Here is a 72,089-nt window from a genome sequence, read left to right as displayed (position 1 = left end):
AAGACTGCTTCAAGTCTCCATCCGGAAGTTTCTGGCAGTGAGAAGAGGTGTTAACAGCTACCATGAAAGGCTACTGAACTTGATATTAGTAAGGAGGTTATTTCTGCCTCAGCAACGTGAATAATTTGCTAAATTAATTAAAAAATATATTTCCTTCCATCAAGAAAGAAAAGAGTATATCCACGTGGAATTTTGCTCCATGAATGGAACAAAAGAAAGCAAAACTTAAAACAGCACAAGAAATTCTAAGCAGAATACAAATATGTTGAAATATAGCCTTGGGCTGTAAATATGACTCCTGAAATGGGCTTTTATTTTTCATGTGCAGTATTATTTAGTTTTTGTTACTGATCCTATCAAGGCGAAAGATTATTGTAGCCTTAAACCACAGTGTGATTCAGCTTGGTGCTCAACCATTGGAGTTTTCGTTAAAAAACTGTATTTTGACATTGTAGAGTGAGGGCATCCTAAGGAGTGAAGTGTTTCTAGTATAAATTGTAGATCCTTCAACTTTCAAAGCAGAAGCAGGTTTAAGCTGCTTCAGGGAATTTGTCTAAAATATCAGAATTTTAGTGGAATTAAGTTGAAGCTTCGTGCTTGCACAGTGCAGATCCCAGGATGAGTTTCTTAAAAATATGGGGAATTTTGTTCTGGTTGTAGTGTCTCCAAAATAATAAGCATATATTCATCCTAACCCTATGCAAAAGTATGAAAATCTGGTATGAAAAAGGTATGAACATCTAGCATTTCTGTGAAGGGCAAAATTTTTTACCATAATAATGGTTTTTTTTTTTTTTTTTCCTTGGCTTTAATTAAAAAACTGCATGTCTTACTGTTTAGTTCAGGTGTGAAGCCCTGAAACCATGGGAACATCAAGCAGTGCTAGTTAAGTCTGAAATGCTCCTGGGTGTTGGCAGTGCCTACCTCTACACTATGTATGTGGCTTCCTCTTTCTTCCTGTGATCACTTTAAAGGTTTCTGCTTCCAGCCCACCAAAACACTTGTGAAAAACAGGAAGAAATTGATCTCATTGACAGAACCACAGAATCTTGCTCTGGGTGCTACTATTGCCTATGTGGAAAAAAATTTGTGCCTCTGTGAAAAAACTCTGACAATAGGCTGTAGTTAGAGCCATAAACCATGTTGGTTGCTTATAGCAGAGATAATCATCTCACACAGAGAAGGAGACTCCATGTTGACGGGTTACTACTTTTTGAAAGACAGAAAAAGCTCTATGGTTTGGCATGAAGACTCTTTAATTCCTGAGCAAAAGGCAGCATATAGAGTTTTATTACCTCACAGATTAATGAAATTAAATACAACAAATGCCATACTGTGGTGACAGCGTATCCCCTATGTCCATGAAATGGCACTTTTTTCAAGTAACAGCTCCAGCTCTGACCTTACACATTGGATTTTCGAGAGATCTAAGCCAAAGTAGCTTTTAATGGGGGGAAGAGATTGTTTTGATTAAACAGAAGCCAGATATGAAATTAAAGAATGAGTTCAGAGGTTGCTATTATATTTTGGCAACGATATTTCCTTCAATTTTTAGCTTTTTATTTAGAGACAGCTACACTTTTTAACACTTACTCTCTTATCTTCAGGGAAAGGCCTAATACAACATTCCTTTCCTTTTAGAAATATAAGAAGGTTATGACTGCCACAATGGCAGGCTAATTTCATCTATTTCGCTATCTCATTTTTGACAACTACCAGCCTCAACTATTCAAAGTGCAAGAATTCAGTTTTATTCAGCTGCATCATGTTCTGTCCCGACTTAGGTCTTATCCTGTCTGATTTTTATAACCACATTTATCCTTCTTCCACTCAGGGTTAGATTGTACCTTGTGCCATAGTTCCAAAATAGGATACATTGGGTCAAAATGTGTCCAAGAAGTGTTTCTAAGCTTGAAGAGGCACTGCATCTCTGGGACACCCACAGCTTTTCCTGTTTCTCCTTCACATGAAATTGATTAACTTTGGTTCTGTTTTCTATACAGCTGGCTGGAGTGTTTTAAGTTTAGACTGGTGGTGAGTTAAAAAAGATGTGCTGCTAATATCTCCAAAAAGAATCAGTCATGCATCCTGATTTTCTTTAAAGCTTTTAGGACTCCTAGTTATGTGACTAGGCCAGTAATGTGGGTCAATTTTTTTTATTCTGCTTCTCAATTTTCAGTTGTTTCTAGCAAAACCAAAATTTCTTGCAACGGCTTTAAAACCTGCAAGAAGCCCTGTAGACCATGTGAAAAGTAGTACTTTCTGCCACTGAGAAGAAAGTTGAGATAAAATTTCCCAGTAGGTGTCATCTTTGGACATGACACCAATGTTCAGAGTTACGAACGAGGGGACCAAAGCTAGGGTAGGTTGGAAAGATCTCAGATGCACAATTCAAATTTTCCCATTGATTTCTCAAATAAACTGATATTGCTGGCTGCAACAGCCCTTCCTGTCTTTCTCAGTAAAACTAAAACAGATGGTAACATTTTGTCAATTAAAAAAATCTTCCAAACAGCAAGTTTTATACTTGAAAACTGTTATGTCTGTTGCAGTTCACAAGAAGCCAAATCGTTCAGTGGAATTTGTTTCACTTTTTCACAGTTTGTGCCTGTTACAAATAGACAGATTTGATATTTGCGTAAAAGTCATGCTAGCAGATCCAGGCTACGTGACTTACCTCTGTAATTGTCCTAAGACTGTGTACAGATGGCTATAATAGTGGTAATGGTGTTCCCTGGGTAGAATGAGAAGGAATCTCCAGCATACTCATTGATCACCAGTGGATATCCTGCAATGTGTATTGTTTGGAGTGGTAAGAATAAAAATACACCATATATATCCTATACTCTGTAACTGGTTTGGATTTAGGTTTTGGTTTTGTGCTTTTAGTCTGGAATGTGTATTGACTTTTTCTGCTGCTTTGCATAGCTGAGCTGTATAGTTGAATTTAAAAAACAACAACCTAGCAAATACTAGATCTATGGTCCTTTGTATAAAGACATAAAATTGGCAGATTTAACAAGGAATGAATGGGCATGGAGACAACTATCCACTTGTGCCTCCAAGGCAGCTCCTTCAGATAAGGACTGAGATTTATTGGCACTTGTAACTTCACTGCAGAACCATCTCTGGGGATAAACTCTTGTTGTCTTTTAGCATTTTCACTGTTCTAGCACTTTGTGCACAAACACATGTGTTTTTGCATTTTTTAAAGACTATCTTCTAGCACACCCAAAGGAGGACAAAATGTATGTTTGTGGAGAAAGATAACAGGTCAAAAAAAGGTGGGTTTGCAGACCCACCTCTTCAACATCAATTCTGTCATTTCTGTACATAGCATACAAAAGAAAGTATAGGGACCCATGGTCACTGATGGTACTGTTGCACATCATGACATTTTTCTACCACAATCAGCAGTAATTGCTGGATGAATGGTACTCTCACAATCTGTTCTGGATGTAACATGGGAGCTAGAAGGAACTTTGTAAACAAAGGAAATGGAAAGTTTGGTTAAGATCTTGTTGGCTAAGAGAAAAAGGCGTATTACCAGTCTGAGTTTGTTTTGGGTTCTTAGCTTGGAATGAAAATGTAGGTTTTCTGGGGCTGGAAATATAATAAGAAAACACTGAAAGTTTCCTCTACATAGCAACATTGGAATTTAAATGTCTGTGATATTATTCTGTGGTTTTTAATGAGTGATAAATTTTGTTGTTAAAAACAGTGGATTTTAGAATATACATTTCAAAGAGCATGAAAGCTGGCCTTGACTTTGTATGCTTTTATGCTAATGCATAAATGGTCCAGTTGTCTTTAAAGCGTCTGTGTCTGTAAATGTGCACTCAGTGGCAAGGGCGTGAAACAACTAAAACTTTAACCCAAAATTGTAGATGGAAAAAAGTGAGAGGGGTATCATCCTTAAATCGTGAGAAATGTGGTCATGTCTGAAAAGTAACAGCAAAATGATATGCAGCAGCAAGAATCTTCAGAAGAAAAACAAAGGAAGTATGATGGAGAAAAATGCATATTTTACTAAAAGTTCTAGGTTCTGGAATAAAGAAGATTAGGACATTATACATAAGCATGCTATGAACAAATCTCCTTAACTCCTAGTTTACCATAGACTTGATCTAAAATAACGCTTCAAAGAGTGCACTGCGTTACTTTTTTTCAGATTATGATGTAGAGTAAATGTTTTTGTTTAAAGTTTCTCTGCCAGCTGATTTTTCACTGAAGTTTTGAAGATTTTAATGTCTCTGTTACTGGAATATTATAACTAAGATCAATCTAGATATCTGTAGCTATCTTGATATCTGTAGAAGGGAAATGAATTTGTTAAATGAGCAAAGGATGTCTGTGAATGGGATGTTCATATACTCTAGAAAATTATCAAAATTTCACTGTGAGTTTTACCATTGCTTAAAGCTTTACATAGGCATAATCCGTTCAGATACTTTGACAAGGCTATGGGAATAAGAGGGTAGCGAAGAAGTCAGGTTTTGCCTTCTGTTGTTTCTCATAATTTAAATGCTGGGTCTTAGAAAACCTTGGGGAGATTACTTCCATGAGTACGTCCCCATATCTGTATTTCCAGCTTTTATCTACAGACTAGTAGATTCAGATGCAGCTTACTTCTGGAATTGTGATCCTTCTGGCGAAAGAGGAGAATTGAAATCACTGACAAAAAGGATTGTGATTAGCTGTCAGCTTTGTGTGTCACCAGTGTGGGACTAAGACAATGTATTTCTCTGTGTTCCTTTAACAGATTTGGATCCTGGTGCAGCAATGAATTACTCTGAGAATATTTTACTTAATCTAATGGCTTTACTTTAGGAGAAAAGTTGTTTTTCTTTTTCTTTTTTTTTTTTTCTTTTTTTTTTCCAAACAAGGGTATCATTGAAAGCTTCATTGACTTTTTATGTAATAAATTTTGTTACCATGGAATTGCTTTTCTGAGACTTCAGCAAATATTTATTTCTGGTGCTTGACATTTGGTTACTGTTTTTCCGCTTTAGTTTCCTAAGAGTAAATTGTGTTTGAATCAGTCGTGGGAAATTCTAACTAAAGTCATTAGTGCTATCATATAAACTTTCAAGTACTGAAATGACTCTTGAAAATGGTATTTAGCAATTTAAAAAGTTTACTTTTGTAAGAAGACAAATGTTGGCTATATGATTGGAAGAAAAGTTTCCACTTACATTGCTACATACACCTCAAAAGACTGAAACTTGACATGGTTCATGTGGTCTGCAACTGTCATGAAACCCTATGACAGCCAAATAATGTGACAGTTAAATATATATGTACATATTTTATTTTCCTTTTGCTAGGAAAGAAATGTTATTTGCACCTTCAAACAGCCTTACTACTCCAGTGGGAATTTAGTCAATCTATAAACTATGCTAAATCGTTTCCCAAAGCAGCTGTGTGAACCAGTAAGCATATAGAAACCTTCTTTTTTTCTAGTACTTTCTGTGTCATATATGAACAACATTCCTGAAATAGAGGCAGACCATTAATTTGCAACATCTAATCATATAATCAGTTCAAATGGTACAATCATTTCATGGCTAATTGGTTTGTTGTTTGTTTTCCTTCTCTTCCTTTGCTAGCTCCCTCTTATCCTCCATTAAAAACTTTGATAACTAGACAGCAGATGTGCAACTCTGTTGTTAAGTTCACTGAAGGAATTGATACTGAGGTCTCTGCGTTTACTTGATAAGGGGTTTTGAGGTGTTAGCTTTGTTCCCAAGAAAACATTTCCTTAATGTTCTTATGGTTCTGAAGCTTCACAAAGAACAAGTCTTTGGGTTGTCCCTAGTTATGTTGGGCATGAGTGTGGTATGTCTTCCAGAGTGGGATTTCCACTTTGGTTTCAGCAGAACGGAAAATAACTCACTCTCATGGGAAGTGCTCTAAAAAAGTAAAACAAAGTATGCATATGTGGCTGATAAGGGGATTCACTTGTAAACCATGTTACTGCAGGCAGCCAAAACAATAACATAGATGCAGGCTTGCACTCCTTCCTTCCAAAAAAAGAAAGAAAAACAAAGAGGTCTGATAATATCTGTAATTTTTTTTCTCTGCAAACATGATACATTTTCATATGTGTAGAGAAGTGGAAGAGAAGTAAGGTATTTTTAGCAGTACTTAATATGTAATTCCAATTAGCTATACATCTGGGTTTTTTAACTAAGGATCTCCTTCAAATTTACAGTTAATATTTTATTTGAAGTTTTATAGAGGCCTACAGTCTGTTTGCTAAAGTTCCCTTGAATAGGGAACAATCATGTCCATTTAGAGATTTATTAGTAGTCAGAGCAGATTTTGAGATTGTGAACCATGACATTCATTCATTATTGATGCCTTTTAAAAAGGTACAAGAGTAAGCAACACTCTATTGGGCATTAAATATTCTCACAAAACATGTCATTTCTATAGGATTTATATCCTCTGCTTTCCTTCTGAAGGCACGTTGAATATTTGTTTTAGGAAAATAATGAGAATCCTCTTTACTAAATTTTTCAATTTTCAGAGTTTTTAATTATTGGAATTAAGCTTAACCAAATGTACTGAGCTTGTGATGGAGACTTAAAAAAATAAAAATCAAGCTCTACTTCCCACATTACATGCTTTTTCAAAGAACCTGGTGATATTGCTGAATTGCCCTGTAACTCAGATTTAGTCTTCGTGTCGTCACTTCTATCTGAGCGAGTGTGAGAACACAAGTGACTGCCAAGGAAAGGTGGCACAGACAGGTACTTGTTCACTTCAGCACTCATGAGAGGTGACAGAAATGAAAGGTTTTTTTTCCATTAAAAAGTGTGACTTTTTCTCTAGGGTTGTGCATCAGTTCAGGTGTACTGTAATTAAGACCTTTAGGTCCTTGAAAGTATTGTAAACAGAACATTTTGGGCCTAGCTCTGCTAAGACATTTGTGGTTTTGTCACCATTTATATCTAGAGCAAATTCCTCTCTTTATCCCTCCAGAACAGGAGGGATCCCCTCCCCCGCCCTTTACTCTTTGTTCAAACATTCTCTTTCCTTTGTTCTACTCATTCCTATCTCCAAGAAATCTCTACTGTGTCATGGCCAAGACAAGACAATGGTGTTGGATGGAGTCTGTATTTTGATCTGAAGACTGTCTTGGTTCAGTCTATTGTCCACTGCCTTCCATCGGGAGAGGTTTAGATCCAGATAGAATTCAAACTGACTCTTGGGCCTTAAAACCTTAACTGCTTTAGTTTGTGCTGAATGGTGTTCTGTTCAAGCTGTTCAACAAATGCCACTTGGAGAGAGTGATTTAGTACATGATTTATATTCGTGCAATCACGCAAAGATGGACTTCAGCTTCTGTTTTTCAGTCTGGTCGTTTGTGTAGGGCTTATAGTAGCATGAAGAGACTTTCTTCAGTAGCAGGTCCAGAATAACCATACTGTTAAGTAATCGATAGCACAATCCCTTCCAGAGGTGCATATGTACTTCCATTGTGCAATTGATCCACTGCAAGGACCATTTTCTGTAAAAGTGGGATTTTGGAGACTGTGTTTCTTACATTTTGTCAGTGAAATAACAAGACAGTAACTGTTCTTCTGACACCGGCTTTTTTTCCCTCAATATGCCCTCAGCCACATGTATGTACCTGTGTAGCGATTTCGTATCTCATCAGAAGTGCCTCTTCAGCTGCTCTGTGGGCCTGCACTGTTAACCAGGTTAAAAACTTGTCCTGTGCATTTAGTCAAAATGTTAGTTTAAGGGCAGATTTTATCAGCTTAAATTGGCACAGCTGACATAACTAGCTGCAGTATGTGGCTGAGAGTGAACATATGTGAGCAGGAATTTCTGAAGCTGATTTTGTTTTAAAGATAAAGTCTTGTTAAACTCTAATGACAAGCTCATGTTTTTTCTGTGTGTAATAGAATGAACAAAATTTGTTCTATTTATTTTCTCCAAATAGATTCAGTTTGTGAGAAAATTCATCTTCGTGTGCTTTACACATTGCTGCTTGAAATAATTGATTAATAGAATGAAAATAAAATACTTTCTAAACATCGTCTTTCCTTTGTTAAGAAATACTCCTTTACTCTAAATGGAGAATATTTGAAACTCTTAATTAAGAACAAGTGAATTTTTAAGAATATACAGAAATGCTTTTCACGAGTATGCTTGTATCTCATGCCTCTCTTGAAGAAATGATCACGATGAGAACGATTATGTGTTCAGAAGTATGCTTAATTTTTCAGGTAAAGAGTTTCCTTTAGAGCTAGGGAACTTGCAAGCTAAGACATCAGTATGACTCTGAGTTCCATATAAGAGGTGCTAGTCTATTTGTGCTGAGTTTAAAGAGCAGACACTGCTGAAACATAATACAAGTAAGATATAAAAATTAACTAAAGGTGGCAATGAAGACCATGAAGAGAACAACTGCAATTCATATGTGTTTAGAGATGCTACCACCAAAGATGGTTAACTTTCTCTCACTGATTTCATTGCATTCTTTTATATTTAGTCAAGGCAACAGATGCTTCTCCTGGGAAACAGTGCAATGGGTAAAGAATGGTTTGAGAAGTAGATTTGGAAGAGTGTGTTGTGTGTTTGAGAGAGCATGGAAGAATAAAATATCAGATGGTTAAGTGCTTACTTTACTTATATTTTTCCAATTTTGAATCACTTAACATCTAGATCTTGATCTTATAATCCTTTTGGTGTAACTTCAGTGGCACTTTTGGGTGTGAAAAGAGTATATGGATGACTGTTACTAAGCTATGGAAAACAGATGACTAAAACTTCATGATATGATACTTTATGTATTTTGAATAGCACTATCTTTTCTGTTCCCCTTGTGATATTAGGAATCATAACTTCTTTTTTTTTTTTCTTTTAGTTTTTTTCCGTTTGAGGTCACATAGCACACTCCTGCAGACTTCTCTCTCTGATTGCCTGTCTAACCTCACCTTAAGCATCACATTCTCTGTGTAGTCTGATCTGAATTAAGTTGCAGATGATTTGAGTCATGAGGAAAAGGATATTTTGTCATTATATTTCTGTCACTGAAAGAATTTCAGTTAGATACTAACAGAACCTATTTTAGCAAATATTTTTTTGCTTTTTAGCTTGTTTTATAGGCCAGAAATCATGCTGGACAGAATGATGTGTCTTGTTCAAGTGTGTGAATTGATGACTAAGTTAAGATGTGTTAAGAAATATTTATATCGTCTATAAAAAGCTCTAACACCAAGATATTCTTGTTGTCTGCTTGTTCATAGAATAATGAAAGGTTTGGTGGTTTCCTCCAAATTGTATGTATTGGCAGAATGATCTGAGACAGAGATTTCACACAGCATGTGGTATAAACTGCCTTGTTTTCTCATTTTAGAGCGCAGTTAAGATGCTTTATGATATTTTGACTGCATATATTTGATGCTGTAAACTGCTTTTTAAGACTACTATGCCTTTGTAATATGTTAATGTTACCTTATTAGTAGCTGCATTTTTTCCTTCCACAGAAGCATTTAGCTTATTGGCATTTGTTTTTACTGCTGACATTTTTTTTTTCAGCATTAATACGTTGCTGTGCAATTTTACTAGAAAAATGTTATGGTAAGCTGACTGAAATGTCATCCTGTCTTTATTTCCCTACAGGTTTTATGGGCTTAAACAAGCACCTGAATAAGCTTTTGAAATGTGTCAGATAATGTAACACCATTTTTACATGCTTGTTTCAGTTGGCACTTCATGCAACAAATTGTTTGTATGGCTGTTTGCTTTTTCTGGAGGATTTTAAAAATAGTTCTGAGCTAGAACATAAATATATTTGTAAGAGGTATAATTATTAAGTTATTTTTACCAACTAGTTTTGGACCAGGTACCTTGGCTTCCGAGTATTTTTTCTGATATTGGTTTATTTTTTAGTGATTTACTGTATGAAAAAATTAATAGTGGAAATAATTCATATTTACCCAATTGGGCAGACAAATGCCCTTCTCATCAGATTTATTATTTATAGTTCCTAAGAAAGCCAATTTTTTTTTGGCCAGTGTTCGTTTTTCCCCTCTCTCATTGGCTATTCCCAGGAAAACTTGTTTCCAACCTAAAGAGTGCTAGTCACATGTAAAGGACATATGTGTGGTGATTTTTAGTCTAAAATGCATCACAGAGGCCAATCCTATTCCTTATTATATTTCCATTACTTGCTGTCACTTGTATTTTAATTTCTTTTTTTTTTAATCTATAAAGTACATTAGAAACTGCTTAACAAAGCTACTAGCTACACTAGCTGAAAACCAAGAACCACCCTACTGTGATTTGTTCCTCACTTGGACTATGTCATGGTTTTGCCCAGCCAGCAATGAAGCATCACAACAGTGTCTTGCTCTTTGTCCCCCATTCATCCTCACCCATGTTAGGGTGGTGGAGGCCCCAATGAGATGGGAGGAAAAAAGATAACCAAGATTGTTGTGGATTGAGACAAGGGCATCTGGCCTAGTTCATCATAATGATTTCATTTTTCTTTGAACAATGTAGGTGACTAAAGGTTGGGTGTCAGGAGGTTGGGACATCCCTTTTTTCTGTAGTAGCTAGCAACAGGACAAAGGGTAATGAGATGAAGCTGGAACACAAAAAGCTCCACTTAAATATAAGAAAAAACTATTTCACCGTGAGAGTGACAGAGCCCTGGCACAGGCTGCCCAGAGGGGTTGTGGAGTCTCCTTCCTTGGAGGTCTTCAAGACCCACCTGGACATGTTCCTATGCGACTTGATCTAGGTGACCCTGCTTCTGCAGGGGGGTTGGACTGGATGATCTCTAAAGGTCCCTTCCAACCCCTACTATTCTATGACTCTACGACCTGCATTGTGTCGTGGAGATGGGAAAAGCTAGATTTTGAGCATGTGATCTTCTTTGTGCCATAGTGGGTAAGAAAGGCACTTCTTTCACCTTTTCTCTTTATTCAGAAGCTTTCTGCTATTCTGTTGCTAAAAACCTGGAATGGTCACTCTGTGCATTACAGATTTAGATGATGTCTGGAAGGAGAGGAAACATATCCACTCTCTGTGTTTTTTCCTTTTCTTTTAAGTTGTTTTCTGCAGAAACCTACTCAGGGTTCTGTCTGCTGTAGTAGCTTCTTCAGTGCAAATGTGAGGAAAATCTTTACTGTGAGGATGATAGACCACTGAAACAGACTGCCAAGAGAGTTTGTGGAGTGTCCTTCTCTGGAGATTTTCAAAACCCTCTTTGACATGTGACTTGATTGTGGTGAACCTGCTTTAGTGGGGGATTAAACTGGATGAACTCTAGATGAACTCTAGAGGTCGTTTCTAACCCCTGTCATTCTGAGATTCTGTAAAAATATGCCCTTCTTCACTTTAGTGTGACTTAGAGGGAACTGAGCAAGGCCTAATTTTTGGTTTCCTAATTATTAGGTACTTTTGTTACTTACATCAGTGTATTTCCAGATATCTTGAATCTTGGTTCTCTGTGCTATCCAATGCAACAGCTATTTGAACCTTTCTATCAGAAGATCCTAACAAGTCTATGTTTCTGTGGCTCTTCAGCAGGAGATACTTAAGAGAAATATGCCTGTGATGAGCTAAAGTTTTTCTTACTTAAAATCAAGATTGTTATGGGAAGCAAAAGACAGGCTGTAAACCTCTTCCTTTTTATCATTTGGAAGACCTTGCACTTTGCAGCATTGTTTAAAAGAAAGAAAAGAGAAAGTGTTTCTTCTCTGCTTACATTTGTTCCAACTATTTATGAACTAGTATTTTACAGTTTGTTATAGAGATATCTGAATGCTAGAAGATTCTTGTCAATTAGGAAGACCCCAGCTCTATTGAGACACGTATTTTGTTTTTACTGGAAATTAGTGAAATAAAACATAATCAGTCTAATTAGATTCAACTTCTAAGTTTATATATATATATATACATACATATATACATACATACATACATATATATATATATATATATGTAAACACTTTTCTAAAATGTATTAGATGAGTGCAGAAGGGCTTCAGGATGGTTGGGACTTCTGGGCATGACTAAAATGTAATTGACAGTGCTGCCAAAGATACCAGCAAGAGTGTTGAAGCTGGAATTGAATGGTGAGGTCTGGCCATGGCACATTTCTTTCTTTAACCTTTCTGGCTCTTAATCCTGTCTGAGCACTCTTATTCTTTCCTGTTAGTTTTGACTGTAGTAGGTTTTTGCCTCTGTTCTGTAGGAAACTATTTCTTTGAGTCTGTACTTTTTCTTTTCTGCCTTGAGGGCTTCATTACTTCCTGCATGCTACTCTCTACAGTCCTTGCTGTTTGGTCCAAGGACTAAGATTAGGAGTCTGAGTTCCTTTTGATACTGGGTTTCTCCTTGAAAAACCCGTTTCTTAAGAAACAAACTGTACCTGTCAAAAAGTGTTACTCAAAATGAGTGGAAATGACTCTCTAGTAGAATGACCTCTTGCATAAAATGAGTTAACTAAACTTCTGTCAGGCATTTTGCCTCTGAATGATTCCCAAATAATCAAATCTTTTAAGCATAAAATGAGAGTTGATTTTAAAGTTAAAGAATGGACACTTGAAAACATCCCCACAGGTGAAACTCACTGCAATAGTAGGAGAATGCTGAGGAGCTGCAGGGTGCAGGCTACAGAGAGTAAATACAGATTAATCGATCAGGCCCTGCACTTGAAATGCAGACCCCCCACCTGTGCTGAGACAAACATCTCATGGTTTAAATAGGGGCTAAACTATAAGTTGGAAAGGTTTGGGCCTCTTGGCCCTGCCATACCTAGAAGCACCAGCCAAGTGGATAGACTTACTGGTCTTTGCACAACAAGACAGACGGAATGCTTCATTTCTGTATAGGCCCAATGTAACTGAATAACTAAAAATGGATCATTTTTCCACTACCTACTAGGGGATAAATTCTGGGGCTAGAGGCTGGTGCCAAATACTTTCCTGCACTTGATGCATCAGCAGGGATCTGGCTGGTGCCCTTACGAAAACAGAGCATGTGTTTGCACACATTCAACATCCCCTCTGAGACAGTTTCCTCAAACTGCCGTTTAGGTTGTGTTTGGCACCTGAGGTGTTTCAGAGGAAAATACAACACGTTCTTGATGACATACTAGGGGGAGAGTATTGAGGTCTGCATAGATGAGGTTTTGATCCTGGGAAATACAGTAGGTAAAATCAGGAACAGAAGTTTACTGTAGCTGAGAGCCTACACCTCACAGGACGACTAATACAAGGTTTGTAGCCATAAAAATTGAGCCTCATTGGGGTGCCTAAATATTGCTTTAAGAATCTGCCATTAGCCATGTGTGGTATAGCACAGGCATTTTATATGCTATCCTTTATAATTTAGTAGAGATCAGGGAGTTTATGATTAACAAAATGAAAAGATAATAAGCTCTAGCAATTAATTTTTTATCTAGTATTTGCCCCTCTTGTTAAGGCTCTCTAAGTCAGGAAAACTTACATTTATGTGGCAACTTTGTCACATTACCTCTGCCATTTTCTTTCCTCTCTTGTGGACACAGAATTAGCATACCATAAAAAATATTTGGATGTCTTAGCCATTGAAAATGTCTATCTTTAAATTTTAATTTTGTCTCAATTTAGTTTCTAGAGATTTAATCTAGTGTTCCTTATCCCTTTGTTGAGAGCATTGTCAAGATGTGATAATTTTGGGGCATGTCAGTATCATGTATGTTGTTCCAATATTTCCATCAAGTTCTTTATTTTAAACAAATATTATTCCTTTCAAGTAGCAATTAGTAGTTGATTAAGCAGAGAATCCTGGTGGTCTTTTGGAAAGCTTGGATGCATTATTCAGAATTAGAGCTTCATCTTATTGGGAATTTTTCTGTCAAAGTCACTGTAATATCAAAACCTGCCAATTTGTCAAAACTTAAAGTTTTGATGGAAGTATACCAGTTTCAACAAATCTTACAACTGGAAAGGTTTCTTGGCACCAGGATACAGGTTCTCGTTGAATCCAGAATCAGACACTATGGTCAAGTTTTGGGATTTGGTAGACAGAAATTTGAGTTCCTGGTCATTTACTTAGGTATGTAAAAGTGAAAGTGCAGCTGGAGAAGAAACTGCTATAAAAGCCCATAGTTAGGGAACTCTCTAAAAACCAGACCAGTTAGACCAAGGTGAAAAGTAATTATTTTTGCTGTAGTATGTTTAGGAAGGGATGCAGGTACAGAGTAAGTGATGATGAGCTGCTGGTAACTGATTACCTGATTTCAGAAACATAACTGCTGATCACAGTATGTTTTAAACATTAGAATACAAAGGTACCACAACAAATATAATTTTGACCAGGTATCTGGAGTGGTTGTTCTGTTCAATATTGGTTTGCTAGCTGTAATTCCATCTGTTGAGAACTTCACCTGCTGAGCACATCAGACAATGTGCTCTGGCATCTGAAATCTTAGAAATCACATAGTGCAGCCTTACAACATATTGTTTGCCTACCAGGTTTATTTGTATTGACATCTAGTGAGGTTTCCACCGGATCTTTGAAAAGAAGGAACCTAGAAGGATGGAAGATATGATAGGTTGAGCATTTGTTTCAACCATAGGTAAATTGTTTACTGAAAATATTATCTGAAGAAAATTGGGTTTGATGTAAATATTGCTTTTGAGATGTGGGGAGGAAAGCAGAACTAATCAAGAGGGAAAGCCAAACCTTTTGCTGTTGTGAGGCTGCCTTTGTTCTTACACTCTATACAACAGACCCAGCTGATCTACCCTTTAAAAAGATCAGCCTGTTTAGACAGTGGAATACACCATTGAGTCCTTTTACTGATAACCTAACAAATTTCTTTTCTGTTCTTGTCCACGACTCTAGCCTCTGCATGGATCCATAGACCTTGAGGAGAGACCATGATATAAAATGTTATTGTGTTTTTTATGTGCGAATATTGAGGATCATCTTTGGACACCTAGTATTGATAACCTCCTCCTGCAACTTTAAGAGTCTTGAAATCTTGTATGAGTCAGGCCTAGAGTGTGAAATGTACTGGCTGCTAAGAATGTTCCTAAACTTTTGCCTTTGTAGACACTTCTGGCCTACTGCTATAAGGGAATAATTTATTGTTTTATTATTTTGACTAACACACCACAGATTACAGACAAAAATAGAAACTGTGAAGTACCTGCCAGTGCTTCTTTTTGAAACGACTCCCATTAAATAAAATATTTAGTTGGATATAAAAAACATAGCCCAATTAGGTAGCAATTCGGTAAAAAAAATTTGGAAAGTAAATGTAAATCCTGGAGATCAGTATCAGTCTCAAGGAGCATGGATAGCATCAATTTTACTGAATGTTGGGAGCCTTAGAACCTCAAAGAGGAAAAAAGCTTAATTACAGTGGAAATAATCCAATTCAGGAAAAAAAATAATGTAAGTGTTGTGAGTTAGGTCTGATCAAAAAACACACTGATGAGGATACTGGCAAAAGAAAAGACAGAGGAAGATTTATAGTGTCTATCAAGCATTGAGTTGTGTTCTGAAACACTTGTGTTTCCATGAGCTTAGAATAGAACATTTCCTTAAAATCAGAGTGAACACGCAGCCATTATACTGATTATGACACGTTTGTAGAGAAAAGGAAATGTTTTGCAGGCAGGGATGGGTTATTGGACTGGGGTAAATGATTGATTTCTTTTACTACTGTAGGCTGCATTTCAAAGAATAACTATGTAGTGCCAGACACGACATTATTAACTGCCAGCTGCAAAAACAAACCAAAGAGAGTTTGCATCTTGCTTGACTATGACCTTTTAAGAGCATCATAGGTATGTACAGAGTTGGAACAAGTCATTATCTGAAGGTACTGTTTTTCAATTGCTTTCTGCAGGGGCTGCTTGCACAGATAGTTTAATCAAGCAGAGAACTCTGTCACAAAATGTAATCTTAGCAAAATTTGTGAGGGCTTTGATTTTTTTCCTTCTCTCATTCAGATGAATCATTGATTGTATTTCCCTGTGGTACTCTTTCTATTTTAGAACTCAAGGATTGTTACTAGAACCAGTTTTGTCAGTGGTTTGACAAAAATGGGGTGTTTAAATGTTAATGTTTATGAGTGGCTTGGGACTTCAGCAAAGTTAACTGTCTTGCAGATGATAATTTTTAAAGGTCTGTTGAGTTAATGAGATGATAATTGTAATAAAAAGGAGAGGTTTTAAGAAACAAATTGGCTTGTAGCAAGTACAGTTATTAATCTATGAATAATCTGAAGATACTATTTCATCTATTTTCTAAAGTAATCTGGTCAACAGATGATAAAGTAACCTGTATTGGGGGCACACTGACTGATAAAATCAGTAAAGTTACTGACAGTAAGGAGATAAGACAAGTGAACTGGCTGGGGGCATGGTACAAAGAAGCTAAGGGGGAAAGACTAAAAGTTAGTCATTCCTAAAAGAGGAAAAGGACAGCTGTCATTATGAGGAAACTGTTATTGCTGAATAGCCTGAATGTACAAAACAATGCAAAACTGAAACAAGTCAAAGCAGAATATTACTTACAGTCTAATTCAGAGCCTTTTGAATTATGTTAAAAAGAACCTTTGACATGAGTGCTCTTTTCATCTTTCTTATTTGTAGAAGATATAAATAATGTTTTGGTCAAGTTTCTGGTAATTTGCTAACAATTTAATACAAGGAAAAACTTGGAACAAAACTCTTGAGGATTGCTGTATTTTCATATGGAGCATTTCTGTTTTCTGAATGTTTTTTTTTTTTTTTTAAATTTTCATATTGTTTTAAAAATATTCAGACTTCCAAAAAAAAAAAAAATCTTTGTTTCCTTCAAATAATTTTTGCTTTGCCTTACTGTCAGGATAACAACAAAAGATGAACATAAAAAAACCAAGAACATGAAGTGTATAAATAATTTTTAGGAAATATATTGGAAATCACCTTTGATGTTGCTAGTAAAAGAGCATGTGGAGAATCCAGCAATAGCATTGCAAAAATATTGCACATATAAATCACCAAAAAGCAAACAGGGCCAGATGCTAGTGATGCTATTTCAGCTTTATGTAATGTGTGAGGCAGGTGCTTTCTCGAGTCTGTATATGAACATTAGTTCTCCATTCATGCAGTTTGGGACAGGATTGGAGCTTGCTGTCTGTAGTGCCCATTCTGTGCAAAAGAAACCCAGATAGAGTATGAAGCAGGAGAGAGCACATAACATTGTGCTGGCACCTGTGAGGTGGATCTTTTGTCCAGCTCTCTGTTGAGGAGTTTAGCATAAGAACTTGTAGTAGAGGAGCTGGAAGAAAATCTAAATGTTTGTCAATTTTCTTTTGCTAATCATTTAAATGTTTCAGATATACCTAATTTTATTGAAACCATCTAGCCAGCTTTATGTTGGTTTCCTACCCTGACCCACACATTCTCTCTTATCTCTTATGCTTAAAAGATGGGTCTTTTATATGAGTTTCTCATTTCTTCAGAGTAAAAAGTCTTGTGCTGTCTGCTTACCTCCTGAGACCATCTACTTCTGACAAATTAGTTTTAAGTTATGACTACAGTCCTTGTGAGGAGAGAATATCAGATGAGATCCCCATGTTCTTTATATCTCTTTACATTTCAACTTATTGATCCTGCAGTATTAAAGACTACAATTTCTAGACAATTTGATTTAAAGTATTGCAAAAAAATTTGGGGTTTTTTTTCTGATTTTTCCAGTCTAAAATAGAGATCTATTTTATTTATGTTTGTAACCTTGTATGAAAATGAATAATAAAAGGTCAAATTTCAATTACTTTAATGAAAGGAAGTAAAATATATTTAATATTATGAGTATATAAACATATGAGAGTCTGAAAAAATATTTTTTCTGTGTATTACCTCAGATAATTAGATGTTAGAGCACCCTTAGAACTAGGGAATAAAGGAATGGCACTAGTGCAGCTAATATGAGGCAATGGTTTTGGTGTAAAGATGCCAGAGAACATAACAAAAAATATCTGTTGTGGATCTAAATTTAATATTTTCAGAATCTGGGGAAAATTATAACTGAGAAGTCATTAGGGCAAGAACAAAGTCTAGTGCTGCAGAGAAAAGAGTTACAGGCATCTTTATTTTCAGATGATTCAGATCTGAATAATAGTTCAGAAAACAACAGTCTAAAAATGGAAACCATCATATATATATATATATATATATATATAAAACATCACATGGAAGTGAGAAAACAGGAAATGAGCCCTAGTACTGTTGAAGCAGTCCATGTGGACTGTCCTCTCTTGTAATGTTGTTTATATAGATGTATATTATATATACATGTAAATATACATATATATTTAAACAGAGGACAGCTGGGTTGTCTGTATGTGTGTGGTGGTGATGATGGGAGGGAAGTTTGTGGAAGCTGGTTGAGGACAAACATTAAGAGAGATAAAGAGCAGGTAGCCATAGCCAAAGACTATGGCGATACAAGTGCAATTTAGGCAATGAAATGCTTGTGTTTTTGTCACGAAGAGTAGATTTTCTTAGTGTAAAATCATCTTTTTATTGTAGATTATTGAATTTTAAAAGTGTATGTGGCTGGAATGCGGCTCTGAATGTCACAATTTTAAAAGTTTAGAATTTGAACTGGGTTTAGATCCATGGTTTTCATCTGCCTTTTCCTGCAATAAGGGGTTTATCCAAACCACAGTCCCAGATAATTTCAAGATTGCCATTGTTCCAGACGCTATCCTGCATTTCTGTTGCTCAGGCTCATAGGTGATCTTAAAGTGTTGCTTTATGCCTTTTGCCTGTTCTGGTTAGCAAAGTAGTTCAGTCTGGGTATAGTATACATTTTGGTGAAATTAGTTTAAATACAAATAAAATTCTCAATGTTTCAGAGGTTTTTCAGAAATACTTTAAACAGTAACTTTTTTAGCATACACTCTACATTGAAATTTTGATGTAACTTACATATAAATTGATTAATTTAAAGTAAGATTAAATTAAGGTATCAGAATTACAATTAGCACATTACAATTACTTTAAAGATTTCTTTTTAGTGTCTATGTACTTTAAGTGACTGTAACATGTCCCCAGATATTTGATGACTGTGAAATGGTGCTTCGACTCTGATTAAAAAGGTCAAAGCTAGCCCTATGAAATGGATAAGAAATCACACATCTCACAGTATTGTCAAGTGAAAACCCCAATTGGGTTTTATGGGGTGTAAACCCCATATTTTTAATTTATTTATAATAAAAAAAAAATTTTATATGTTTCCATGTTTGTACACAATGTGTAGTTGAGTAGATTTTGTAGTCAAAACAATAGCTATTGCCCCCATTACCCTGTAGATTTCTCTTAAGTTTTGAATATCTTCAGTTGTTTTCTTTGCAGTTAATATTCTCTATTTATTATTCACATGGAAAAAAACAGACACTGGGGAGTTGGAACATGGTTTTTATTATCTATGTGTTATCATTGATGGTGTATGAAAGCATAAAACATCTTGGATTTTTTAAGCTAAGGTAATTGTGCAGGAATCTTGATAATGAAGTCTTGTTTTGACTAGTAAATGATATGGTATGAAATTTGTCATCATGGTATCTAAAGCGTGCTCCAAAAATGGATAATATTTCACCTGAGATGCACTTTGAAGTGTACTCTGCATGTTTTTTTCTTTTTTTGTCATATATCTTGACAAGAGACCAAATTGTGACTGGGATGATGTTTTGCTGCTTTCTTAATATGATCCCCTAGACAAAGTTGAGTGCTCTTTTGCTTGGAGCCATTTCAATGTCCTTCTTCTACTGGAAATCTAAGACTAGAAAGAGAAAGCATTACTGCTGTTCCTGACCCAGCCATCGTTGTAGTTTCTTTTCTTGCTTCATTGGTGCATCTTCTAGAGATCTCTTCTAGTTGCTTAGGCATCTGGGACTGGAAAAAAAGAGTGGGAAGATATGGGAAGAATTTTTGAACGTTTTAAATAGGAAAACGAGGGAGATCACTTTTTTAATTTTTAAATTAGAGGTCACCAGATGGCGCTGTTATACGTAATGGTTCATTTTCCTTTTTGTTTTAGATCAAGGTCTTCATAGTTGTGTGTTATTATTTGTTTCCCTAGAAAACGGCTTGAGAGGAGATGTAGCAATAACCAAAGCTGCTACCTAAATTACACCCAGAGAGTATTCCAGAGAGCCAAAAGTTTGTATGTAGACTGGGGTTACTGCAAAATGGACATTGTTTATGTGCTATTTGTAATGGACACCAGCCACATCAGGATCTGTGTAAATATATGAGACAATTTACAAGACATTTTTGTGAAGTGATCAATGAGGCTTCTGCTGCACAGGGGTATCATGTTACAGTTTTTCACTAGAAATCTTATTTTCATATTGGTGTTCTTTAGAAAATATAATGGGAGAGATGAAGGTATCTCTGTCATGCGCTTATAGGAAGGAGAATGATTTGTATTTTTGTTGAGATTTTCATGCTGACTTTATTTGGTGATTTGGAGCTTTTATTACTAGTTTATTTCTTTGCAATATTTAGATTCTTCAAACTTTGAAGCAATTTTGTAAGTAAAGTGTTATGACTTTTACTCAGTTCTATGCTAGGCTTTAGTCTGTAACAATTTTTAACGGAATTACTGAAAAAATGTTTGACTACTAAATACTCTAATACACTGATGTTAGCTTTCACCTATGCCTCGTACTGCATGCGAATCCAAATGGAGACATGCTTCACATTTAAATACCTCTTTATTTTCAGATTATTTTTAATGAATGGTTATTCAAAATGGTGCTAATGTACCTATATTGCAAGATCATACTTGATAGATGGTGTGTGAGAAGAACTAGAAGGGCTTCAGGTATTTATAACAGAACATTGCTAGATTGCTTGACTTTTTTTGAGGGGAGAGAATGGGTTAAAAAAAGCTTGCTGAAGGAGGAGGGAGCATTTTTGTCTCTTCTTTACTTAGAATTCTACCAGATTCTAGCAGAGAATGGAGTTCAATTAATAAGAGAGTATGCAACAAATGAAAACTGTTGACACCTTCATACCTGTGGTGTGGATGGCTCTTAAAAGTCTGCTGCATCTAGGAAAATGTTACAGCTCTAGAAATCTCTACTGTTCCCCTGTTAACTATAGTGCTATATCATATTGCAGTATTCTAAATGGCTCAGAACAGACAGGGAAAATAGACCTATAGTAAGTAAGTATAGTATAGTAAGTTAGTTCTAGTACTTGTGAGAATATGTTCAGATCTCCTGTTTTGTCCCTGGGTAAACCACTGTGTGCCTGAAAGGCAATCTGATGCTAATTTGATCTCATCTTGCTTTAGGAAGAGGGAAGAAGCAACTGGAGTATGTTAAATACAAATTAGAGCTGGCTAACATTCAGAATTTATTCACTGTGTGTTTCTGGTTGAACTGGGACTAAATATTTCCTCCCCCTCGTCCCAATTTCCCACAAAGTAGACACAAAGAAATAACTAACTTTGTAACAAAATACAGAAGCTGTCATCACATCCCTAGCGTGTCCTAGCTGTCGGGTTTTACTCAGCAGCTGGGGCTCCAAGGGTCAGTGGGATACGACTGCCTCCAGAGCTGACTTCCCAAGGGCTGCTGCACTGGCAGTCTGTGCCTGTGGGAGAAGATGGCATCCTTCCTTCCCTGTTCAGTAACCCCTACTGTCCCAACCATTAATTTCAGCTCACTTGCAAATGTTATTTTCTTGAAAACAAACAGGAGTTCACCTTAGGAAAAAAAAAGAATCTTTACCATCTTTTAAGATTTATAAGCAATCATAGTAACAGAAATCATATTAACAGCTAAAGATACAGAAAGCTAGTAAATAAAATCAGCCAAATAGAAGAGAGGATTTATTAACATATTACATCTAGCCTCATTTCAGGGTGCTTTGTGAATTCTAATGCTGAATGCTGCTTTCTTTGTCTTAAAGCTGAGCTAAAGAGAATAACTGTCTAAACCATTTAGCCTATGAGATGTTATGTTTTCCCTTCTGTTATCAGAGAACTCTTGAAGTCACTATCATTAAAGGACAGCTTGACTCTCTAGATCCACACAGCTGTTTTTCTATTGTGGTGGTCAGTGAAAGTGACAAGAAAAAATGTAGCTGAACAATTTGAACTTGGAAAAGGACAAAAGTTTTTTGCACATGTGTCACTAAATGACAGAAAATAAAATTCTTAAACTATTATGAGCTAAGGTCGAGTTCTGAACCAGTTAACCTGAGAAAGTTGCATTTTGTTTGTAGGAGCCCCTATAACATTCAAAATGTGTGGTTATGTCCTCTGATTATTATGTAGGTTCCACAAAAATTCCATTGATGTTCTTCTCCCTAGGCAGACTTTTACAAGATCAAGTGAAGTTAACAGGCAGCAGATTTAAAACAAACTGAATTAGGTAATTCTCCACACAGTGAGAAATTTAGGCTCTGCAATTTATGGTTAGAAGATGAGATGGATGCCAGAAGTTTACATGGCTTCAATAAAGCAACCATGAAAGAAAATCTCACTCAGAGCAATTAAAAGCAGAATTACATGAAGCTCAGGAAGTCTGAGAATTGAGGATTGCTGGGACTGGGAGGGTATCAAGGAGCTATTGCTCTCTGCTTCTATCTCATTCTCTTCTCCATGTGTTTGCTCTTGGCTGCTGTTGGAGAGTTTAGAGTGGAAACTTTCATCTGACACTATATAGCTATTCTTACACTGTTGAATATCATGCTAGTTTTACTTCTGAGATATAAGTAAGTAAATATAATGGCTGGCCTTGTGGATCAACAAAATACTTGCTTTCTAAAACAGCTTCTAAAAACATTTCTATTTCCTTCCAGTGAGTAATCTTTTTCTACTTCTTCAAATTTTGACCAGTTTATATGTATGATCAAGGCACAGCTAATAATAATGTGGTTTTGAACTGTTTAACACATGCATCATTTACTCTTTTAATTTGTGCATACGTTGTGTTTTTCAGATAGGTCTTGTGCCTTGAATACCTAGACTTCAGAACTGGTTCTACATAGTTCATAAGTCTCATATAGGAGATGATGTAAGAATTTCTTGCTTGAGCACTCAGCAGAGAATTCTTTGTTACAGGAGACTCAGATTATTAGGCTGTGCTTTAGCTGATATCCATTAGAGATCTGCATTGTTTATTGTGCTGTGATGTCAGCTCGCTCAGTCTAGCATCAGTTGATACCAAAAAGTATGCTAAATTTGAAAGAGTCTAGTGTTAAGACTGGACACAAGAAAGAGCTGATTCAGGGCACTTTTCCCAATAGAGAACTGAAAGCAAAAGTATGAAAGGGGTAATTGGTCTTGGTATAGTAGCAACTTTAAGTGGTGGCCAACACCAGCCTACCTCAGCAGGCAAGTTATGACCCTTAAATATCATGAAGAGTTCTTGAAGAAGGCACTATGAAGCAAAGTAAAGATTTTATCTTTACATTTTGCGTACATAATGTTTTTATGACAAACTGTCAAAATGAACACTGCAGAATTTTTACAAACCGTCATTGGTAAGGGCGTGAACTGTGTGAGGCTATGCTTTGATTTTGGTGGTGGATTTTTCCTTTGTGGGGTTTTGTTGGGAGGAAAGTGTTTGTGTTTTGTGGGTTTTTTTTGAAAAAGCTTCTTGAAAAAGAATATGTTGTTCTACACAGATACTTATTCATTTCAGTAGGTCTTGTCTGCCCCTGGAAAACATATTGTCAAATTATGTGTGATTATATTCAGTAAAAAAATATATGTTATGTCTGATGATCTGTCTCATTTATGACTTCTGTGTTTGGTTCAGCATTTGTAGCTGGGCAGGTGAATACACAAACACTATTTGCTAATACTGTAGGAAAAAGTGTTACATGTAGAGGCCTTTCAAACCTGTGGATCTTGGGAAACTCAGAGATCAGTGTGATGATGCTGAGACACAGACACTTGTTTCTGACAGGATTCATCGTAGCAGTTTACCTACTGCTGGGAATTCAAAATAGTTTCAGGTCTTAGTGTTATCATGTTCTTGGGTGTGATGGAGCATCAAATGTTATAGGTTACAAAGTACATTGCTCTGTCTTAGCTTTCACTCTGGTTCAGGATGTCACAACCTCTTTTACTTGTTTTCCACGTTCCGTTACAGTTATTAAAATGCAGACTCTAGGTCCAGTTCTTCTCATGGGAGGTGAATTTCTCAGTTTTTTCTTGGCATGACATAAGTAGAAATCATTCGAACCATTCACAGAAGAATCCAGCCTGGCATCTTTCCGTTTTTGTTAGTAAAAAGTGAAGTCTGTGCATGGCACTTGAGCATAGCAGTGGAGAGTGTAATGAATATGGGTAAGCAGAAGGCAAGTTTTGAGGGGAAACTTAAAAAAAGGCTTTAATCATTTTGTGTTAGTTTTTACCAGAAACCACAAGACTGTGGTAAAATAGCTTTTTTATTTCTGTTTAACATGAATATGGAAGACAAGAACTATAGATCTTTAGTAAGTTGATTTCAGAAGGAAGATGCTGTTTTAGCTCTCATAAATTTGATAAATAACTTGCAGACTAACAGTCAGTTAAGAAGTTGGCCTGGAGGAGTTGGTGCTGTATATCTCTTTCCCTGGGTGGGCATGAATTCTGTACATGTAAAATGGTCTGCTTACTTTACAGATGAATTGGTTTCTTCAGTTAAAAACCAGTAATGGTCTCTGTCTCCATGGCAGGCCACTGCCAAGTTTTGGAGGTGCTAGTTAACTAGTGGCTTCCAGAAGCTCCTCTGCTCTGCTGAGCTGAGAGCTGTGTTGCAGGTGGCCTACTCAGGGTAGTTAAGGGCACAGCTCCCTAATTATTCACAGAGCCAGTGTTGAGTAAGCAGTATTTATATAAACATTAAAAACTCTAAAAATTGATGTGGAACAAATATTTATATTATCAGATGCAACCTTTGGTTTCCCTGATTAAGGAATTTACATGGCACCAAGTACAGAGTATTAAAGAGCAAGGTTAGAAAAATACTGTGGTTGGTATGTTTTCTATAAAACAATTACATTCCTAAAATAGATATATCAACTCTCTTGTTCCTACTTGTCTTGTTACTGTTAAAGTACACACTGTTTTGCTTCAGCACCTGACACTGCCTTTCATGCATTGCTTGCAGTCCCAGTAGAGCTTAAAAACCTAGCCCTTTGTCCAAGAATTTTACTTACTCCTCATTTCCTTCTTCAAATTTAATTATATCCAAAGAGTCTGAAACTTTGAAAAGAAAACAGCAACTTATTTTAAGGAGTAGAGTATTTGCCCCCTTTTTTAGCTTGTCCTCCATGGAGGTTTTCCCTGCCAAACCATCTCAGCTGATGCTGGCTGCCTGTCACAGTCAGTAAAACAATCTGGCTGAGTGTTCAGCCAACATTCAGTCATCTTGTGTTAGCTGGCAGGTAGCGTGCCTCTGTTCTGGTGGCCATTTTATAGAGTTTCTCTATGTGCCACCTGCATGGATGCTTTTTTTGGTATTGCTCTCTTCTGTGGCTCAGCATATGAGAGTTGAATTGTAACATTAAGTCTTCCTTTTCCAAGCAGCCATATTCTTCTCCAGCTGTTGGATTTGGGACTTACCTCTTGTTGAGTTCAAGGGAGATGGAGTGGAATGTGCTTTTACAGCACATTTGTGCCCCTCCATATTTTAGAGATGGATGAAGATTTCTCTAGATCCTAATTTAGACTAGATTCCAAGATTTTCTCTAGTTTATGCTAAGCCATACCTTTTTGCAAAGGGTTATTAGGTAGACGGGAGAGACAGCTGTACTTCTGAGTGTCTGCAGTCTTCTGGGGTGACTGTTCTGGAGCTGATGTGTGCATTGGGAGTGGGAAGCAGGAGTGGCATATGTGGTACATATCTTTGCTGATTACATAAATTTTCATGACCCTTAGGCTGTTGGTATTCTCTGTAATTCTTTTGTTTAGACCTTTTGAGTTTTAAGTATTGTCTTGGTTGAGAATTAAACTGGCACAGTTGATTTCTGCCTCATTTCCTGTTGTTATGTGTGCATTTATTTCATTTCTGATGTCATGGGGTGTAGATATGTTGCAGCTGGGCAAGCCATATAGCCATATAATTGTGTACTCAGAGGAGTTCTGCTGGGTACATGGCCTAACATCTCTCTCTTCACAAGGCTGCCTAGCTTACTTTCTGCCCATCTCATGGGTCCATCTTGAGATTGCGTACTTTGGGACGGAAAGAATGTTCGGGATATGTTGCAAGGACAAACATATCTGGAATTGTGATGGGCGTTTATTTTGCTGGAGATATTTTTATAAATTTAAAAACCAGCTGTAGGACCTTTTTTTGTTGCTTTTTCACAGAAAAGTATTGGAAAAATCTATACTTATAGCTGTTTTTTAGCTGTTTGAACTAGGAGGGAGGTGGTCAAATACAAAAGGACTGAGTTGCTTTGTGCTTCTCTATTAGTGAGTACACGTTGATACCTATTTGTCCAACTTCTTTGGCCAGGAAATGACAGTGTCTGCTGTGACACCTCCCTACAAACACAAGGAAAGTGGCTAAATTTGACCAAGGAGACACGTAGGCATTTAAAAAAATTTCCTGGTTATCCCTACCCATATGGAAACTTTCAGCCAGAGCAAATCACAAAGTCCATAATTTCTAACTGTTGAAGCTTCTTCACTTTACTCCATACAGCATAGGCTGTACCAAATACACTCAAGGACAGGGAGGTCCACAGACAGCTTAGAATCATTTAAGCACTGTTTATATTCTTTAATTGTGTCATATAGTAATGTACCTTCTCAAAGTTCTCTCCAACAATACAATTGTGCCATATTGTATTGTATCTTCCTAAAGCTCTCTCTAACTTAAAGAAATGTAAAACACAATTAATCCTTTCAAATAATCAAGGTTTTCTCATTTACTGCTTGTCACCATGAAATAATCCTCAAGCTGCTTCTAGCCTTCCAAGAGAAACAGGGCTAGACAGCTGTGAATTTCTGATGTAGAATGCAAGTTGCATTTTTCCAAAACTTTATGAATGCAAAATATTCTGGAAACACAATCATAAATGTGACAAGTTTTTTCAAATCAAGACTCCGTTGTTGCTGTTATTTCCACATGAAACCATGGAAAGCCTGGATATAGTTCAAGCCCATCCAACTGGGATTTTTTTATTGGACTGGTGTTTGCTGAAATGCTGTTTAAAGTTCCTTTGCACCTAATGACAAATGTTTTGTTGCGTAGCCTCACCTTGGTCCTTCTAGGCTGTGTCTGGATAGTTCAGTCTTCTTTCTTCATGGTTGAAAGACCACATCTTGCAAAGGCGAAAGCCCAAAGGTTGAAGACAGACATTTTTTTCACTTGTCGTGGTTAACACAGTTCACTTTCCCTTAGAAATTAAGTGTTGTAAAAGTAGCTTACATGATCATTCGTAATGTAACTATTGCCTCTGGGTAATGGAGATATTTCCAAAGCAATCCAGAGCACAACCGCAGAATTGCTGTCTCTAGAAGTTACATACCTCTTCGGAACAAAATGTACCAGCTTCGGGAATCAAAAACCTTTTGACAATTTATTGTAAGTCTCTCTAGTTACTTTTACTACCTGCTACCAGATTTTAAACATCACATCCACTGATTGGACCTCTGAGACAGTATAGAGTGACAGATGCATCAGATTTGGGTTTCAAAACTACTGATATTCACATTTAATCAAAACAGATTTAATTCAATCTCGAGAAATGAATACAGTACATTTTTTTCTTATGAGGTAATGTATTTTCTAAGGTTATGTTTGTGTGCCGATCATTGAATACTAATGCTGAAGCATCCCACCACATCAGTGGAATGAATGTGTGCTAAAGAAGTGTGGTCTGTGCCAGGTGAAGTATGGTGTTTGTCCTCTGTACTTTCTTGATCCACACTCCTGGTTATTTTTCTCCTGGTCCAGAAGTGGGATGTGAATAACTGGAAAAGAAGAGGTGGTGCTTGGTAAGCAGAAGAGATCCTTCTCTCTGGTGACTGTAGCCAAAGTAAACAAACTAGAGTAATTGCCACCACAGGCATTTTACAGTAGATCTGCGTTTTTATTGATGTTATTAAACTGCTGTAAATGATGTAGGCTGCTGTTTGAGTTGAAATTTCCCCTTCCCCCTACTTCTCATTTGCTGCCTGTCACTAAACGCTATTAAGTTTATCATCTACCAAAATCAGACAGCGCAAGAAGCAGTCTGAATGTTAATGTTAACCTATAATAGGTTTTAAATAGCTATAAAGAAAAATTAGACTGCAGTGGGACAGGAAGGTTAGTTTACCTTAACATAAAATAAAGAAGGACACGTTGACCTGATTTACTTAAATGTAACTATTATGTACTTTTTAGGGAGGAAACTGGTGTATCAAAGCATATGCAGGCAGGAAAAATGTCCTTTACCTCCCTCTGTACAAATGACAGAAAGATTCTTGTTTTAATTGAAGAGTAAATCCATAGGTGCTGCATGTATTTACTAATGCAGATGTCATCCTGGCTACTTCTTGTATTAATTCTATCTAAAATAACAACAGAGCTGTAAAAAATGAGCATCGTGAAATGTATTACATCTTGTTTGGATTTGAACGTGGTGCTTTTTTCCAGCAAGTCTAATATGAATTATATTTGCAATAGACATATGAGGGTAATGAAAACGGATCATGTGTCATTTGGGAGTTCCCATACTGTCTGGTCTGGCCTAAAAGTTTTATGAAAGTGTGTGGAAAAGTCACGCGTGAGCCCAGCTCACTTCCTCCAACTCTCTCCGTCTTTGCTTCCAAGCTCCTCTCAGCCAGCAGCTCCTGGCATGCTCTTCGCATCAGCATTTGAAATGCAACCACAACAGAAAGTCTATGGCTTCTTTTACAGAGAGGCATAACCAAATTGTGTGGGACAGTCAAGAACAGGTCACAGGTATGTGACAAAAGCCCAGTGCCGAAGGAAAAAATAGTCTAGTTTTCTATGGTTGCTCTGAAATTTTGGAAAAGGTCATGGTTAATGACATGTCTGCTCAGAACCATCATAATGTGAGGCTGCAATTCATAAAAGGTATTGTTGGAGACTGGGAGGGGACTGGTTACTGGCAGCTTCAAGTGCTCCATTGTGTGCCTTCAGACTTCTGAATTGTGAATGTCATTTGATCACCAGGGTTCAGGATGGGAGTTCCATGCCTTCCATCTTGTAAAGCTGGGGTCAGTTTAGAGTGGGTTTGGGCATTTGCTTTGGTTGAGGTCTGCTTAGGAATTTTATATGCATTTTGTTATGACAGTATTTTACTTGCTTTCCCTGTACTTTGTAAAAATCAAAACCCTGTAGATCTCAAAGTTTAAGCGCAATTCTTGTACATTTTAAAAGAAATAATTTGTGTGCTAATTGATATTAACCAGTCCTTATACATTCTTTAGCAAATTCTAAGAATCCAGCTGATTAATTTATTCCTTACAAAAAAAACAAATAAATCAGGAGCTGTACCATGATAAATCATACACGTTGCTTGGGTAAGTCTCGTTGAAGGAAAATCAGATTATTACTTATAGTCTCTAACAAAGCTTCTGAACCAGTTTTAAGTATTTATTCAGGATTGTATTATTCAGGATTGTATTCTTCCTGAAAGATAAAGCTTTTCATTCCCTATTTAGCGAATCAGCTTCCTTCTTTTACTGTCAGTGTCCCACATTGCAGACAACACACTAGTTTCCCTCTTATTAGTAACAATGTATTAAGTTCAATGTTTGTCTCTTTGGGTAGAATTGAGGATCTGTCTATAAGAAAGTTAGATTAGATGGTTTGATTGTCTCTTCTGGCTTGTGGTGTAGGTACAATCTGCCTTAGCTTTTGTGTTTAGTCACAATAGTCTACAAAGGGCAATGGGAACCTACTGGAGCAGTTCATCCCAGGGTCTACATTTTATAATCTAGAGGAGAACTTGAGAGATACAAATTGATGATTAGATTCTATTTAGACTCTAACTTTGAAAATAATATAAAACAAGGATTATGCAGACACTAAACTGGGTGATTTCTAGCTTTGTAGGATTTCTGAAATTAGATTATTTTAAAAAGATTTATGTGCTTCTCTCCAGACTTGTTGAATCTTCACAGTGTTTTTTTTTTTTTTTTAGTGCTTTTCCTTTGGAGTTTCAAATGCATTCATACATACACATATGCAGGGCAAAAATTACTCTGGCAGGCTGCACCAAGAATGACTTAAGTTTACAGTTGGATTGCAATTTAAATTGTTTGTTTACTCCCTAGTCTTTAGGCATATACAATGATGTTAACATACCATCACCTTTCTTTTTATGAACTTCAAAGTGTAGTATGTTTTTCCAAATACTAGCAAAATAAAAGTAAGACTGAAGTATCCTTGGGGTTACATACAAAGCAGATATTACTCACATAAACCTACAATGGTAAGAAAGAAAGAAAGAAAAACAATGTAAAGATTTTGCTCCTAAATTGGTGGAATTTTTAACATTTACTTTTTAGGAAAAAAAATATACAGAAAGCTGTAAAACGGTAATACTTCATGTAATTTGACAACAGTGGCCTAGTGACCAGTAAACAATAGTAGATACAATAGCAGAGTTTTAGTAATATATGAATCCATAAATAGTTTTATTCTAAAAAAATCTTGCAAACTAATGCTATTTGAGCCAATGAGTTGTGAAATCAGGGAAACTTAGACAAGCCGGTGTCTGTTCTCAATTATATTGACATGAACTGGGATGAACTCCTTTGAACTGAATAATTTGGTTCTGATAACATGCCATAGAAAAATGTCACTCACTGACAACTGGTCATTCTTCTGCTGATTTCATTTGGCTTTACACAGGATGATTCTGATTTCCCATTTGTTTGGAAAATGTTGTCTATATCAACTATATTTTTTACTTTACAGTGAAAAAAAAATATGGCATAGGCAAAGGTCTGGCAATTTTTGTATTTTTAAAAAAAAAATCTGCATGGTAAAAATGAAGTAAAAGGTCACTAAGAGTGATACCAATGTAAAATGTGACAAAACTGAAATTCTTGAAGTTTTTCATTCAACTAATTTAAAATGTTAGGAAATAATTGTTGGTGAGCTTGTTTTTTGACATAATGTAGAGAGTACACAGTACAATTGTACACAGTATACAAATACACCTCTACTAAGGTTTAATCTTTAAATATGAATAGTTTCAGTATTTCATCCAGCATCCAGTGTTAAGTAGCCTGCTCAATGTTTGCTTTTGAGCTCAGATTATTTAAGATTGCAGGTTATATATTTCTAGTTGTTCATGAAGTAGTTTTCAGATAGTGATAATTTTTGTAATAGAGCATGTTTCAAGTCGGAATAGTCCCTCCAGCTCCTTACAGATGCTTCTCCAAGTGTCAGGAAAGCTTGGGAAGTGTCAGGCGAAAATAAAGTGGATCTGTGTGGCAGAAAAAGTAGATTAATGGAATGTTACTTGACCTAAAATCTCACGTACATAGTCTGTAGTAAATGTAGTTTTAAAAAAAAAAGTCATATATGACTCTGAGAGTTGAAATTTTGTTTTCTTTTACTTTGCAATAGAGTCAAGGAAAAGTCAAATTCCTCTGTTTGTTTATCTGTATTAAACAGGAACATTTGGATATTTCATGTATCCACTAGAAAAAAACAATAATAAAAAGAACAATGATAAAATACTCAAGAAAGAAACATCACACGTGTCACAGTTAATCTCATTGCCAAGTCTTTCAGCAGTATATGAAATGTGTATGTTTTCACTGAAATAAACAAATTAGAGTGTATAAATCAATTAGTTATGTGCTTCATTCCATGAGCACATTTCCAGACTGAAATAAATTTAAATAAGAGATCTGTGTATACTTTTGGTCACTTACTAACAACTTTACATGCCAGCTGTTTACTTTTCATAATTAGAAGTGGTAATAATTTTCTGAATTCTGTCTCTGTGTATAAGTGAGAATTTATGTAATTTTTTTTCTCACTCTGCAGCTCAGTTTGCATTACTGTATTCAATTTCATTTTGTTTCTGTAAGTTACTCTTGAATTAATGCACAGCTAACTCATGAAAAACTGTTAGAACCAAACAGCTACCTGGAATGTCTTGAAATGGTACGCCTTCTTCCAGAAGCTGGGAAGGATGAGAAAGAAGTGATATGTTTATTTCAATTTTCAAATAATATAGGAATTCTTCTTTGTGAGACTTTTATAGACATTAGTGTGACATTAACCTTGACTGCTTAGTTTAGTAAAATCAGTTTAGTTAGAAAGGTTAGTTGATACGGTTAAAACTTCTTCTACAGTTTAAATGCAATTTTAACTTTCTTATTAATTGTAGGGAGAATGCCTGATTGGAATTGTCAGTCCTACTGCAGCAGTAGAATTGAATGCAGTTGCATTATTGTATATGGTATTCTTTATGGTACTTGCACTTTTTCAGTCTTTCAGTAAGTAATATGAAATTTTCTAAAATTTATATAAAAATGAGTTTTTGAAGGAGCAAAAAGAAAATGCAGAACTCCCCAGCTTAGAACTTTTGCACAGGATAGACACTGAACTGGCGAAAGTTTATTTTCAAAAGTTTATATCCACTGTGTTGAGCTTAGGATAGAGTATGGCAGGCTTCCTGGATTAGGCATACCAGCAGCTGTTGACTGTCTTCACTTTGCAGGGGAGTTATTGCCCTTCAGAAGTGCATGAAAATCATTGTTTGTGGAGACAAAATAATATTTGTGATTTGAGTGCATGCAATCTTTCTTTAAGGTCGGAGACGATAAAGCAAACACTAAAAAGGAAAAAGAAATCTGGGATGTGCTGCTGAAGTTACTTCTGCCTTGCTCAGCCTGGTGTCTTGCTTCTGTTGCCTGCTACTGAAAAGGTGGCTCTGTGTTCTGTAGCAGAGCCTTCCCTTATCTGTTTCCAAATTGTGGAATCCTGAACACTGGATGCAAAGTGAGATTGGGTTGGCGGAGACCACAGGAAGTTGTCTGGTCCAAGCCCAGTCAAAGCTGAGCTGACTTTGAGGTTATATGAAATTCAGAAGTCAGTTAAGGTTGCTGGGGCCTTTTCCAAATTAGTTTTGAATAGCTCCAAGGAATGAGATTTCTTAGTAAAGCAACTTCTTCCAGTGTGTGACCTCTCTTTCTATAAGAGATGTGGGGGTTTTTCCCCTGATACCTAATAATAATTTCTCTTTTGCCCTCTTGTGACTTGAGTTCGTTGCCCTCTTGTCTGCTGAGAAGAGTCTGTCCCTGTATTTTTGTACCTGGTAGACTCTTTTGGCTGCTGCAACATTGGCTGTACTTGTACCGTATTCCCTCCTGCCTGCCTGCATTGGAAAGGATGGTGAAGGTTTAGTGAGTTAATGTCTGCACAGTGTTTCAAATGTCTGCAGTACTTCATAAATCTAATTATTTAGCTGCTGTGTTGGTCATCTTGCTGTGGTAATTTGATATTACTCTTGAAACAGCTATTCTTTAGAAATAAATTCCTAGACTAACATAAGATGGGAAGGAATGTAACGTACCTTCCTGTGCCGAATGGAAAGCACACAGCAGCAGCACGTGAATTGCAGCAACATCAAACTGTTCCGCTGCCAGCATTGTGTATATCACTGCTCTGTAAATTACTCTACACTTCCATCCCAGATCTTTGGTACCTCTGGAGCTGTTGCTGAATCTTTTCCAATTATCCAGAACCTTGTAACTTAATATGCCCAAGTAGTAAAAAATGGCTGTAAAAATGCAGGTTTAATAAAGAATTACATAAATAAGGAGTAGTGAAAGGTGCCTGAAACTTGATATTCTGGCTAGACAGTAGACGAGATGCTGGAATTCAGTTTGGTAATGAGTTTGTAGACTGAGATTAACAAAACCATTTCCCAGACACTCTGGGAAAGCAAACTCATTTAGACATTAAGAGTGTTATGGCTGCTGAAGTAAAAACATGGATGCCAGTGACTGGAAAAACAACTTCTTGTGGCTAATGATCTGCATGTTAGAGCTATTCAACAGGCACAATATATATGAAAAGGTAAAATATTACATTCTTACTGCTTCTGCATTTGGGATCCATTTGTTAACATGTTAATTAAATTGCAGTGCATTGCTCCTCTAACATTAGCAAATAAAAGAACTCTGAAAGACTTTTGCCAGACCACAACAACTGAAGCCATAAGTTATATTTACTGTATACAAGCATTTCCCTGTGTTTGAATCTTATTTTGTAAGTATGGAAAATTCAGTACTTAAATTAATCTCTTTACATTGTGTTTGGATACAGGCATCCAAAATCAAGAAAGGAACTGAGACTTGCCTAAAAGCCTTTTGCTGACTTAACTACTACAGGATATTGAAAAATCAGAATTTTTGGGGCATAAATAACTCTGATGTTCCAATATCGGTCTTCTTCCAAAATTGGAAAGAAAAGTGACGAGTAAGTTCTGATCTGCTAACTTTCTCAAAGAATATGTTCAATTTTATTTTGCTTGCATACTACCCAGCACTCTGATGCTGGGCATTGACTCTCCACTGGTTCTGAAAAGCAGAATTTCCAGTCTCTGACACCAGGAAAAAAAACCCAAAACAACAAAAAAACAACCTGGAAAAGAGGTTTGAAGCCATCATAAAAACAATGAAAACACACATTTTCCAGCAGAAGTCTTAATGGTCCCATCTTCATCATCTCAGAACCTGGAAGGCTCTTTGAGCATGGTTACCTCCAGGATTTCTGTGTTTCTGGCTCTCAGCTTTGTCAAAGAGGTAATGCAGATGTTCATTGCCCCAGTCAGGATGCTTATGGGCTTCAGACTCTGCAGGTTTATGACCTACACTTTATATGACCTAATGCCACCAACACCAAGGCAATCTGTATGGCAAAACTGTCTCAGATTAAGAACCCCAAGAGTCCTGGGCAATTTGATTCCAGGGTCCTTTGAGTAGTGAAGCTGACTTAAAGCTGTGAACCTGAAAGAAGCTTAGGGATTCTTATTTCTGACTGACTAAGGAAACTATCAGGAAACCAGGCAAACTTCTGATATTCTCCAACTTTTAAAAAATTTATATTCATTATTTCAGATTTTTTAGAAAAAGTGTTTTTTCTGCTCACAACTTCCTCCACAATGAGACTGTGAATAGTTCTCCGTGGTAAGGCTAGGAAGAAAAATTTTAGATGCACTTTTTTTTTGTTTTTAAAATGTTCTGAAGCCCCTGTTAACAGTGAAGTACAGCAGGCATGTACATTTCTTCTATGTCAGCATGAAAGGAAGGATGTTGGCCATGATTCCTGTGTTAATCTGCAGTTAAGTGACTCTGGTTTTCCTATTAGCAGTTACAGACTGTGATCTGGCCATGCATCCCATTGAAGAATTACAGGTGTGTTATGATTCATCTCCATTTCCCATTTGTAGGAGTTATTTGATACATTATACTTCATGCTCCTCTTCAGTCTCTTTCTGTATTAGTTTGTTACATTCTTTGATTTGTGAATAGTAACAATCAAAATTCCCATTCCTTACTTTTCCGCAATTGTAGACAGCACAATATAGCATGTGTTTGTGATAGGGCATATTAACATCATCACGATTTTTCTTCTGAAGGACTTTATTCTAAAATTAACCTTCGAGATTTGAATATGTGTGATCTACAGCCAGAAAATGTGTTTTGCTGTCTGGATAAAATAATTTGAACCTGAAATGTCATAGTTGAAACAGTATACTCGTCTCTTCTCACTATCTGGAGAATCAAAATGAAAATGAATTTGCTCTTTTCACAAATTTGTCACATAACTTGATATGATTGTCCATTTCTTCTCAAAGGAAGTCTTTCAGTGAGATTGTTAACCTCTAGGACTAAAATCAGGACAGACTGATATCTCTTGGAAGATTTGTAAGATATGCCAGCCTCAATCCCTTCCGTACTATTTCCAGAATCGTTGTGTTTTTTTCTGTCTAATATAAAAGAAACACGAATACAGTGTTTAGGACAATGAATTTGTGCCAGCCTAACAGCAGCTGAAGATCTGGCATAGCTTTTACCCAGAAATGCAAGAAGCATATATGAAGACAGGATTTGTGTTGTTAAATGTAGGCTGCCTTGAGAGTTCTAGGTCTAAGTTTCTGTTTAGGCCATGTAGTAATATTTTATTTTTACCAAAACTATCCACTGAAATCAACAAGAAACACAGAGCCAAAGACCTTTTGTTGTCAGTTACCTTAAGATAAATTTCATGAAAGAAGAGCACTGCTTCTAGGCAGCAACATCTGTCTGTCTGTGGACACATTTTATATATGCTTGCATGTATAAAGATATATGCCTTTGTAAGTGAGACATACTCCTACAGACATTCACATGTGTAGAAAACATTTGCAGCTTATGCACAGAGAGACATGATTTGTGAATGCTGAGCTACAGAACTGAAATAACAGAATTTTCATTATAGACACTTTTATCACATCTCTTTACATAAAGTTTCAAAAACAAGTGCTAATGTTGAAACTGGCTATTAACCAAAATGTTTGCTGTCAAATTAAGTGTTCCCATCTAAGATGATAAATGGAGGCTACATGGCTATAAGCTGTGGCTTATGACAAATAATTCTTTGACGTCTGGCTGTAACATCTGGTTTTATTGATACTCTGAAGCAAATGGAATATGTACTTTAAGGATTTATTTTTAATTAGTGTTCAGAAGTGTGTATTTCTGCATCATGTAACTATCATACAGTTACAGAAGTCTGACAGAAAAGTCTTCAATTCACACCAATACCTGCAGGTATAATATCATCTAAACACTAGTGCTTTCCCATTTAACACTGGTCAGGACCAAATAATGTACAGAGAAACACTAGAGGGGGTAATTTTAGCACCCGTTCATTGCTTATCAAAACAGTACTTAAGGGAATGCTATTTTTTCTACTCAGGATTAAATAAAAACAAGCCTGCTAGTTTTAACATTATTGTTACCATTTTATTTCTATGTATTTAAGTTAAAGACAATAACGAAACTTGTGTCAGAAGGTTATCCTTGTCACTAAGTAGTATAAAGACTCTCTTTTAACCCTACTTTTCTACTGCCAGCATCATTTAAATTGTGAGCAATTTTAAAAATTCAAAATGGTCTTACAACTTGGCAGTACTTGCATGCAGGATTACTCTCTGAACTAGTCTTAGTGCCTAATCACTTACCTTCCTTTGTGACTTTTTCAGAATAGGTTCTGCAAACAACACACAAAGTCATGGTGCAGTGGTAATTTTTTTAAATATCATTGTTGTACAGGTGAAGAGTTCTTGTGATACATTAAAACATTAATATTGTTATAATATTATTCTACATTACAGTAACACCACAAAGACTAACTCTGCAAATGTGTGTGAATTGTTCCAGGCACTTAGTGGGAGATCAACTGCCTTGAAGAGTTTATATGGAATGCAGAAAAAGAAAGATAAAACACAAGAACAAAATGCTTTTGACAACCATAGATACACATACTTTCAAGTACCCTTTTCTCCAGCTAGTTATCACTGCGTCTAAAGGTATTTGGAAGAATAAAACCAGGTTTAATTTACCCATGACATACACCACTTCTAAATGTATTTTCTACACAGGACACTCCTCATCTATCTGTTTATTTTTCATTTGATTTCAGATGAAGACCTAGCAAAAGTTGAAGTTAGAGAAGGAGGATATTCTAAAGGTCAGTTTAGGAACAGTTTTTAACTCTTCAGAGACAACACAGAGTTGAAAAGAAACAATGCTTTCTTGATGTCCTCTTCCTGGCCTCTTTGATTTTATGACTCACATGATTTGAAGCATTGCTGATGAAAAGAGGAACAAAAAGGGCTGAAGAGGAAGGTGAGGCCAAAGAGGGCTGCCTCACCAGAATGCACTCATTAGATGGAGTAGCATCAGAGCCTGGGAAGTTTTAGGTCTGCATGTGCCACGGAGAAGTGGTCCCGGGCAAGCCAAGCTGCTGCTGTCTGAAACACTCTGTGGCATAGGCTTCTTTTATTGGGAGGCCGTGGGAGATTAGGTCCATGCCTATAGATGTCAGTTGGCAAAGAACTGCCATGACATGTCTATGCCAAGACACCAGTGTTGCTATTTTCAGTCCTATAGAGTGGAGAAGTTTGAAACATCAGGATTTTTATTGTTGGATCAGTGTGGGATGAATAAGTCTATATTCATTATCAATATGTACATCTTTCAAATAACCTTTTTCCCTCTTTGAACAAGGCAACATTTTCCCACATTTTCAGTGACAATGCTGGTACCCAGTTCAGGCTCAGCCTCTGCTATAAATTTTGCTAGTTTTAGGTATATTATCTGGAAACTATGAAGATCATGTCCTCCTCCCCTCTCTATTACTAAGATCTTATTGCCAGCCAAATGTCTTGGGTAGTTTTCTTGGTGGTGAAATAAATCCTGTTATTACCTTTGTTTATGTCTTTATGTGACTGGTGTAGCTGTTCCAGCATGTTTTATCTCAATGAGGGAGTCTCCTGGTATAGATTTGTTGTCCAAATTATTCCGTAATATAGATACTTTAACCCATTCTATTTTCCAACAAGAAAAATGGCCACATTTTGAGAGCATGTTAAAATTGTCATAGGCGTTCATACTGACAGACAGATGAATTATCGATTAGAAAGCGTCTGTCTTTTCCTGTGCAAATTCCTCATCTTTGAATGTTTATTTGAACATATATTGAAAAGCTTAGATTTTTAATAATAAAATGTGTTCTTAAGAGTGCTGAGATTTATCTCATAAAAGTCCATATGCTGTTAATGTGGATTTATGGGCAGTAGCTTGATACTGAGGGAGGTCTCAAAGTCAAAAGAAAAAAATAAGGACAGGATATACATGAGAATTTCATTTCAGTCAGGCTGGTCAGTGTTTTTTCTGATAGGTGCTTTCTTAACTCCCCAGACCAACCAACCAAACCCAAAAGATTCTCAGGATTTCCACTAATGTTATGCTTCTACTAAGAATGATTTATATCCTTTGATTTTCCAGTGATTATGCTCTCTTTTTGTTGACTTTTATATTTTTGGCTTCTTTGGTGCACCTAAAAGCAGGTCTGGAAAAAAAAGGGATGGTTTCAGAGAGTTTAACAAGGGAAGTGCTCTGTTGTGCTGCCAACAGCTCTGAATAGTAGATGTTATTTCCCAGCTGTATGAAATATATACATTTTATTTTAGAGTACACAAGAAGAATTTTTTCATAGTTTTGCAGACAGACCAATTAAATGCAGGTCAGACTTGCTGGGTTGAGGATGGAGGTTACATGTTATTGTCAAGCTCTTAATGGGGTACACAAAAGCACTTCCTGAGTTTCTCTTTCTACTGAGGAAATAAAACTTTTATTTAAACAGTTTCAATTGTTTTTCTTTACATTTATCAGGGTGATGACTGAGGATGAACTTTTAAATATCCTTCAAAATATGGAAGCTGAAACATTCTATCAGACTGGCACTTTGTCTCCAGCCAGAAAAAACTGGCTATTAAAACTTGAAAATGCAAGAAGTCTTTTAGTAGGTAATTATGGAAGGACCCACCTACAAGTAGATCTTAATCATTGTTTCTAACGGGTGAAAGGTTGACTTTGCTATGAATATTGAAGAACATGCACCTTTTAAAATGGTTCTGCTTCTAGGATAAATAGTATGTGATTCTATGTAGAAACTTCTTAAAGTGGTATTGATATCATCAAATAAATAGTGCTACTTCTTTTTAATAGTGTTGTCTCAAGTGCAGAGTTATTATGATCCTGAGTAGTTGTCTTGACTGCTGTCTATTTTAAGAGACCAACTAGAGAAAAGATCTATTTTAGTTGATCATGTGATTAAAAATTTCAATTTTATAGAATTTGAAATACTAACTTCCATAGGAAGTACAGTAAGTGAAGTGAATGCTTTAGGAAGAATTGCATTCCTGTTGCATGTTAAAGTCTTTGTAATATCAACCCCCTCACCTCTAGTTTTTGGTCATACATTTTATTCTCTAGTAAATTTAAAATCTCTTTTCATAGACTGTTCTTTAAACTAGAGTATAGCTGACTATAAATTTCTAAGAGTCTCATTTGCTTACAGCTCATGTTATATAAAGCCACTGCAAAAGGAAATACAAATTATTTTGGTAATAATCTGGCCTCATACCTCTCTGTTTAATCCAGTAGACCATATGTGTAGTTCTTTTTTAAGTCAATCCAAGAATATTTCAGTGAAAGAGAAAAGGAGGTCATAAAGTATTGTACGACCTTGACTTTTGAATTATTTTCAAATGAGACAGGTCAGAACATAATGATAACCATGATAGGTTTCATCTGCCTACAGAGGACTCTAGAAGAACAAAAAATCTGAATATTTTTTTGGCTTATTTTAAAACCAAAAGGCCCTCACTCGGTCTGTGTGCACAGTGGAGTGTGTTTGAATAAGTAGTATTCAGCCTTTCAAATTGCTGAGGTTTTAGGTTGACAGCTACAATCTATTATTTATTGCTTTCATTAAGTATTGAATGTTTATAAAACTATTTTAGTGAATTATTTGTTTAACTTTCAATCTTATTTTCTGTTATGGTAGTATGTGAGAAAACCCACTGCATTTCTCTGCAACCAGCCAGTTTCTCCTATATCTTTTAAATCCAAGTTTTTCACTTTGGTTGTGAAACTATTCTTCTTAATCTATAGCTATTTTCTTCTTTTATCTTAGTGTTTTAAATGTCCAATTTAACCAAAGGGTAGAATAATGTAATGATAAATACACAAGTTGTTAGGGAGATGTTTTGTATGCATATGCTGAACTGATAAATACAAGCCATTTCTGCTATATAATTAAACTGCAATGATATGCGATTTGATGCATCAAATACACTAGGCAGTGGTGTAAAAATGTTCATTGTTACCTGATAGAATTAAGAGCAATATAGGGAATATCTAAGATAAATGTCAGAGAATAATAGCAAGTGATTGACCCGATGAGGGAAGAGAGTTACATGAAGTCTGCAAGCAGTGTGGTCAGTTTGAAACAAACTGAATAAAGAACTTTAAAATGGCTTTTCCACAAATAGAAGATAAAGAATTCATGGGTTCATTTTATGTCTATCTATACTGGGTATACATCAACTCATTGGCCCTTGAGTTAATATCCTAATGCTTTTCATTTTGATTTAAGAAATAAAATGTATTCTTTTCTGATGTGGAAGTGTTACACAGTACACAAATTTCAACCATTATGGAGAAGCGCTGGGCTTTGAGAATGTTTTTCATTGAATTGTAAAATTTTACAGTTGGGTCCAGGTCCCTCTCCATATTTATAAAGCACCTGGTAGAGGAGAGTTCTGATTGTTATTTAGAGCTTTGGACATTACCACAATGAGAATAAATAATACAATAACTTTCCATACACATGATCCTCTATTAATTCCTAATCTTACTCCACATATTCTATTATGTTATCTGTATTTTATGGAAACATCGTGACTGGATTTTTCCTGTCTTTGTGTGCAGCATACAGAGGGAAGAAATCTTTCAGGAACTGGTTGTTGAGTCCTTCAAGGCTAATTCAAGCCTTGATAATAACAAGTATTAAACTTAGGAGGTACACCACTGTAACAGAGTTAATTTAACATCTAAGGCTGTGTCTGTATTGCACTCTTGATGTAAACATTATTATGGCTGCTTCCCTACAGACTTTCCCTATGAAGGTTATTTGGCTATGCCTGAGAGAAGCAACTTTCAGAACAGCCATATTCCTGTTTTGGAGTGCTTGCAATGATAATGTCCAAGACCATGCTTAGGCTCAGAATGTGTACGGCTTAGATATCTAATTTTGTTTGTGTGTGGCCTATGCTGGTGCTATAGGTGCAACACCAGATGAGAGACTACTTCCCCAGTTGTGCTTACATCTATGTACATAGAGCAGGGAATTGACAGAGATGGGCCTGCTCAGTGGAGTTTCAAAGAAAGGTTTTTCCCCTGGGAAATCAAAGCTGTTTACAAAGAATGGCTAGTTTTAAACAGCATCTGATAAAACCTGTGTTTTTAAGTATACTTTTTCTGAATGAAAAAATAATCAATACTAGAGGACTGAAATAACTTTTTTCCTTTGGACATACAAACTGATGATAACAGAAATACTAGTTTGAAGTGGGAGCACCAGTTTTCAAAATGAGCTGATGAAGTGTTTGTTAACTAAAATCAATGCATCCATTTACAGCATCCATTTACAGCATCCATTTACAGTAATGTTTTCATTTATCAGAATTTTCTAGCTTTGAATGGAACGGAAAAGGAAGAAACCTTTAACCTCCTTGCCAAGGAGAAAAATGCCCTCCTGCTCAGCCGTCACTGCCTGCCTTGGGTTGAATAGGTTGGAGCCATGTTTCCATCCTCCCTTCCATGATCCAGGTAGGAGTAAGGAATTTTGATATAGGACTACATATTCAGCCATCAGCAGCTTAAAATCCACCCTGCTGGCTCAGCATTCCTCTCCCTATCACCCATCTGCAGCTGCTTCACCTGATGGGCCTGTGCTTTTTCTTCCAACTTTTGAAATGTGGGTTTTTTAAAAAATTTATAACCCTTCCTGGAACGTAATGTCTGTTGGAAGCTGATGCAGCTCAAGCTCCTCTGTAAGAACCCTTGAACATTTCCCTTTTGGACTCAATTGGAAAGTTGCAGTTTTCCATTTTTACTAAAAATGCTCTGCAGGGAACTATCCTACATCTGCAGGGGTAGATTATATGACTCAATGCAAATCTTTTCCTTCTTTAACTTCCGTTGTTCTCATTCTGTTTTACTAAGACATTTTATTTCCTTCCAAATGAGGGATTAATGAAGATGAGAACTTACTGTAAAAAGAGTAAAAACGTGCAAGATTTTGAAAACCCTGATCTGGTTTTGACCTCCAGGTTTGATAGGATGAAGAAATTATTTATTTTAAAGCATATTTCATAGTTATATTTCTACTTCATGTAAATAGATAATTTATCTAGAAACTGAGTCTGAAACTACCATTTAAAAAATTTCTTTGGGGCATACTCTGGTATTATTGTAAGAGCAGACAGAGCTGATACGGCTCAATTTACAGGTGGTGTAATACTTATGTTTTGCGAGGAAGTTAAGAGACAGTTTCATCAGCTCTTAAATGCTTTGAGTTGCTTTAGTAAAAGAAACACAGGGTAAGATTCATTAGTATGTAGCTTTTTATTGCTGTGTTTTAAGTTATATTCTTTTTCCTCTCCTGAGGAAACAAAATAATTACCATTTTGATTGCCGAGCTCTGTGAGGAGATAGGAGTAGTGTGAGGAGATAGTAGTGTGAAACTGCAAGGCTCTTATATTTTTTTTTTAATCTTAAAATATAATAAAAAGTTTAAAACTACCACTACTATACTTCAAAAATTCAGTGTACAAATCTATCTCAGTAGTCATTGTAGAGCTGGAGTTTGAAAGTAGTAGCATGGATAGGAAACATACTTTTCAGTTTTGGGGCTATTTTAGCATAAGCTAAGTTGAGAAAAACTTTGTGTTAAGTGAGCAGTGAGAACAACCTTGTTCTATAACATCATCATTGTGATGCAATGACAATTGAAGAAAATTATAATTCTATGGGGGTGGGAGCTAAAGTATTTGGAAAACAAGCTATGAAGTGTCAACACAGACCTGCGATTGATGTTTGTACTTTTTAAGATCAGCCTTGTGTAATCTGTTAATTATTTTTTTATTGATGTCTTCATTGAAAAAATAGAGTTTCAAAGTCAAAGGGTATGTATAAAGGGATTCATAATCATACTCACCTGAAAATTTTCACACACAGGCTCTTCTCTTCACCCTTTTTTCAATAATATAGTGGTATTTTCACTAACAAAATTGTTTTACCTTAAATGAACCCTTTAGGAACCCAGAAGGTATGGTTCATTTTTTAGTATGGGTCACTATTAGTAAATTTTAGTACATTCTTTGTAATTTCTACCTTATGTTGTTTGATCCTTAAAAATGTTAATAAACTAAGTCCCATGCTGCTGCAAGAGAGATGCATATTTTTAAATTAAAAAGTATGGTTTGGATCTCCTACCAGGTGACTAAGACTTTGGTTTTCAGAGAAGACAGAGTTTCACAGTCAATGGGAGTTGTAGGTAGTCAGCTTTTCAAAAATCTGTCTCCAGTGAACAGATATTCAGGAGATGTTAGTATTCACAATTGGTACCAGATTTTTAGAAGAATTCAACTCTTGTTTAGGTGTTTAAACATATCGTCAGATTTCTAAGACCTTAGCGTGTTGAGTGTGGTGAGAGCTTCCAGCTGCATATTATTTCTGGAAATCTGACCTTTATTTAGGGGCGTAAATGTGTTCCGGTTCCTTCAGAAAGTCTGGCTTCATCCATCTATATAGACACGAATACAATATTAGAACGAATATTTTTAAAAATTGGCCCTTACTTTTTCCTGAAAAGCTATTGGAGCTTAATTCAAAAGTAAAAATAGAATTAGAAAATAGTGCTGTATGTGAACTGTGATAACATACTTTGTGGAAAGAGCCAAAATCGTTCAGCATAAGGCCTACATTTGGAAGAGTTGCAAAGTGATGGCTAAACTCAGATTTTTCCAAGTCTCGTGGAGGAGAAGTCTCATATGAAAGGAGTGGACAAAGTGAAAGCGAGCTTTCTGTTCTCCCAGTGGCTCTGAAAAGGAAACAGAAGATCAGAAACTGGATTGTAGTGTAGTACATCTACTGGAGAATACACAGAAGTAGTTAATGAAGACATGATCTAGAAAGCAGAGAATAGTGGGTTTATACAGTCAGGCAGAAATCGGCACTTACAGAACAGATGAAGGTTTACATCAGGTTGCAGTTTGGTGAAATACTCAGAATATGAGTAGTTTAGCTGAATACCCCAGACTCTCTTTTGCAGAAATGCAATAGGACAATTTACATAGTTGATTTGACAATCTCTTACCTTAATTTTCATTAATGTTAATCCTTTCATTCTTTCCTTGCATGTCTGATGTTTTGTATCCCTCATGCTTTATTTATGTTTTTTATTTGCATAATTTCCATGTTACTTAAAAACAAAATACAAAACTAACTTTAACCAGAAGATTTGATTACAGAGAAAACCCTAGAATTCAGTGCTCTCAATTGTTCAGACAGAAGAGATCTGTTCTCAAGAAAACCTACACTGCTGCAGCCTGAATTTACAAAGCTGTAGTTCTCAGGCAAGCACCATACTAAATTCAGCATTACCATAATTTATAGTAGATTACTATGTTTCCTTTAAGAATATACCATGACATGTAAAGATGGAAGAAAATGTCAAGTATAAAATGGAATAATATTATGTGGTTCTAAGAAATGTCTGCAGCAGAGCAAAATATTCAAGACCAGGGAAAGGGGAGGGAGATATGGAGCGCTCTGCTAAATTCTGCTAACAAGGACAATGGCATATAAACAAGAGAAATAATGTGTAACAATGTCTAATCCCACAAAGTCTACTTCAGCCCTCTTGTGGTTTTTTTTCTAGGTTCTAGCTGGGAGAATTCCCCTAAGATACTGTTTTCAGCATTTATCAATACCCAGCACCATAGTTACAACAATTGCTTTTGAATATTTGACTGAGAGATGTCTTGTCAGTCTCAGAATAAGAAATCAGACCATCATTCTTCCTTTGCTATTTAACTTGGATGAAGTGGGAGCATCCATCCTACTACTTTCTGACAGGAGTAAGGGAGTGGACTGAACGTTTCAGAATTTCGCTCTGTGATGTGTGTGGCACTATCAGGTACAGACTACCTGTTCAGGATTCTGCATTTGTAGTTTGGTCTTTGTACACCAGCCTCTTGATCAAGTCAGTTGTTTGGGTTGAATCTCTGTAATACTGTTCATTAGTAAAGCAGCCATAAGTGCTGTGTAGGGCTTAGCAAAATACCCAACACCCACAACTTGCTTGTTCCGTGATTTTTCAGGTCAGTGGTCACAGATAACACTAGTGACCATGTGAGACTTGTCCATAGCTGCTCATACTAACAAATGTAATGATAGTATAGAGATAGCGATAATAAGGGCCCCTGTGGCAATGTGGAAAAGTGCAATGAGTCAGGTGGGCTGATAGGAGTGTCTAAGCTATATAACCCAGTATTTGGAAATGGCTGTAGAACAAAGGAACTGTCTTTATTGCTCTGGTTAAGGAAGAGATAGACCTGGAAAATCAGCTTGACCACGAGGTAAGAGAAACTAGCAGGAATTTCAAGACACAAAGTACAGAAAGGGGGAAAAAAGAAGTCTCTACACTGCAAACATACAAGACTTACTTGACTGAAAAACTTGCCAAATAAGTTTGTGTATAAGAAAGAGAGAAGGGTAAAAAAGGAGGAGCTTGCACTCAAGGGGAATGTACATTACCTTAAACTTTGGTTTACAGTGTATATCCAAGACATGAGAGAAAACACACAAGAATGATTCATAATTATCTCCCGACCTTCTTAAATTCTGTTTAGTGTTATTTAAAGTAAAAAGTCATTGTATTGCATTAAAAGCCCTTACAAGCCTGTATATTTTATGTCCTTGGAGAGGTAAATAGTAAATCAGAAAAGTCTTTGGAGTGAAGTTACATGCTATAGCCGAGTCAATTTAACTCCTTGGTGTTGTAAAAGAATGTTCTCTATGATGCTCATGTTGTCCTCTGCACATATTCCTACTATTTATTTTGTACTGCGTATGGCAGTATTTGGATCCTTGCCTTAAACTAGTTCAATGCACTTGACTGGCAACATTTCTGTGGATTGTTTTTTGTTCTGTCATCCCCTATATTAGTTTTCTGCCTGTTAGGTAGTTGAATAAGCTTGCCAGATGTACGATGGGCTGTAGTTATTACGGCAAGGGACTAAGTTGAACCTTGTAACTTGTTGCAGGGAAAGAGAAAACCAACAAGGAGAAAAGTGCTGAACTTCCGGAGTGGCTTGGCTGTCTGTTAGCTTCATCCTAACATCAAATTCAGGTTACATGTATTTATAAGTTAGTGGGACTTTTTGAAGAGTCAGCATTTAGTCCATTGAACCTGATCTAAACAAGACATAAGGGAACTCTGCCAGAGAGAGCAGAGGTGGAGATGATACTGGAAGCCACCAAACCAAAGTAGGAAACCTAGGATTAGAGCATGTTAGGACCCAAAAAACACAGCCTGATGAATGTCCAGTAATTGTGACCATTGCTTTGGTTCTGACCAAACACATGAAAACAAGGATCCTTGTCCTTATCTGTAGTCTGTTGTAAATACTATTGACTTCTATCTGCCTCTCTGCCTTTGAAAAAATATTTCTGACAAATCCACTACAGTATTTTCTTGCCTTAGTCTAGATGAAATATCATTTATTGTTTCCTGGTCTTATTTTTAAATTCATCAGACTGTCTTTAATTTCCTTCCAGAATACTTTTATTTGATTTCATTCCCAGATCAAAATTAAAGATATCTATTTTTATAATTTATGGTTGAATTATGTTCTGGAAGCCTCTGTTCTTTGGTCACATCCAAAAAAAGTGCAAGGATATTTTATTAGTTGTAGTTGTGTCCTTAATTTTCTTTACTTAAGTAGGGCCTATACTGTGTATTTTAGTATGTGATGTGTGTGCAGAGATCTGACTGACACAAAGGCTAAGCAGTGTTCTGGAGGGTTGCTTAGTGTTCAGTGTTAACAGTTTCAGATTGTTTCATGTTTCACAGATGAATTCAAGACAGTAATCCTGAGCTGTTTTAACACTCACTCAATAGAGCAGTATCTCAGTAAGAAAAATTATGAGTCCTAATATTAAAGGTAGAATGGAAATAAGCGGTATTACTGTTATGTAAAGTATATGTTTTTAGGGGCTTATTAAATTTTGTTCCTGTTCTAATATTTTCATTTTTGGCATATTTACCTAGAAAAATTACTTGTTCTGTAATTCCAATTTTAAAAGTGAATAATAAATGCTCTCCAAAATTTTCCGTGGTTTTCAATAGTTTCTGTTGTTCCAGGTTTAGTGGATAATAAAATATTTGTAAATTTTCAAGCACTACTGATACTGTTTTGTTTTGATTGTTCCAAGGTATCTGCTTTAGCTTGCCATCATAGTAAATTCCCATCAACTAGCTGTTACATTCTCCTTAAAAATACCCTCCTCTTATCACTAGAATAAATACCATTTTTTCCCTGAAAGCAGGAAGGTAAAAATTACTATTGTTCTCCACAAATTTTTCAGACTAAAGACCAGTGCTATAATGATAAGTATGATGAAGATTCTATATTATTTCAGAGAAGCAAGTGTGGCCATCTGACAACCCAGTCTGTTCAAAGTGGCAGCAGTAGGGCAGGTCAGTGGTAGATGGCAAGGTAGGAGCTGAGGAGGGGGGCCATGACTCAGGTAGGGACAACACCCCTGTCAGCAAGCCACTCAGTGGTGTTTGAAAGAGCAGGGTGGTAGTGGTAACCCAGTGAGCGTGGGCAGCTCAGCCTCCTGGCCTACGCTCTCTCACAAGAACTGTTTGTTCAAACAGTGCAGCTCTCAACCAGGAAAAGACACAGGAAAACCTTTGTTATTTGGGCTTTTTTTTTCCTTTTCTTTTTTTTTTTTTTTTAAAAAAAACAACAACAACAACAAAACCCCAAAAAGTGCTTGAACGATCCTTTTTCTAACACTAGTGCTTGCTTGGGTTTGTGATCTATGACTGGTCGTGTTGGTGGTACTCTCCACAGTGAACAAAAGCATTATCGCAGGAACTGTGACAAAGCTTAATGCAAAGCAAGTAACTAAACCTCTCTTTATTACTGCTTTATTGGCTTTTTCTACTGCATCAGGATTTTTTTAGGAGCAGTAATAGATAGTTCATTCATGTATCAATTAAGTTTTACCCTATGCAAAGCCACAGTAAGTATATGATTTGACAGTAGGCTTGACAATAACTTACCAGAAGTTACACACAGAAAGTAATGTGAAAGTTTTAGTTTTCAGTTAGCAGAGAACATTATCTGGAGCTGAGGAAACTGCTTTTATAGAGTTTCTGCGGAATACAATTGAGACCTTCTTGACTGAGCAATAACTGAGAAACAAAACCACTTTTTGCATGCTCTTGTCCATGAGAAAAAATGTGGGTTTGAACAGATCTCTGGGAATGTATTTTGGTTTTACCCAAATGTACATTTTTTCTTCAGACACTCTTATTTTTATTCTTGTTTTTCAGCAGAAAGGCTGTATCAGGAAACCTGGGATACAATGAATGCTGTGTGAACCAAAGACATTGACCTTATGACTGTTTGTCCCTGGTGTGTTGTCACTATGCTCCGTTTTGTCTTTGATAGATTGAAAGAGGTGGGAAAAGCAGTAATATGGAAGCAGCATGGAAAATTGTTTTACCCCTTTGCCTTAGATGATGGCCTCAGTGAGAGCACTGGTGAAGGGCTGTGAAAGAACTGGCATTGTGGTGGCAAGGACTCCATTTTGTGTTATCTGGCTGCAGCTTTTGTGTCTACAATACTAACTTTGGCTCTTCTCAAGGGACATGAATAGCCTTGTATAAGACTTGGTAAATGAGCCATAGAAAACAGGGAAGGAATCAAATCAAGTGAAATAATCTTGGTGACTGCTGTGAACTCCTAATAGGGACATAAACAAGAAACAGTTTGTATGAGCTCTCATGTAGAGGTGTAAATGTCTTATCTCTACAAGCTAGCAATGGCTGGAGCTTTTAATCCGTAAGAAGAAACAATTCCTAACAGTTTGCATGGTTGGGAAACAAAGCTCATTTTATTTCTTCCTCTTGTTTTTCTTGGTATTTGAGTTTTTTTATTTGGTTGGGGTTTTTTATTGTTTTTTGGGGTTTTTTTGTGTTTTTTTAACAGGGAAATGTTGAGAAATTCACATTTTAATTCACACAGAGGCATTTAAACAGCCTCCAAAATTTGTAACGTTATTACTTAATTCAGATGGAAATAAAGCTTTTCATGAAAAGATCTGGGATATATTCATTGCCAGAGTGATATGACGAGTACAAGAGGAATATACTCAGGGCTTTCAGATAATTATCTGTATGTTTTCCAGCTTTCCAACCGTTCCTCATCTCCTCCCTCTACCTCCCCCAGTGATGCCACTGCAATTGCAGTGGGTTCTTTGTTTATAATAAAAATAGTGAAAATAAACCCTTGATCTTTGCATTCCAAGAGTGTCAATCTAACTTCCTGAGGTTATTTCTCAATCCCTGCAAATATTTTTCTAGGAGGTTTTTGAGCACTTCAGTCCACTTCAGAGTCTGAGGACAGCATGATAATACCACATGCATAAATACAAGAAAACTTAATTTTGCTAAAAATGGGAAGTTTATGGAATGCTGATCATTGAACATGTGTATGTGGGTGTAGTAGGTATATTTGTACTTGTAAGAATTCATTTGTGACTTAAAATAGCTTTTGTTTTTCATGAGTTGTAACATGTTAAATGAGGGTTAAAGTGAGATAGCATTGGCAAACAGAAAGCATTTTTCATGCCCATGTTGTTTAAAGCTTTACATTATCCTCTTGGCACATGGTAATATCCTGTGGTTAGTGGTTTTTAAACATGATAGCATTTCTTTGTAATTTTTCCAGTGTCTTAAACATAGATTTTGCCTTCTGCAGTCACCTGTCAAAAGTTAGTTTTCTACAGGTCTCTCTGATTTCAGTTGCTATGTAATCTCCAATGGTGGAAAGCGAGACTTCACTTTAATTGATCTGGGAGCAATCTGTAACCCATTTCTGTGCTTGTTCCCCTCTTCAAGGTCTTAGCTTCCATGGCTTCAGGTTTTAAATATATTGTATCCATTACTGGAATAAGGATTTCTAGGACCAAGTGTTTCAATTGGAAAGGCAAAAGGCTGGTACATGTCTGGAAGGAGACAGTGTATGCCTTTCATTAGAAAGTTGTTAGTGATGTAAGGATGTTTTGGTTTTTTTCCCCCTCCAATTTTATGACTAAATGAAAAAAACAGGGACAAATAATTTCAAAACTTTTTTCTTCAATGTAAGAATAAAAAGATACATGATTTAAAATAAAATTAAATAGATGGTTTAAGATGATAGCTTTGGTTTGGGATGTTTCTTACATAAAAAGGGTTCTTGGCTACATTGTTGAAGAAAATGTTATTTTGATATAAAATAATATTTATTTTTTGAATTGTGTAAATTAAAGAGTTTGAATTGTTTTTTGTTTTTTTTTTTTTTTTTTTAAATTCATGGTTTTCAATTCTGAGGCCATTAACTTGCTTCAGCTCAAATTTGTGAACAGTTACCCTTGACTCTAAAGAGTATTTTTGGCAAATGCACAGTTCACTTTTATAATGCACTCATCTCAATTGCTGCCAATTCAGGAATCTTAGTTAAAAGCTAGAGCTTCTTCTCCCAGGAGAGCAGGGGATTGATAGGTGCCTTGGGGAAGCAATGCAGAATGTGGTGCAGTGGGTCACAGCACAGCTTCACAGTGGGGAACAGAACACCTTCACAGGATTTTCACCTCAATGTTCTGACCTGTCATCTTCTCTCTGGCGACTTCTTTGCCTGAGGTGAGGGCAGCTGGGCAGGTGAAGTCTGGTTGTCTTACACTCCCTAAAAAGTCAACATCACCTGGAAAACCCCCTTGTGACATTGTCAGTCCTTGGAAAGGAGACAGCCTTTGCTCCTGTCTTCCATTTTTATGTCATGCTGTTCTGCACATAGAGGGTGCTACCAAAAGACGTACTAAGTACTAACACTAGAAATAGCCTCAATCTGCCATTCTTTCCAGAGCATGTCGTCTTTTATCATTTCTGGATAGGCACTTGTCCTTGATGTGTGCTCACTTCTGGAGCACTTGTTTTCAATCTATTTGCTAGTTTTATCATTGGGTCATCCACCAGCAAGGAATGGTGCTGAGCTTGCCACCTCCCCTCACGCCATCACTCAGGCTGCCTTCCTGTGCCCAGCCTAGGGGGCTGCTTGCCTGCCTGTCTTTCTGGACCCCACCCAAGGCAAATGGCTGATTTTGTCCTTGCACCACCTGACAGAGCCCTTGGCCTGTACCTTACCCCAAATGTTAGGTAAGAGTTGCTTGTCACAGCTGGACTAGTGATGATGGAGGGACTGGATGGAGTAAAAATAGCAGAGTCCCGAGTTGGGTGGCCATGGTCTCTACCTTGACAGAACAGAATAGGCCATGTTTTTTGTGACATAGTGTGAGTTACTTCTTATGGCTTCTATGAATGTTCAGTCATGTTGCATTCTTGGAGTATTGCTTCTATGGCTCTTATTTTTGTTTTCATCTTAACCTTTTCCTGCTCTCTCCTGCTGACAGCAGTGATTTTCGACTTCTATGCCTGGGTGCATTACTGTACTGATGATTATGATGCCATTTTTCAGACTAAATCCTGGTTTATACTGGCATTTTTCTTTCTAAGATATATAGATGTAGGTATTTCTAAGCAGACACCTTAATTCTTGAAGTTTTTATTATTCTTCAGTGCAGGGTGGCCTTATGCTGTTCATACTGCACTCTTTAAATTTAGGAACAAATCCTCTATTTTCCCACATAAGATTTATTTCTTTTCATTTCCACTGAAATAAGTTTTCCTTACTCTCTATTACAGACCCTGCTTTTCCAGGGAGGAAGCTAGCACTATTTCACTTATGTATTACGTACAACCATCTTCTAAAGTAGACTTGTTCATTCATGTCAGACTGTTCTGCATTTTACATGTAAGAGACGTCAGCTGGGATAGGTTAATGCTAATTATAGGAAAGAGGATGAAAGGCTGGAATAGGTTTCAAACTCCTCTTTCATGTACATGAAATGATTGAGAATCTCTTCACATTAAACGGCAGAAATATTATTTTTAAAATGTGAATTGGAGACTTCATTTCACATGGATGAGTTCCTACTGAGAGGAAATGGCAGCAGCCACTTTATAATAAAGACAAGAATTATGTAAAGCCAATTATTCACTGTGTAATTTTAAAAGAAAAAGCCACGCTTTTTAATTAATGGTTGAAATGTGCAGTGACATTGAAAGGGGATGAAAACTTTCTAATATCTGCAGAGGGATACTGCTATACGTTTGCTTTAATTTCTTGTTCTGATGTCATAGAAAGAAATAGGTACAGATAAATACTGATGTAATAACCATACTGAAGTCTGTGGGATGTCTTGTCTGTGGTCCTTTCAGGAAAGAGCTAATGGGCTTGGTTTTTTGTTCTATGAATTTTTTACATTAACTATTTATTCTAGATTCTTCTTCTATTGGACTGCATTACTTATAACAGCTTTGTATTAGAGAGAGTTGAATTCCCTGGAATTAACAGTTAGTTGATGAACTATAGAATGCCTATTGCCATTACTTCATGTCCCATCATTAGTTGCTTATTGTTTTCAATGGATTACATTTTTTTTTTTTTTTATTAAAAAGTATTGTCCTCTGTTTTTCTTTGAAGATTTTTCTTACCTTAAAATAGTTAGCCCAGCCCTTCCCAAACCCCAGATATTTCTGTGATGCCTGCAATACTGAATGAATGACAGATACAGAGTTTAGACAGTTGGTGATTCAGGTAGTAATCTGGCTCTTTAGTACAGGTGATTAAGGTAAGTAGAATCAGTAATTTGATAGCAATACGGGTTGGGAAATGAACTCTTAGAAAGTAGTGTACGGGAAACGGACCTGGGCATCTTGGTGGGCAGCAGGATGACCATGAGCCAGCAATGTGCCCTCATGATCAAGAAGGCCAATGGCATCCTGGGATATATTAGAAGGGGTGTGGGCAGTAGACTGAGAGAGGTTCTCGTCTCCCTCAACTCTGCCCTCATGCTTCTGGAACATTGTGTCCAGTTCTGGGCCCCTCAGTTCAAGAAGGACAGGGAGCTGCTGGAGAGAGTTCAGCTCAGGGCCACCAAGATGATGAAGGGAGTAGAGCATCTCCCTTCTGATGAAAGGCTGAGGGAGCTGGGGCTCTTTATCTTGAAGGAGACTGAGAAGTGATCTCATTAATGTTTACAAATATGTAAAGGGCAGGTGTCAAGGGGATGGAGCCAGGCTGTTCTTAGTGATGTCCAATGACAGGACAAGTGGCAATGGGTACAAGTTAAAACATAGGAGGTTCCAAAGAAATATAAGGAGAAACTTCTTCACTGTGAGGGAGATGGAGCACTGGAATGGGCTGCCCAGATGGATTGTTGAGTCTCTTTCTCTAGAGACATTGAAAACCCATATGGACAAGTTTCTGTGTGACCTAATCTAGGTAGTCCTGCTCTGGCAGGGGAGTTGCACTAGATGATCTCTCACTTTGAGAGATCATCCTGTGCACACTTTGGAAGACCAACAACACAAACAGTTGAGTCAGGTTTTTTTAACATCAGTACTTGAAGAAACACCTAGGTTTATAAAGCTCAGTGAAGGAAGAAGAAATAGGTTATTTTAGTTTTCATGACATTATTGACAGGGGGAAAAAAGTATTCCATGTCTTATAAAAATAACACAGATTCAGGAAAAAATGTATTTTGAGATGAATGAATTCCATTGAGAATGAGCAAACTTAGCCAAATGCATGTATTAGGCCCTTTTGCTCTGCTATGGAATATACATCAGTTTTAGTAAGTGACTTGTGCCAAAATAAATGAAATATAGCAAATTGCACAAAATACTCAACTCGGACAGTCGAATACTGTGTGGGACTTCACTGTCAGCTTCTTCGTTGTCTGAGTGAGATCATACACACTTCAAATCACATGATCATACTAATCTGGCAGAAACAAACATTGGTATGAAGCCTGTCTGTCTTACTTTCATTACATTTTTATTGAAAGTTCCACAGGAGGCACTGATATACGTAGCTAAATGGAAAGTTTTTTTTTTAAAAATTAGAAGAATAAAACTTACTGAGAAAGGGTGCACAAGTTGGACTGAATTTTGTAGTCCATGTTAAAAATGTGGAATCCAAGCCGTTCTTCCTAAACCTACACATTAGGTAGAGAGGAACCTCATGAGGTTTCACAAGGGCAAGTGCAATCCCATGCACCAGCACAGGCTGGAGAGCAGCTCTGCAGAGAGAGGCCTGGGAATCCTGGTTGATAATAAGCTAAACATGAGCCAACAATGTGCCCTCATGGCCAAGAAGGCCAATGGCATCCTGGGATGCATCAAGAAGAGTGTGGCCAGCAGGTCACGGGAGGTTCTTCTCCCTCTCTACTCTGCCCTGGTGAGGCCTCATCTGGAGTCCTGAGTCCAGTTCTGGGCTCCCCAGCTCAAGAGGGACAGGGAACTTCTGGATAAAGTCCAGTGCAAAGCCACCAAGATGATCAGAGGACTGGAGCATCTTCCTTATGAGGAAAGGCTGTGAGAACTGGAACTGTTTAGTCTAGAGAAGAAGAGACTGCAGGGGTCACTCGTTAATATTATCTATATATATCTGAATGGTGGATGTCAGGAAGTTGGGGCATCACTTTTTTCTGTTGTATCTAATGATAGGACAAGGGTTAATAGAAAGAAGCTGGAACACAGAAAGTTCCATTTAAACAGAAAGAAAAATATTTCACTATAAGAGTGAGGGAGCCCTGGCACAGGCTGCCCAGGGAGGGTGTTGGAGTCTTCTCTGAATGTTTTCAAAACCCACCTGGACATGTTCCTGTGTAAGCTGATCCAGATGGACCTACTTGAGCAGAGGGGTGGGACTAAATGGTCTTTAGAGATCCTTTCCAACCCCTACTATTCTGTGATTCTGTGTAATGTGTCTTTCCAGTTCTCTGGATGTGCCTGTGGCTTCCATAATGTTAAAAATGATGCTTTTTTGTGACTGGAAAACTTTTGATACATAGGCATTCAAATTTTAAGGTCCTTTTTAATATTTTTCTTTGTTTGTGATTCCTGTGACTTTCTTAGCAAAGAAACATGAGGGCTGGAACATCACTGATAAAGATAATTGAGGGAGGCTGCACCTGAAGAGCAATGAACATGAATTTCAAGTGTGCAGGCAAGTGCAAGAATGGGAATAGAATTTTGAGTTTCTTCAGAGCAAAAAACAGAAGCAGAACATTCAAATTCAGTGTTCAAAAGAGCTTGAGTTCTGAATATTTCATGTTCACTGAGACTTGATTGTAAATTGCCAGTAGACCAATTATCTTCTATAAAACCTATGTGGTGAATAAATTTAAATAATGAATACATTAGAGAAGGTCATGATCCTTCAGATTACAACTTCAAGTGATAGAAAGGATCCACCATACTTTTTTAAAGAACCACTCTGGTTTGTTAGTCTCTTGGTGATTAGTTTCTGAAAAGTGAAGATTGAAAAACAAACGCTGCTTTTCATTATATAAATGAACAATGTTCACCCTTTAAATATTTTGTCCTGAAACTTTCAGGCTTCGTTCATTTGTTTTTACATTTGATGATATTGCAGCATTATTTGCAACAGTTGCCATCAGTTTTCAAAGTTGGAATTTCCTTTCCTAAAGCAATAATTCCTGGAATTGTTAACTGACCCAAATACTAATCTAAAATAGTTGGTATATTCAGTATATTTCTGTTGTTTGAATCTGACATTGATAGGTCTACAATAAAAACTAGTCACTGTTACATATTCTTCTGCTTACAACTGTTGATATAGACAAGAAATAATGAAAAAACTGTCATATTCTCCACTTTTGTATAACACTGACCATTTGATATTAGCATCTAGGAATATTAACTTCCAACAATTACATTACTTTTAAATTTCTCGGGGCACTGTGAATGTCATGTGTTTTCTACTCCTACAGTGATGCAAAGTAGCCATATGCCTAGTTAACCATCTAATTAAGCTCTGCATCACTGAAGCGATAGAAAAGGCCTGGCGTGTTTATTGTTCATGCATCCAACATTAATTCACTAGATAAATTTGTGAGCCTAGGAATTAGAGAGAAGAGACAAAAAGAGAGACCTATTGTTAAATACTTTGAATCAGACTCATTTAAAAATCTCTGATTTCTCCTCAATATTTGCTTTTATGAAACATTGGGTAAAAATAATTCTCCGAGTTCTGGCTTGCTTGATGTTAAGCAGTGTTTATAGTTATACCTAAAAATCTGATTTTTCCAGATGTCATTGCAATTTTGTTGGATGGTCATATGAGAGTAGTGAGATGGATATTTTGCTTGCTGTCAGAAACCTTTCCTGGATGTAAATTCCTCTGACAGTCCTTCCATTATATCAGTTGGTTTTGTTACTATTGTACTGCTATCTATATTCTTCAGTCCTAATGGATCAGCTTGAATTATCATCAGATTGTGTATTATATGTCTGAAAAACAGTGAAAAATAGGGTTTTTTTGAGGGTCGCATGACAGAGCTTTTGCTTGCTTAAGAGACAAGAGAGAGGCAAATTACAATACAAGTGGGAAGTAATCAAATCAATTGGAACAAGGTGTTTTCTTCTTTCACATATCCTTAGTAGATAAATAAATTAAAATAATTTATTATTTATTATTTTTATAATAATTTTAGCTGCTATCCCTCTTTTTCCCAGTCCTTGAGTTTGACCATCCACATATGAACTCATGGCACAATCAACTCTGATGCAAAGGGAATGTATTTTAGGTTTTTTTCAGTTACCAGTTTCATGAAGAAAGATAAGAGCTTCTTCCTCTATAGCTCTGGGAAAACTCCAAGATTGTTCTAATTAGATTTTGGGATCAAATGTGGTTTGGAGATTTCTTGCTCTCTATCTCCACCCACATATCAATGTTGCTGAGGAACATAATGAATTTTGTGTTCTCCATTTCCACACCTTTTCGGCTTTGCTTTCAGTGACTGTGACTATGTATTAATGTATAAATTGAAAAAGACTAGATTTGTACAAGTGGTTGTTTGCTTAAACATATCAATCTATGTTCAGTCTTAAATAGTAACTAGTGAAAAGAAAGTATTTCTGTTTAGGATATTTAAAAGAAGAGTTGAATATTGAAAATGGGAAAAGACTAAGATAAAAAGTGTAATCTAATATATTGGTTACAAATATTCTTGTGAAGATTATCCAAATTATTCAATACACATAGATTGCAAACAACAGTACATTAGAGGTAAACATGTTAGAAGGAATGATCTTCATTAGCAAAAATGTAGATTCTTTCTCTAACTTCTACAGTCTGTGCTGCCAAAGAGAGAGACTGAAAAATGAAATTTGTAAAAGTGATTTTTGAGTTCAGACAGTCTTTCTTCAGATATTGCAAAAGATACAATACATCATATAGAGTGGAATTTTACCTTGCACTGACATCCTGAATCTGTTTAATCAAAGACTTTGGACAATGAGTGGAATGACTGACATTTGTCTTGGAAACAAAAACTACTTGCTACATCTAACATCTCTTGGAAACCCATGAGCTACAGAATGAAGACAATGCATAAAATAAGTGATGTATGAAAAAATCTATTGTCTATGCAGCATTTGCAGTAGGAAGCCAGCAACGTTTTTCTTGACTTTCTGTTTGGTTTTAAGGTTGACACTGCTCTCCTTCAGGCTAGAGAGTTTATAGTAAAGAAAGTATTGACATCCACCCATGACTCAATGTATTCCTGCACCGCCTAGTGGCAGTTCTTTCTAAAATTGGTGCATTCTTGGTGTTCACTTGGGGAGGTGTGCTCCCAAGATTGCAAATACTACAGTAATTAGTAGATGGCCCAGATAATAATATAATATATTTACCTTGTTAAATGTGGTAAGGATGTCTTCTGACCTAGTTTGGCATATTAAATATTTAACTTGTATGTGTCCTTAGTGCGCACATGCTGGGAGTGGATGAGAGCACAAAAAAATACTTGTTTCTAAGTTTATATCCAGCATCTAACTTCATGTGGACTTTGAAGATTAAATTCAAAGAACTTTATGGGCATTGGTCTTACAGAAACAAGTTTTCTTGTTTATGATTGTGAACTGAAACCTATTAAAATGAATATCAGAACATCATGGGATTAGATGCCCTTCAGTTAGGTTGATGTCAAGGTGGATTTAAAAATGATGTCTGCTTCTGTACATGACACATTATTTTTTTAGGTCTCTCACTTGTACAACTTCTGTTTTTGATTGTGAAGCTGTTGTCCATTAAAAACTGGAGCTCAAATGGCAGAATTAGTTATTGGGCTCAAATAGTTGCCTGTCTCTATCATGTAATGACTGTAGAACACTCCCTTTGTCTCACTCTTCAGTGTTGCAGCTGCCACAGCCTGATAGGCATGGGATTAAATTTCTTTTTTCAGAGCACTTAAAAGTACAATGACTGAATGGAAGATTAACTATGAAAAAATGTAACATCTTTGTTGAGATGCATTGTGTTAAGAGTGTGTGCCCATCGTATGGAATGCACTGCCTGTCAATACTTAGAAGGGTGTCTTGATTATGGAAGATTTTAAACTGGGAATATTTATACGATTTGTACAATTCTCTTCTAATATTTTCCTTCATTTTTCAAACCACATTGAGAGTGATATTGAACAATTCTGCCTTTAATTCCTGCTTGATACAGGACAGACAGTGCAAAGATTTTCCTCTTGAAGTGCATCTGAGCACAGCTTTGTTCTGGGTCCCATTTGTCCACTTGAACATGCCATACATTTGATTTCCATGTGCTTGCATATTCTTTTGGGGTCTAGAGTTTCCCTTAAAAAAACATTAAGGTGAAGATTAGCAAATCAATTCAGTCTGGCATCTCTCTGTCACTTCTGTGTTGTTTGTCAGTTCTAGGTTTACATGTCTACTGTATGCCTCAAACTTGTCTGTGTAATACTTGACTGACTACTGCAACTACTGGGTGACCTTACCCTTCTGAAACCTGTTATAAAGAAAAGACAGTAAGATTCTTCTTGCTAACATGTAACCCTGCTGCTTCTTCTACTCCCGGTGTGCTTCAAACTCTGTCTATAAGCTGTTTGTTTGATGTAGGTAGAGGAAGAATAGGAAAAAGTAAAAGATGCTAAAAAAAACAGTTGTTGCTTATGGTAGTATGTAGGTTAAGCTTCTGTACTAGACCTAAAAATGGCTTTGCAAGTTCAGAGACTGTAGAAGGAGACTATTATCTGCTTTATACTGCATGTTTTCCTGTAACTTTTTTTTTTTTTTTTTTTTGCAATCTTCTGCTGCTGCCACCCACACTAATGGATTTGTGTACAGGAGGCACAGAATCTTTCAAAAGGTTCAGCAGTTTTGTGAGGCCCGCAGTCCATTAAACTGAGGGACCAGTTGAATCAAACAGACTGTACAGTGCCTAGTTTCAGTTTTGAATGCACTGCCCCCCAGGAATGAAACTTTACAAAAGACGACAGACCTAACCTTTTATTTTTCTACCTTGGACTGAGTTCTGTTTAGCAGTGACATGAAATTTCTATCAGATTCCCTCCATACGATCCTTTCAAGGCTCCAATAAAGGAATGAATGCCAGAGCAGAGCCTTTACCCATTCAGTTTTCAGCTCTGTTAGCTTTCAATACCAGAAATGTATTTAAAAGTGGGTAAGGTTTGTTAACTCTAATATACCACTGTCACTCATCCTGCCTCAAAAGAATAAAACTATATATGTGTTGGGATTTGCAATTCAAATTAAACCATTTTACTTCTTGAAAATGGGCTACTGTGGAAGATGAAAAAGCTGTATGAAGGATCACATTAACCTACAGCAATAATATTATAACAGGAGTGTTTGTGATACTATAGTTAGGACTATGCCAAGTGGTTAATTTATAAGTGTTCTCCTTCCCTTTCTGAAATACCCAATTGCTTCTTCCCCAGCTTTACAATTTTCTGATTAAAAGTGTCAAATACTCTGCTTGATAAAAAATGAAATTCTGTAGACTTAAGCTATTGTTAGGTTTATTTCAAAAATAGCTGTAAGGGGTTTTTTATGACCTTTCACATATTTATTTTTTAAACAGTAATATAGCTCTCTTTAGTTTGTTTTCAATATGTTGCATATGCATGATCACAGTGACATACATATAAATTACTTAGTTTCCTGAGGAACTTTGCTGTTTAGCTTATTGCCTTACTGTAGGTATTGGAAAAGGGGCAGTTAAGGGGGTATTTCAAGAGTTTGTAAACATGGAGTCACAGAAAACACTAGATTTCATCTGTCTTACAGAATTTCATGTCTTGTCACTCACTGAAGTGTTTGTTGATAAAGTGTCTGGGCTGTGTTTTTTGGGAAAATAATTGTAGGAATAGTTCTCTGTGTGCAGTAAGAAAGAGAAACTATTTCCAATTCTAACCTGCTATTAGGCTAGCGAGTGTTCAGAGATGGAGACTTCCAGAAAACCAATATGCTCCTGAATTCATCTGTACAAAATACAATGTGAATGGGGAATAAGAGCTTGAAGCTTAAAAAAACATCAGCTTTAAAAAATGGTTATCATTGCACAAAGGTAGAAGGTTTTGAAATATGATGCATTTATTTCACATCTGAATGTGTGATTTAGTGCTGGAAAAAGTGATTATCTGACCTCGTGTTCTACTTTGTAGTCTATTAAAGTTCATTGTGGTGATTTTTTTGTGTGGGTTTTTTTTTTTTTTTTTTTTGTGGGTTTGGTTTTTGTTTGTTTTTTTTGTTTGTTTGTTTTGTTTCTTAAATCAAGGAGGAATTAGAAACAGAATTCATCATGCTAGCTAGAATAGTTATTCTGTCACTCATGGAAATGACCCAGAACACACTTTATTCTTGCTGAAATGTTCATAAAGGGCTGCTTCTGTATCATGTTGTTTTTGTGGCAGTTTTTGTGTTTGTATATACGTTTGTGTAGTACAGGCTAGCTAGCACAGAGAAACACAAAGTCAGGCCAATACTTGTAGGTATTTTTCTGGCAAATCACTACTCCAGCTTCATCCTTAAGAATTCCTTTGCCAAAATATTTCAGGATGTATGTCATGAACTACTCCTCAACCAGTATTGAATATATTTTGTCTGTATGGTTTATTTGCATCTGAGTGTACTCCTAAACAAGCCTAAATAAATACTTGTATGGGTGCTGATATTTTTGGTGGTTTAACCCTGACACCAAGTTGTTCTGTCATTCCCCCTCCTCTACTGGACAGGGGAGAAAGGAATATAGCAAAGGGCTTGTGAGCTGAGATAAAGACAGGGAGTTCAATTATCATCATGGACAATGCAAATTCAGCTTGGGGAGAATTGGTTTGATTTATTAATGAACAATCAAAAATTAGCAGAAAAATGAGAAATAAAAACTGAATATTAAAACATGCCCCCTGCTGCCTTCTCCCCTCAATGGCACAGGGGAATGGAGAATGGAGGTTATGGTCAGCTCATTACAGATGGACTTTGCTGCTGCTTCCTCTCAGGGTGAGGCTTCCTCACACTTCCTGCTGCTACAGTGTAGGGTTCCTCCCACAGAAATGGTCCACCGTGAACTTCTCTGTTGTAAGTCCTTCCCACAGGCCCTTCTTCACAAACTGCCTGAATGTGGGTCTCATCCACAGAGAAAACTGTCCTTCAGGAACAGACTGCTCCAGCATGGGTCCACCATGGTGACAAAAGTCCTGACAGCAAACCTGGTCTGGCTTGTGCTCCTCTCTGCATGGGTTACCAGGTCCTGCCACGAACTTGCAACAGCATGGGCTTCTCACAGGGTCACAGCCTCCTTCAGGCATCCACCCACTCTAGTGTGGGTTCCTCCATGGGCTTCAGGGGGATTTCTGCCCTCCAATGGTCCTCCATGGACTGCAGGGGGAGAGCTGCCACACCATGGTCTTCACCACAGGTTCCAGTGCCTGGCATCTCCTCCCCCTCCTTCTCCACTGACCTTGGTGTATATGGAGATGTTGTTCTCACATTCTCACTCCCTTCTGATGCTGCAACAGTTTAGCAACTGTGCAGCAACTTCTTCCCTGTCTCCAATACCTTATTCCCAGAGGCATTACCTCAGTCATCAATTACCTCAGTCACCTCAGTCAACACAAGACCACTATATTGTCTGTATCAATATTTTGCCACCTCCGTGCAAGTATGTGAAATGTGGAGGGGAAACAGAGGTTCGAGTCCATGGCTAAGGATCTGTGACTAACTGACTCTGTTCTCCAGTTCATGACTGAAATCAGTGAGCACTGATTGAATTGAATTCTTGTATGCAACAGAAGTTGCTGTTTATGGGACCCTGTTAATGTTTGTTGGTTTTTTTTAACAGTGTCATTAATCCCACTTTTTCACAGAAGGATTGAGGAGGAAAAAGAAAAAACCCCTCACAATTTAGCAACCTGTATATTATGGAAAAACATTAGGTCATTGTCTAATAAGAATATTTTGAATGCACATTTTACTGTGAGCACATGAGCTCAGGATCTGGGAACACTGAGTTCCTGGAACTGGAATGCTGTCTGTCCACATGGTAATGCAGTCCCAAAGCAACTTTCTTGGGAAGAGCCAAAGAGCTCCAGTGGTGGACAGAGCTGTGCTCTCCCTATGACTTATCCATCCACGCTGCATGAACAAGATGCTGGGCCAACATTAACACATGATGATGTCGTCTCGAATTCTCTGGCTACTTCTACATAGTAAATATAATGCCTCAGGGATTATTTTTTGGTCCTGAAGCCAACTGGCCCAGCCTGGATTGTGTCAGTATAGCTACAGTCACCCTCACAGAAGAAAGTAACTGCACCCAAAGTACTACTGTGAAAGTGTTCCTTGTTCAGGGTCATGCCTGAGTGTGTGCTGTCTTGCAGAGTGCTTGGGTGCTCAAACCAAAATGGTGTCAAGGAATACTGCTGAGATTTTAGCAGCCTAGACAATATGTCAGGACTTGGGCTCATTCCCTGGCCCTGTTTAGTTTGCTAGCACAGACAAAGTTTCTGTTTCTGCAGAGACCTGGCTGTTGAGTTGATGATTTCTTGAGGATGTGTTCAAGAGGGTTACAGTGTAAATGCTGGGTGAATTTAGTCTTTAGAAGTGTCCAAGTGTTTTCTTATTTCATATTTCTCTCTTCCATTCCTGCAGTCTGACTTTCTTATTAAATATTAAGCAAGATTGTCTAAAAATGTAAATCTCTGTCCATCTGTAGTTCTGTGCATTACTTTCTAATAACTTCTGAAGCTATTGGTTAACTCAGATGATTTGGCAAGAGTTAATGATTTACAGATCTTGCTGGCTGTATGGTGAAAAACAGTACTTGGTAAAGATGAGGGCTCTAAATGAATTCTTCCACCAAGAGAGGGGAGGAAAGCCTGTTTTCTCTTGGTAGACACTGTCTTAACATGAGTGGATCTAGCTGCCTGGCTGAGCAGCACAGCTACAATAATGAGCAACTGCTGCTTTCCTACTTGATAAGATAGCTGGGAGTACTGACTGGAGAGGAGGGAAGCCGTGGGAAAATAGAAGCAAAAGAAAAAGACAGAAGGTGCAAATCTGCAGGAAATTAGGCTTCCAGAGCCTGATTGCTCAAAAATGTGTATGTTTTATTTTCTAGAGAGTGCAAAAGTCTTTTTTTCTTAGTAGGAGAGACCTGTGGTAGAGGTGGGGATTGTAACCTTTTCACAGTCTGACTGTAAGTGGCAATCTGGAAACCAAAAATTATATTTTATATGATGATGTGAAATACAGGCAAAATCTTGGAACTGGAACCTAGACTGTCCCTTTTTTAGTAAGTGACATAACTATTAGACTTTAGAAACATGTTTTCTTGTATACTTTTTTTTTTTCTGGGCTGGTGGCTCTAATATTTTACAGGAAAACACAACAATGATTCAATGAAAAGAGTGCCCTTTCTGGAATCTGGTGGTTAGCTCACTCACATGGGTGGTGGTGGATGTAAAAGAGAACAACTTAGGTCTCCTTCATTGTAAGTACTCTGACAATTCGATTTTTGCATGAAAGCACGAGAGTCCAAAGCAAAGCAGTTGTTACAACTGTGTTTTACAACAAGCTTTATCCTTCTGAATAGATATGTGAATTTGTGTATTTACAAATTATGTGTAGCTATTAGATGAACTCTTTGAGAAGTGACAGTTTCATTTCTATTTTCTAAATCCTGTTTGATTTCATGTAAGCCAGGTCTTGACCTGTTTGACCTTGTTAAGACTATAGCTGTTGGCAGACATTGACTGGAGCTTTGTAAAAAGACTTTGACTGCTCAGATGATGTCGTTTAAAGCAGTCTGTGGTAACCTGCAGTGAAATGGGCTAAGAGTGCTTATATAAGTCAGCTACTGCATCTCAGAAAACGAGCAGCTTGATTTATGAGCAGCATCTTTAACCGCTCCTGCCTCTGGCAAAATGAACGCTTGTCAAGTGAAAAAGAGCACTGCAGGAAAGTCTCCTTTCGGCTCATTCCATGGATGAGTATCTGCAATGAAGATACTGTGTTTTGAAGAGAAACGGTGAAGATCTTCAATTTATGTCAGTGTAATTAAACTGTCAGAGAGCATAAGCCACAGATTTCCCTTGTCGCTGCATCCTCTGCACCTCTGAGCGCATTACGGCAGGATGAGCTCAGTCAGGATGATGGGTTCTCACAGCTCTGCTTCCTGTGCTCACATGTGATGTATTCCAAATGCTCGTGAGGTTTTACTGTAGTTACCAAGGTATTTGCAAAGCAAAAGCAATTGCACCTGAAAATGTTAACGTGCAATCTGATTGCCAAACATGTGTGCATTTTAAAAGATATTAAATTGGCTTGTTCAGCCTACCATCCTCAGTCAGTGGCTCTACTTGCCTCCATATGGGATTTGAACTGTGCTTCCCACAGCAGATTCCTCTCAGCACATCCCATCTAAAAGTACATGAGAATGAGATGTGAATGATCTAATGGAGTTTCATAGCTGTTGAGTAACTGATTTAAATGGTTAGAGATTATGCTCCTTAAGTATCGGGCAACTAGTCCTGCTCAGAGTCCAGTCATAACAGGTTTTTTTCCATCAGTTCTCAATTTTCAGACCTGAAACTCTTTCTTAGTGCAGTTACAGATCCTGTGAAGCAAGTTCAAACCTACTAGCAGTAGCTGTTTTGTAAGTTTTTTAGATTCAAGGGGACAAGAAACCTTAGATTTAAAGTCTATTCATATGGAGAAGTGAGACAAGTCAAAACAGTTCTAATAGTTGCAAATTGTACTGCCATACTGTGCTGTGACTAGCTTTACTGTTCCTTATGCAACCTAACCACATCAGATTTAGAAGTACAATATCAGATCTGGATTGTGCCTACAATATACAAAAACAGCCTTCATCTGTGAATGGCTGTTACTTTATAATAATACCCACATAAAAGTGCTTTTTCAATGAAGTTATTAGTTTGTAAATACAAAACTATTTATTTTTCCAAGTAAAGAACTATTGCAAGAAGCATTATTGAAAGTATGGCCAAAACTCCTTCAGTATTACAGAAAATTACTCAGTTGAGCATTTAGCCCAGTGGCTGTTTTCTGGAACATCTCTGAGGCTGAGCTGTTATATCCTTTAAAATAGAAATATTAAATCAAGCTTATTATAATTTGGCAAATGTCACAGTAATATTTAACAGTTTCATGAAACAGGTTTCTAACTGTATGAGTTAACAACTGTCAAAAAATTCAGTCTCTGTACATGGTAGCTGTTTTGGGTCATATAATGTCTGTGTAAGTAAATGTCACTTTTTTTGGATATGCTGACTTTAGACCTGAATGACATATGCAGCAATGTTAGATTCTAGCACGATACTAAAAGAGGTTACCAGTGATCAAGGCTTTGTGATTGTCTTGTGCCTAGTTTACGTCCTATATGTTGTTGTAAACCTGATAATAAAGTCTTCTTTTGAGGCAGGCAGAGTTAGACCAGTTTCAGGTGAATAAACTTAACCCAGAAGCCTGGAAATTAATGATGTGGGACTGAGTGCTTCTGTGACTCTATAGGATCAGCTGCAGCTCAGTGTTTTCAATGTTACATGGATGACATAATCACACCCCTCATAGTGTATTTGTTCACCTTAATTTTGATGCTCATGATATTGGCACCTTTCCTTTACACACATAAATACTCAACTTCGTGAATATAATGCATTTTAAGTTTGAACTTACATAACTGTGCAATGAGAACTTAACTAATTTATGTTCTTCCATTACGATAAAAGAAAAAGACTGTTTTTGGATATGTTAGAATCAGGAAAATAAGGTGAATTATTGTCTTTGCATAATTCCAGGAGTCTTTTGTATAAAATAATGTATGGATTATTATAAATACAACAAGAAATTGGACTTATGCAAATGATTCTTAACAGCTGTTGAGAAAACCTGACAAACAAAGGCTTTGTGTTTGCTGCATTTACATGTGGCCAGCCATGTGGTAGAGTTGCCTCATTGAACTAAATGGGACTTCTCAGGCTTATATTCATATATTATGTCTTAGTAGTCAAATTTTGTTATTGATTTCTCAATACGTTTTCTTTTCTTCTTATTTTGTAAAAAAAGAAGGGGTCAAAATGCTTCAATATTATGTTTAACTTAAAGCAAAAATGCTCATCAAAATACTTCCTCATTTGAAATAAGATGAGGAGTTGTGTGGAAGGCTTTTGTGCAAGAATGCATTTGAATTTAGGAATGAATATGAACTTGTAAACAGGAAATTCTCTTTTGCAAACTGCAATGCCAAACACATCTTGATACATACAGAAAAGGTCATTAACTGCTTTTTGTTTACAGAACTCTTATAGCTTTAATAGATTACATTTTGGAAGGGCTGTCTGGAAGTTGATGTGGGGGATGTCATCACCCGACCTCACAAGCATTTTAGTTTGTTAGGAGTCTTTAGTTTTGTAGGTGTCTACATTTTCCTGTGGCTCATTTGCAAGTGCATTTTTGAAATCTCATCAATTTTTTTCTATATGCAGCAGAGAGAACTACTGTCACTTAAAAAAAATGGAAGTAGATGTATTGCAATAAATTCAGAGAAAGTAGATTCAAAGCTAGTGTAGGTACATGAGGTGACTGAAGTGAAAATTATACTCTCTGAATCAGGATGATGCTTTTTAAAATGATGCTTGAGATAATGCTTTTGAATTAATTGCTGAAATTGAATTCTATTCAGGTAATTCGTATGCTATCTGAAGAATAAAAGGTCATGGAGGGAGTTTTCACCCTTTACTTTCTTTAACTAGTATTAACATATTCAGCTAAGAATTTTCTTGTGCCATTGTTTATTCTTTCTTGACTTAAAACCTATGCCAAAGCAGGATTTTTATGCCAGATAGTGTTAATACTTGCCCTGCTGAATAGCTCTTTCTTTCATATAAGGTAATTTCCATGTGTGCTGCCCAACAGGGTATTTCAGATGAAGAATTGATATGATGTTGGCTATTTAATTTGAAGGTTCATATAACAGGTTTGCTATCCATGCAGTTTTGTTATTACCTGGAAGGAAAGTTTTGACATATGTAATTGTCCACCCACCACTGAACTATTCAGACATGCTTTATAATTATATGGAGAAACCTTATGGGCTCAACTGCAAAACTGACTGTCCAAAGCAAATAGTGGAGACTTGGCTACAGACTACATTCCCTGCCTCAAGTAAGACATTAGCAGAGAGAAAAGAATAAGACTCCTGTATGAAAAAGTGCTGTGGCATTTAATACAAAATGATAACCTTTCTACGTGGATTATGAACCAAGCTATAAAAATGAACAAGAAAAGTATGCTTCTTCTCCAATTCTGTATGGCAATTAAAAACTTATATAAAACAGATGCTCAGTTTTTAATTCTATGGGTTTTTGCTGCAATTATTTTAGACATTGAATAAATTATCCGTTCCTAAGGATTAGTTCATATAGAATTTTAAAGGACTTTTTATTTTATTCTCTTATGAAATTCTGAAATATTTTTTCCATATGAATGTACAGACCATGATTGGAAGGCCTGTTTTTCTTGGAAATCAAAGCAAAACATTGATTTTGGTAGAAAGCACTGATTTCAGTGATCTCACCATACTCTATATATGAACTTTACGTTTCTTGGTCCAGTATATCTGCTGTTCTGTTGGGACCTCAGCGACAAACTCAGTGAGAGAGGCTTGAGTTCTCCTTCTGAACTGTGAGGAGATGCTGTTTTTTGTTTTGTCAGTGTAGCTTATGCAAGGAAATTGAGAAATCATTGAGAATAGGTTTTGGACCACTACCTTTAGATTGTTACTTTGTGAATTCTTGTAACATAGAATGGGATAGGCAGGAGGTTTCAGGGCAGTCATACGATACTAGGACTATAAAGGTTTTAGTAATGTTCTTAATACTGTGAGGTCTGAACATAAATATGTTTGTTGCTGAGTCCGACGCTGGTAAAAAGTACAGGAGAATAGAAGGCCTCTTTTCTCTTTGAAATTACGATATTTTTTTTGTTTTGTGCTTTTTTGGTTAAAGTTTACCTTTAATTAGAATTTCCTGGCAAGTTCTACAGCTGCTGTTCATGGTAGTTTACTGTTACATTTGATCTAACAATGTATAGCCTTCTTATACCTTATACAGATGGCTTGCAGCACGCTGAATGATGTTGGGCTTTTTATATATAGGGCTGGCTCTTGGTGTGTGTGCAATAGGCACATGTGTGCACAGATGCCGCTGAAGCAGTGTTTACTAAAGTCACTGGTTTGTATTCCAGAGTTCAGCACCATTGTCATGCGCAACAATTTTCCATTCTTCATTTTACATAAGTTTGTGAACTAAGAGCTTGTGAAGAAGATTTTCCTTTCTGCCTTTACAGATCTGGTATTTCTTGATTATGAGAATCTAGTTTTACTCTGCACACAGGAGATGTATGTTATTAAAAATGGATTTGTTTGTTGTAATTTATGCAGTTACATGTGGTAACTGCAGCTTAGTAGTGGCAATTTATTCAGTGGAATATGTGTAAGTTTGTGTGATGAGTTGAGGATATGTTAATCTGAGCAAAACCTCAGATGAAGAAAGACATAGATTCAACTTTTAAAACTAAATAAGGATTTATTTGGATCCTGGTTTCTCACAGTTTTTTATTGTGTATATATAGCAGTATGTCTCAGGCGGCTTGTCATGTGGAGACAAGTTTCATGTGATGCTTAGTGGATCACATGATATGGCTTTGTGTGTTCTTTGTTTCCCTTTTTTTTTAAGATGAGATTGAGACACCATTGCAAATTGAACTTTTGGAAGAGAACAGCAGTGACAGTATTAATATAAATACTCTATAAAAAAAAGCAATCTTTTGCTATGTTTCACTGATAGTTGCCAAAGACATACAGCTGCCTCTCTGCATCTTTCTAGAAAAGCTTAGCAATATCTAGGCATCATTTCTGACAGACCATTGAGTTTTGAGAGTCCTTGGAAACTCACAGGGATTTGTTTGATGGAGAGATTTTCCATCAGACTCCCCGGAGCATCTGTGCTTTCAAAGAGAGGGGTTTCACTTCTCAGCCTGACAGGCAGGGATGTGTGCTGTGCTTTCCTCTTTGGAAGAAGTGCTTAAAGCATAACTTGCTCCTTGCTTTTAGTGAAAGATGCCAGAACCCATCTCCTCCCTGTACTTCCAAGGCAGCATCTCTGTTGGATTCAATGGCTTCTTATGTCTCTGAGACTTCCTAGTACAAGAGTCATCGTGAGTTTCAATTAGAGGAAACTTTTTAATTATAGCCCTTCTTAGATGCTCTGTCAGTCTGCTCAAATCCACAGCTGACCCGCCTCAAGATGCAGTAAATTGTTGCCTCCAAACCTATAGGCATTTTAATGAAAACTTACTTTCCTGAATTTTGCAAAGAAATCCAAAGCCAAAGTACTTGTACTACACAAAGCCAATTTGCCTACACCGAAAGTAAATCTACTGTCCTCCATTCACTCTTGTTGAAGGAGGGTGTGGGGAAAGTAGCTTGTAGTTCTGAAAGACTTCTTTGAGAAGTGTTTCTTGGTCAAAAGTTGTCACAAAGAGTTTCTATTACAGTCGGAGGCAAGGATTTATGTCAGAGTAAGTGCATACAGGATAAATCCTTCTGCCATCCTAAAATAACTCTTTGGAAATAAGATATAATTCTGTCTATCAGAAGTTAGGCTTAGAGAGCAGGGAATGGCATTCTGTCCAACAGGTACCTGAACAAAGACCTCAGTCAGACTTTGACAAATATTGAGCTTTGAGTGGCTCTTAGTACTTTCCCTTCCTACTTTCAGTCTCTGCTAAAAGATTAAAGAGGTGCAAGGAGTTAAATTAGGATTTATTTGGCCATAACTTTTTCATTTCATTGAACCTTTTTAATATACTTTTCTAGATCTGTAGCTCACTTCACCTTTGATATTTGTTTATGCCACTGCTATTTTGTGCAGGACTAATTAGTGTAATGCAAGAATCAGAGGGAAAGACTTGAGAGCTTAGCCTTAGTTCTTGGGGGAAAGAATTACATTGCGATGGCAGCAAAACATTGGAGATGGAATAGAGCTTGTTTTAGGCAAAGGCTAATTAAATGTAGGGGGGGTTGTGTGGGTTTTTTTTAAAGATTTTGAGAGGAATGCACATAGGAGTAGAGTTCATGTAGTAGAGTTCAAATCAGTAATTTTTTTTTTTTTTTTACCATCTGTATCTTTTATTTTTTTGCACTACTGGGGAGTTATCAGACATTCATAAATCTGTACACTAGCCCAAGAAGCTACGTTATGCCTATAAGTGAAGGAGCTCATGCTTGCAGCAGCATGTCCTTTCCAGCCTTGTAGGTTAGATTGTCCTTGTCTTTTGAACACACTTTTCTGTTCTTGGTGTGAAATTTCCATGCTGGTTTCATACTGGCAAGGGAAACTCTAAGTGAGCTGAGGATATAAGAAGTGGAATGGAGAAATGAAACTTTCTCAGTTATTAGTAGCTAAAATGAAACAAAATGTAGTAACAATAATAATGATATATAATAATAATTGTAATGAAAAGAAGTGTAACAGAGAGAGGAAAATAAAACCCAAGGAAAAGAAAGAAATTGATACCCAAGTGATGCCCAATACAGTTGCTCACCACCCACTGATCAATGCCTGAGCAGTGATCTGCCCCTCCCAGACAGCTGCCCCCAGTTTATGTACTGGACATAACATTTTATGGTGTGGAATAGCCCTTTGGATAGATGTAGTCAGCTGCCCTGACCATACTT

The sequence above is a fragment of the Colius striatus genome, chromosome 3, assembly GCF_028858725.1.
Source record: "Colius striatus isolate bColStr4 chromosome 3, bColStr4.1.hap1, whole genome shotgun sequence".
In the NCBI taxonomy this organism is placed as follows: domain Eukaryota; kingdom Metazoa; phylum Chordata; class Aves; order Coliiformes; family Coliidae; genus Colius; species Colius striatus.
Note: the sequence above shows the minus strand (reverse complement) of the source record.